Source organism: Ruditapes philippinarum, unplaced genomic scaffold, assembly GCF_026571515.1.
Source record: "Ruditapes philippinarum isolate M1 unplaced genomic scaffold, ASM2657151v2 ctg4536_1_1_1_1, whole genome shotgun sequence".
NCBI lineage: Eukaryota > Metazoa > Mollusca > Bivalvia > Venerida > Veneridae > Ruditapes > Ruditapes philippinarum.
The window spans coordinates 1505-73593 of NW_026858363.1; the positions used below are offsets into that span (position 1 = coordinate 1505).

A 72089-nucleotide genomic window follows, 5' to 3' on the forward strand; every position below is an offset into this window, starting at 1 on the left:
TTTTTTCTTTTTCTTAAAATTTCTTTAAATAAAAATTTAACACATTTCCATTTTTCGTTCCCCCCTTTAATAAAATTGGGGTTTAAAATGGTTACTATTCATTTTTAATTTCCCGAACCCTTTTATTAGGTCTACATTCCGGTTTTAAAAAAAAAACCCAAAACCATTTTTAAATGACATACCCCCCAGGGATGACGACTTTAAATTTTAATCAAAAATACCATTTTTCAATGACTTTTTTTTTCAAAAAATTTGACTGTTCATAAAACTTTGTCATTTTAAAAAATCCTTGAATGATAAAACAACTGAATTAAGCAAAATTTTAAATTAAAAAAATAAAAAAAAATACCTTTTTTACATTACCAAATTTTAGAACAAAAACCCTTGTTTGTATGAATTAATATTCCCTGCTCAAAGGGCAGAAAATTTCTTCTCCCAAGCAAATCTCGAATAAAATCACGTTTCAAAATTATTTCCCCTTTCCAATTTCTCGCGTGACTTTACCCGGTTCGGATAATAATTTAAAACTTTAAAAATTCTTGGGAAAAAAGGGTGCCAAGTCACAAAAAAACGCCCTTCGAAACTTTAGATGGAGAAAAGGGGGGCCTTAGGGTAAATTTTTACTAGCAAAAGTTTTTAAATTTTTGGCAAATTTGTTTTTAAATAAACCCTTTAAACAAAACATAGGGGAAATATGCAAGGGGTGTGACCTTGACCTTGGTCGCAGGGACCTGAAATTTTATGCACGGCACTCAGCCTCACAATGGATGAACATTTGTGCCCAAATTATATTGAAATCCCTCTATGCATGTAGAAGTTTTGCTCCAGACAAGCGTTTTTTCTATGAGCTCTAACTGTGGACCTTCACTTTTGACCTAGAGACTTGGTTCATGTGCAGGGCACTACGTCTCATGGTGGTGAACAATTCTATAAAGTAACATTAAAACTCCTCCATGCATGTAGAAAATATGCTCCGGACAACATTGGGATATTTAATCATCTCCAGTGACCTTGACCTTGCAAATATTAACCTAAATTAAATGTGTCACACCTTTAGTCATGATAGTTACCATTTGTGCTACAATCCATCAATAAATGATGACTAAATGGTCCCCTATACACATCTTCAAATTTTATCTGAACTTTGACCTCTATGTGTAACCTTGACTTTGGTCGCAGGGATCTGAATTTTGCGTGCGACACTCAGCCTCACAATGGTGAACATTTGTGCCAAGTTATATTGAAATCCCCCTATGAATGTAGAAAGTTTTGCTCCGGACAAGCATTTTTCAATGAGCTCTAAGTGTGACCTTGACCTTTGACCTGGAGACCTGGATCATGCATGGAGCAATACATATCATGGTGGTGAATATTTCAATAAAGTATTATAAAAATTTTTCCATACATGTAGGAGATATGCTCCAGACAAAATCTGGATATTTCACCATCTTTAGTGACCTTGACCTTGCATATATTGACCTAAAGTACATGTGTCACAGCCGTAGTCATGATAATGACCATTTGTGTTATAACCCTCAATAAATGATGATTAAAATCGTCCCTATACACATCTTCATATTTTTATCTAAACTTTGACCTCTATGTGTGACCTTGACCTTGGCTGCAGGGACCTGAATTTTGTGCGCGACACTCCGCCTCACAATGGTGAACATTTGTGCCAAGTTATATTGAAATCCCTCTATGCATATGGAAGTTTTTGCTCCGGACAAGCGTTTTTTCAATGAGCTCTAAGTGTGAACCTTTAGACCTTTGACCTAGAGACCTAGTTTCATGTGCGTGACATGGCTTCTCATAATGGTGAACATTTCTATGAAGTTTTTCATTAAAATCCCTACATACATGTAGGAGATATGCTCCGGACAAAATTGGACGCCGCAACCCCGCCCGCCCGCCCGACCGCCCACCCGCCAGGGGCGTTCCCATAATACGTCCCGTTTTCAAACGGGCGTATAAAAAAATACATATCTGCAAAGCTTATTCAAAATTGAATCAACCTAAGTGAAAATTGATCAGGAAGTTTATATCTTCTTTTTTTTTATCTTCTTTTTTTACCGCCAACACTCAACCAACTTATGGATTTGAAACCTCACTAGCTTGAAATATATACTGCGGAAAATCTGTTGTTAACAGAGTGTGCGGTTATTACGTAGGGTTTTCCTTGTCGACCATTTCCCTCAAATAGATGAGAACATCGAAGCGTCAGTGCTATGAATGGTGTTATATATTATAAATAGCGTGTTTTGGAGGTTTTTGTTGAAACTTCTCCAAATCCCTCCAGAGGTATGCACGTCGCGGAGAAGGCACACGGCAGGTCAAGGTCAAGTCATCTCAAGTACCAGAGGTGATTGGTTGACCTGTCGTAACTTACTCTGGAGGTTTGACGCTAATGAATGCCGTTTTTGTTGTCGTCAGTCAGGAAGTTTGATGCCTTGACAATACTGTCGTCTCCTTTACCACTAACGAACGAAGAATGGGCTACCAGGAAGATTCTGCTTGAAAAAGACGTCCCCGATGCTATAATCTCGGACATATGGTTATTCCGGTGCCGAGAATGAATGAACTTAAAACACACACTCTTGTTGAAAACAAAACAATAAAACAACAACATATTTTCTGTAGTAATTTTTCAAGTGTTGTAAAATGAAAACGAAATTCGTCTTATGCCGCAAATTCTTTTTAGAACACAAACATATAAGTTCTTTTTATTTGATTTATTCAAATAAACATTAATCACTTCAGCGCGCGCAAATATCATTTTCAAATTAAAATTTCGTAGGTATGTTGATGAATTTCCCATGCTCGACTGTAAGTCATTCGTATATATATGCGTTTTTTATGTTTTGTATTTTAAAGTTTCTTATTCTTTAATATTTTTATGTATCTCATAATCTGTATTGAAAATTTTATCACACACGAACTATCAAATTATGATTCGTTGCCCTAGAATTGAATAAACTTTCTAATTACACAATACGGGGTCATTCATTTGATTGAAGACTGATCTTTGCGTCTTTCTCTGAAATAATTATTTCCTTGTTAAAAACATATTTGACCACATATTTCTGTCATTTAACTGTTCACTTTACTTCCGATTTTTGTTGTACCGAAACACATGTTTCTATTTGTGTTTTCTATTCGAATCTATGATCAGTTTAATGGGATCACCACCGGGTAAACGACTACTAGGTACTTTGGTCATGTTTTTTACCCCAAATATTTGAATGTTTCTATTGGGATTAAAATGAGCGTAGATAACTAAACTGCTGGTTGTATAAATCCCTGACCTGTCTAATTCTAATTATGAGATTAGTGGATATATTAAGACTTTCACTACAAAATATTCCTAAACAAAAGAGCACTTGTTTAAATTTATTCCTTTACAAATAAAAGATCAGAGTAGGGATCTGTCAATTGCCAGACATATTTTTAAAAGATACTTTTATGTTAAAAGTTTGATTAATGAATTATGTAAGATGAAAATATAAGTATTGCTTGTTTTTTTTTGCTAATATTAAATGTAATCTTGTGGTGAAATTTTGTCAGAGGGTCCTTACGGATTTTGTAGTTAAATAGTTTTTTTTCGGCGATACATGGTTTAAGAATATAATGTTTTCAAACTATATGTTCATCACCATTAGGAATTTTTAGTTAAATGTATGCAAAATATTTACTAACAGCTATATGATATAGCAGTTTATGAGCGTTTTCCGCGTACAGCCTCCTAAGGTGTACTAATAAGTTAGTTTTCCTTAGTTATCACGCAAGCATGATCCATGTCTCTGATGTAAGCGACAGTTTACCATTATTTGTCTTTAAAAAAATATTAAGGACTATTAATGGTTTATAACAACAAAAGAACATGCATGATATTGAGACTACGGTGTTGCAACGTTCTAGTTAATGACCCGTCATAAACAGTTGGTCGCTGCGTAGTAATTGGAAAATTGTTATCAAAAATAATAAAGAATTTTGCCACCTAATTAAAGCATTTCCTATAAATTTTCATTTATGCTTTTTGTTTAAAAAATATTGATAAAGTTATTATATAGAAGGGTTTTCATACCAGAACTATTTATTACCAACGTACGTATGCCTGAACCTGATTACCGCGGCAGTATGACGTCACGGAGTAGTGATTGTGAAAAAATAACAAACAAAAATCAAGAATTTTTCAGAGAATTATTATCTTACAAATCGCAGATATGAAATAAAAGTTTCATATTGTAAATGTCTGTGATGAGTGATGAGTCAGCTTAGAAAAAATCAAGGTACTATTTTTTGACCTGATTACCGCGGCAGTAAGATTTAACGGACGGTTATTAACATTGGGTCGGCATAGCCTCCCCAAAAAAGAAAGTCCGAATATTGTTTTGTCGATTGATGGTGAAACTTATCACGATCCTTGTAGAGTTGCAAGTCATTTTAATAACTTCTTTACAAATATTGCATCTAATTTAGTACAGAAACTCCCGGCAGCAAAGAACTTTTATAGTGTGGCATCCTATACAATTAAGAATTTTTATAGGAACATATCACAAAAAGAGTTTCACCTTCATCATGTAAGTGAGGAGTTTGTATATAAAGAATTATGTAGGCTTAATATAAGCAAAAGCACTGGATTAGATGGTATCCCTGCAAAATTTCTTAAAGATGGTGCTGATGTGTTAAAAATCCCTATAACTTAATGTATATTGTGAATTCTTCAATAACAGAGGGGGTTGTCCCAGATGATATGAAAATTGCTAAAGTAAAACCTCTACACAAAAAGAATAGTAAGCTAGATGTCGGGAATTACAGACCAGTAAGTATTTTATGTATTGTATCCAAGATTCTAGAACGGGCCGTGTATGTACAATTTGAGTCATTTTTAAGAACTTATAATCTAATTTACGAACACCAGTCCGGGTTTCGGAAATCTCATGCAACTGACACATGTCTTATTTACCTACTTGACTATATCCGTACAAATAGCTCCAAAGGGTTACTCACTGGTATGGTTATGATGGACTTACAAAAAGCTTTTGATACCGTCAATCATGATATTTTGTGTGATAAATTAGATATATTAGGTGTCAAATCTATTTCTTGGTTTAAATCATACTTGTCAGGTAGGTATCAGAAAGTAAGTATTGGTAAAGTTTTTTCTGACTCAATTCCTATTACGTGTGGGGTCCCTCAGGGCAGTATTTTGGGACCTCTTCTATTTCTCTGCTACGTTAATGTCATGGTAACAAGTATCGATTCTGATTGCAAGTTAATTTTATATGCAGATGATAGCACAATATTATTTTCGCATAAGGATCCAAAAATTATAGCCCAAAAACTTGGAAAGGTATTGGAACGATGCTCAGATTGGTTAGTTGATAATAAATTATCTCTACACCTGGGCAAGACTGAATGTATGCTATTTGGTTCTAAATCGAAAATTAATAAATTACAAAATTTTTCCATTTCATGTAATGATCAAACAATAAAGTCTTCGTCTGAAGTTAAATATCTTGGTTTGAATATCGATTGTTACCTATCAGGAGATAAAATTGTCAAGAGCATTCTTTCAAAGGTGAATGGAAGATTACATTTTCTATACCGTTACAAAAACTGTTTATCGGAAGAAATAAAGAAACAGTTATGTCCTGCCCTTTTGCTGTGTCACTTTGATTATTCTTCATCTTCTTGGTACAAAGGACTGAGTAGGTCACTGAAGCACAAACTTCAAGTAGCTCAAAATAAGGTTGTGCGCTTTATAAAAGACTACACTCCTAGGACTTCAGTGACAAATAAGGTTCTGTCCGATCTTAAATTATTAAATGTCAATGATAGTTAGACAGTTAAGACTCAACCACATTCATAAAGTTTATTACAACAAAAGCCCTTCTTATTTAAAGGAATTGTTTAAGGTTTGTAGAATATCCAATTTAAGATCCAGTAATTTTAATTTTGTTTTACCTCAAAATGATTCTTATGTTAAAAATACATTTTTCTACAATGCCATTAAAGACTGGAATTCTTTACCAGACAACATTAGATCAATTGACAATATCCAAACATTAAAAACGAAAGTAAAACTTTTTTTAAGTAACGAAAATGATAAACAAGTGAATAATATGTTTATTCATTATTAAATTGATGTGTAACTTATGATAAGGTTTTGAAACATGTTTATGTGTATACTTGATATGTTTTAGTTTAAAAGAAATTTATTTCATTTTGTTTGTGTACAATGTACTTGTCTTATTAATTGAAACATGTGTTTTGATTATTGAAAATTGTCATTAAGTTTAACTTCTTTATAACTCATTTATTATTATGTAAGTTAGTGTAATAATTTTACAGAAAATGGACCCCATTGGAAATAAGCTTTTAGCTTAATGGGCAATCCTAGGGTTACATAGAACATACTTATTAATTAATCTTATAATTATTTTTGTGCATTTATGTGTGTGTTTTTATATATATGCAAGTTGATATCTGTGATAAAATTGTATGTGTTTATCACACACCCGTGCCGATTTTGCGACTCCGTTAAAATGGTATTGCACGGCCGTGCATATATTTTGACGTGACGTCATTAGCGTTATACAAACACAGTGTAAAGACGCGCTGAATGTAAGCGTTATTCTATAGGCGCGTCATTTAAAATGACTCTTATTTCACTTTAAACGGTCTTTATTTTCGGTATGTGATAAATAGAATATTAAATTCGTGTAAGTTCATTACTGAATTTATTGCACTCGTTGAATAAAATAATATTATGCTCGCCAGAGGCTCGCATAATATAATTTTATTCAACTCGTGCAATAAATTCAGTATTGAACTTACACTCATTCAATATCCTCTATATATGTCTATTCCCTGAATAAATCGATACGATCTGGCATGGGGGTTGCCAGACGGGTCGCGTGCCAAACAACGTCATTTTAGCGCACTTTAGGAATGAACCGCGTTAAAATGACGTCGTTTTAGAAGGGAAATATGTGCTTAGGATGACGTCATTTCGCCGTTGTTATTTAAGTTGTAAGTTCATACGCCATTGTAAGAAAATAGTTATGGATGAAATGACTTTAATTTCCATGACCATATATCATATTGGGGTAAACCATTTGAAATATAAAAAATATAGCAGAATATGCAAGAAAAATATCTGACATATGTTTTCGGTTCGGATCGGAATATCCGTCCCGAGGGGACCCGCCCATGGGCGGTAACTCGGCAAGCCTCGATACCGCCCAATGGGCGGGTCCCCTCGGGACGCGGGTCCCCTCGGGACGGATATTCCGGTCCGAACCGCAACATATGACAGATATTATTATTAATCCCAAAGGACCAGAAAAATATAACAAAATTGAAGTTAACGGGGCAACTATTAACAGCTATGACTGACACACACTTAACATATGTTGTGATGAAGTATAAAATGCTGGGAAATGGGTGATCCCTCGGAAGCAATGAAACAACATTATATGAAAATTGCATACTCTGGTTGATTGAGTTTATTCATGGGAAAAAACATTACAATTTAAAATCTTATTTGAGATAATTTGAAAAAAAGGTCATCATACACATTTATTTGTGGAAGATTTGGATAAGTACCCATATAATAGGCCTGAAACCAATCCGGAGTGCTACATTCTATAAAATAGTTTCATGGAAAAAATGTGACTAGCCGAAGTCACCATTCACCTCAACAACACTACATCAAAACATTAATATTCCAAATTCAATACTTTGGCTGATGCACCGCAACATGAGATAGACTGGCGCCTAAATCAGAAAGGCATCACAAATTTAAATCTGTGTCAAATTTGGCGGCATGGTCGAGTGGTTGACGCGTTTGACTAGTAATCTAAAGATTGCTGGCCGCGTGGAAAATCAAACCACGTCAGGGGCAAGCCGTTGTTTTCTGGAGCAAGAAACTGTACATTCATTGCTCAGTACGTACTGGTTGGTTCCAGGAACGAATTCGAGAGTGTTTCAATGATTTTATAGCTTCCAACACAGTCAAACTAAAATAAATTCGTATAGCACACGGATTCCTTATAACACCTAGGCTTCAAACGCATTTCATTTGTTTATAAAAGCGACCAGAAGCTATCATACAAAGTTGTACTAATGTGTTTGCGACAGCGTAAAGAACACGTAAGTGATTTTAAAGATCCCTTTTGTCAAATAACTAGAAAGTACAGTTAAAGTAAGAATTGGTCTAAAATTATATTGTTATGTAAAAATTCAATAAAAACAATAAGGCAAACTTTGTCAAATGTAGTTATTAGTATAAACTTAGATTATTTCCTCCTTTTTGCGTTATTGTCTTGGATGGATCCGTATCGTACATGTACGCGTACTCCTGTGTATGTTTCTCTTGCATTCTTATTACACGGTGATTGTTTTATATTTTGTTTAAAGCAACACGCCTCCAGATTCATTCTTATTTTCATGAAAAATTTGAAAATGTATCTGAATGTTTAACATTGTGAAGTAACCAAAAGGAAGCCATTAACACATTTTTAATGGCACTTACAACCCCCGTAAATTACCAAAAATGTGGTCAAAATATGCATAAATAGCCCTTACTGCGTTAGTAACGCAATAGAAATATACTTGTTGTTGTAAGTCATTTATCGCACAGAACATGTAAAATATTACTTGAATACTTTCTTAAAAGTTTAATAAATGTTTCTTAAGTTTGATTTTATTGAAAAATTTGACCGAATCCATCGGGAAGCATAAAGAGGACGGTTGTTATTGGTGGGCCAGTTTTAAATTAAAATATCAACATTCAATGAACACCAGCTCTCTTTTAGATGATTTAGAGATATTATATTATCATTTAACAACGGTAAACATTGACTTCGGCTCACAAAAGACGACAAATAAGAAGTTTTTAAAGAGATGTAATAAAATGTCTCGATCAAAAGAAAAAAATTGTTTTCTGTTTTATCGTAACAATCTCACTTTATTGTATATGTATTTTGAGAACAAAGCAGATGGTCTGTAGCATTTGTCTTTTTTTCAAATTCTTACTTACTTCTTTCTTTATGAAATAACCTCATCTTTCGTGTTCTGCGAATGGAACGAAGGATGTCCGTTGCTTGAACAAACGATGTCTCGGCAACGCGTTTTTTTAACAGGCGTACATTGTCCGTTTTGGCTATACACCGTGACTACGCTGCATGAGTTTTCTTTCCAAATACCGCGAACTTTGGTAATCACTTTGAGTTAATCATTCTTTTGAGTTAAATCTTAGTAGTGATACATAAAATGGATTTTGTCTTTGAATAATAACTTATATATAGTACAACCACTGCAACACCCTCTCCGAGACAAATATTTTGATTGGTGCTGAGACGTGTTGCTCACTGGACGTAATCAAAGCACTGAATGTACTGATGGGGAAGCTATGACAGAATGTTTCAGACTTATAGTTTCTTTTCTTTTTGCTTAAAATGTGCTGTTAAATAAGAAGATATGCACATTGCGCTTTTTATCGTTCAGCCATTCATATAAATGGTTAATATGGTTGACTATTCATTTTGTTAATATTCCAGAACATTTCATTGAGGTCTACATTCGGATTGTTAAAGAAAAACCTAAAAACCATTTATAAATGACATACCAGCAGGTATGACGACTGTTCATTATAAGATCATATAATACCATTTTACTACTGACGGTTCCTTATCAAAATATTCTAGGACTGTTCATCATAAATACTTCATGTCATTTTAATATCATTGAATGATAATATTATAACAACTGCAAGTTAAGCAACATTTTAATTGAACATAAAAATTATACATATTTACATGTACCATAATTGAGATCAATAAGACATTGTCTTGTGATGAGTATTAATATTCATGCTCTACGGACAGAAAGTTGTCTTCTCCCGAAGCAAATCTCAAATAAAATCACGTTTCAGAAAATTATTCCCATTTCATTACTCGTCGCTGACTTTGACGGCTTCGGATAATATTAAAGCTAAATATTTCTTGAAACAAGGGTGCCATAGTCACAAAATACGCCCGTTTACGAAAGCTTTAGATGGAGATGGGGGCATTATGGATAAGTGTTATCTAGCAAGCAAGTTTTTATTCTTGGCACTGTGTTGTTAAATGAACCTTCAAACAAATCAGTAGGGAAGATATGCACAGGATGTGTGACCTTGACCTTGGTCGCAGGGACCTGAATTTTATGCACGGCACTCAGCCTCACAATGATGAACATTTGTGCCAAATTATATTGAAATCCCTCTATGCATGTAGAAGTTTTGCTCCAGACAAGCGTTTTTCTATGAGCTCTAACTGTGACCTTCACTTTTGACCTAGAGACTTGGTTCATGTGCAGGGCACTACGTCTCATGGTGGTGAACAATTCTATAAAGTAACATTAAAACTCCTCCATGCATGTAGAAAATATGCTCCGGACAACATCTGGATATTTAATCATCTCCAGTGACCGTGACCTTGCAAATATTAACCTAAATTAAATGTGTCACACCTTTAGTCATGATAGTTACCAATTGTGCTACAATCCATCAATAAATGATGACTAAATGGTCCCTATACACATATTCATATTTTTATCTGAACTTTGACCTCTATGTGTAACCTTGACTTTGGTCGCAGGGATCTGAATTTTGCGTGCGACACTCAGCCTCACAATGGTGAACATTTGTGCCAAGTTATATTGAAATCCCCCTATGAATGTAGAAGTTTTGCTCCGGACAAGCGTTTTTCAATGAGCTCTAAGTGTGACCTTGACCTTTGACCTGGAGACCTGGATCATGCATGGAGCAATACATATCATGGTGGTGAATATTTCAATAAAGTATTATAAAAATTCTTCCATACATGTAGGAGATATGCTCCAGACAAAATCTGGATATTTCACCATCTTTAGTGACCTTGACCTTGCATATATTGACCTAAAGTACATGTGTCACAGCCGTAGTCATGATAATGGCCATTTTGTTACAATCCCTCAATAAATGATGATTAAATCGTCCCTATACACATCTTCATATTTTTATCTAAACTTTGACCTCTATGTGTGACCTTGACCTTGGCTGCAGGGACCTGAATTTTGTGCGCGACACTCCGCCTCATAATGGTGAACATTTGTGCCAAGTTATATTGAAATCCCTCTATGCATATGGAAGTTTTGCTCCGGACAAGCGTTTTTCAATGAGCTCTAAGTGTGACCTTGACCTTTGATCTAGAGACCTAGTTCATGTGCATGACATGGCTTCTCATAATGGTGAACATTTCTATGAAATTTTATTAAAATCCCTCCATGCGTGTAGGAGATATGCTCCGGACAAAATCTGGATATTTCATCATCTTTAGTGACCTTGACCTTGTATATATTGACCTAAATTATATGTATCACAGCCATAGTCTTGATAATGACCATTTGTGTTACAATCCCTCAATAAATGATGACTAAATGGTCCATATACACATCTTCATATTTTTATCTGAACTTTGACCTCTATGTGTGACCTTGACCTTGGCCGCAAGGACCTGAATTTTGCGCGCGACACTCCGCCTTACAATGGTGAACATTTGTGCCAAGTAATATTGAAATCCCTCTATACATGTGGAAGTTTTGCTCCGGACAAGCATTTTTTAATGAGCTCTAAGTGTGACCTTGACCTTTGACCTAGAGACCTGGTTCATGTGCGCGACACTGCTCCTCATAGTGGTGAACATATTTATGAAGTTTCATTAAAATCCCTCCATACATGTAGGAGATATGCTCCGGACAAAATTGGACGCCGCCCGCCCGCCAGGGGCGTTCCCATAATACGTCCCGTTTTTCAAACGGGCGTATAAAAATACATATCTGCAAAGCTTATTCAAAATTGAATCAACCTAAGTGAAAATTGATCAGGAAGTTATATCTTCTTTTTTTTTATCTTCCTTTTTTACCGCCAACACTCAACCAACTTATGGATTTGAAACCTCACTAGCTTGAAATATATACTGCGGAAAATCTGTTGTTAACAGAGTGTGCGGTTATTACGATGGGTTTTCCTTGTCGACCATTTCCCGCAAATAGATGAGAACATCGAAGCGTCAGTGCTATGAATGGTGTTATAAATAGCGTGTTTTGGAGGTTTTTGTTGAAACTTCTCCAAATCCCTCCAGAGGTATGCACGTCGCGGAGAAGGCACACGGCAGGTCAAGGTCAAGTCATCTCAAGTACCAGAGGTGATTGGTTGACCTGTCGTAACTTACTCTGGAGGTTTGACGCTAATGAATGCCGTTTTTGTTGTCGTCAGTCAGGAAGTTGATGCCTTGACAATACCGTCGTCTCCTTTACCACTAACGAACGAAGAATGGGCTACCAGGAAGATTCTGCTTGAAAAAGACGTCCCCGATGCTATAATCTCGGACATATGGTTATTCCGGTGCCGAGAATGAATGAACTTAAAACACACACTCTTGTTGAAAACAAAACAATAAAACAACAACATATTTTCTGTAGTAATTTTTCAAGTGTTGTAAAATGAAAACGAAATTCGTCTTATGCCGCAAATTCTTTTTAGAACACAAACATATAAGTTCTTTTTATTTGATTTATTCAAATAAACATTAATCACTTCAGCGCGCGCAAATATCATTTTCAAATTAAAATTTCGTAAGGTATGTTGATGAATTTCCCATGCTCGACTGTAAGTCATTCGTATATATATGCGTTTTTTTATGTTTTGTATTTTAAAGTTTCTTATTCTTTAATATTTTATGTATCTCATAATCTGTATTGAAAATTTTTATCACACACGAACTATCAAATTATGATTCGTTGCCCTAGAATTGAATAAACTTTCTAATTACACAATACGGGGTCATTCATTTGATTGAAGACTGATCTTTCTTTCTCTGAAATAATTATTTCCTTGTTAAAACATATTTGACCACATATTTCTGTCATTTAACTGTTCACTTTACTTCCGATTTTTGTTGTACCGAAACACATGTTTCTATTTGTGTTTTCTATTCGAATCTATGATCAGTTTAATGGGATCACCACCGGGTAAACGACTACTAGGTACTTTGGTCATGTTTTTTTACCCCAAATATTTGAATGTTTCTATTGGGATTAAAATGAGCGTAGATAACTTAAACTGCTGGTTGTATAAATCCCTGACCTGTCTAATTCTAATTATGAGATTAGTGGATATATTAAGACTTTCACTACAAAATATTCCTAAACAAAAGAGCACTTGTTTAAATTTATTCCTTTACAAATAAAAGATCAGAGTAGGGATCTGTCAATTGCCAGACATATTTTTAAAAGATACTTTTATGTTAAAAGTTTGATTAATGAATTATGTAAGATGAAAATATAAGAATTGCTTTGTTTTTTTTGCTAATATTAAATGTAATCTTGTGGTGAAATTTTGTCGGAGGGTCCTTACGGATTTTTGTAGTTAAATAGTTTTTTTTCGGCGATACATGGTTTAAGAATATAATGTTTTCAAACTATATGTTCATCACCATTAGTGAATTTTTAATTAAATGTATGCAACATATTTACTAACAGCTATATGATATAGCAGTTTATGAGCGTTTTCCGCGTACAGCCTCCTAAGGTGTACTAATAAGTTAGTTTTCCTTAGTTATCACGCAAGCATGATCCATGTATCTGATGTAAGCGACAGTTTACCATTATTTGTCTTAAAAAATATTAAGGACTATTAATGGTTTATAACAAAAAGAACATGCATGATATTGAGACTACGGTGTTGCAACGTTCTAGTTAATGACCCGTCATAAAACAGTTGGTCGCTGCGTAGTAATTGGAAAATTGTTATCAAAAATAATAAAGAATTTTTGCCACCTAATTAAAGCATTTCCTATAAATTTTCATTTATGCTTTTTGTTTAAAAAATATTGATAAAGTTATTATATAGAAGGGTTTTCATACCAGAACTATTTATTACCAACGTACGTATGCCTGAACCTGATTACCGCGGCAGTATGACGTCACGGAGTAGTGATTGTGAAAAAATAACAAACAAAAATCAAGAATTTTTCAGAGAATTATTATCTTTACAAATCGCAGATATGAAATAAAAGTTCATATTGTAAATGTCTGTGATGAGTGATGAGTCAGCTTAGAAAAAATCAAGGTACTATTTTTTGACCTGATTACCGCGGCAGTAAGATTTAACGGACGGTTATTAACATTGGGTCGGCATAGCCTCCCCAAAAATCATTGTGAAATGTTACTAAAGGGAAACCTACTGTTTTTCTTCGGAGGTTATTGCTTTACTTTCAGATGGACTCTTTACAGAGGTTGCACTGTATGACTAGGTTATTTCATCTTATTGAGGCGCTTTTAATGATTTCATTAACTATATGTATTTGTAATATGTGTTGTCTAATTCGCATTGCTGAACTATTGCAATGTTAAATAACTACATTTGATAATTAAGTTGTATTCTACATAAATACATCGTAAATTAAAAACACCTACGCCAGGAGTTTGTATCATTCAAAATAATCATATGACAATTGATTATAATACATACACGTGGCCTTAATTGTATATCATTTTACCATTTACATATAGAATAAGTAAAGTTATGATTTGTAAGGATATCCTAGATCCTCGAGATCTGTTTCTCGTGTCCATGGTGCAGCCTATTGACTTACAGACCTTAATTGACAATTAAGGTCAATTAAGGTCAATGATTGACAGTTATAAAACTCCAATAAATTTCTTAAGATTGTTTAATATCTAACAGGCTTTAAATCAATTATTACAACATTATTAAATGTACGTTTGACCTTTCTAGAGAATAAAAAAGATATTTATGAGACATAATGTACCTTAAAAGTACTGCAGTCTTCGCTTATAAATCTTTTCAATTCTTTCTTCCCACGGAACTATATGAGTTTTGTACATGTAGCTGATGACCATAAAAACAATGTCAGGTCTCATTTTGGTCAAGCAGAGGCGTTACTGAACTATTTTTATATGTACTCCTTAACGGGGGGGGGGGGGGGGGGCATACTCCCCTGAGTATTTTTTTGAAAGAGGAAGCGATATCCTGGCATTTCGTGACTACCTATATACTATATTGACAACATATTGGTGATGATTTCAAACTCTTTTTATTAATTTTAAAATTGTGTACGTTACCATAAAACTTTTTTTATTTTTATAATCATTTTTTTTTTGCAGCAAACGTTTGTGATTTTGCGACCTACAAACTGGTGTTATAGCAACAAATTTCCCGTATTCAGTAAACAACAAACGCTAGACGACTGTTTCGTTGGTATATGCAAACTTGTCTACTCGGCATTTACTACAGGCCTCAACAGACGGTAGGATTTAGTCCTACTACACTAATTAGAGATAAGATGTACAATTTTCAAAGCCATACAACACTACATCCAGACGATAATTCTGCATTGCAGGAATCATCTCAGGTTTCCCTAAAAAGAAGTTCCCTCCCAATTGATCCCTTACATACTTCACTCACTAAATAATTTTCTTTCTCCATGAGTAATGATTGAAACACCTCCATTTTTTATGGACCGAGACTCAAACCTGGGACCCTTGGAATACCGTACTGCGGATCTACTGACTGAGCTATCCGGCCGCCTACAAACTACCTCCCCTGATTAGAGAACAGTTCAATACCGTGACATAATCATTTTCGGAACAATTTGGGATTCGAACATAACACAACTTTGGGTCTCCTGAAGAGTTTTTCACCATCTTACTACTATGTTTACCTTTCAGCCGTAATTGTTCTGGAATTTCATTCATTACACCTATTATCAGGAGATAATTTGGTAATCTGTTACTTTTCATTGTGGGAGATTTGTAGAAATCTGTACAACAAGATTTTCAAAATAGAACATGTCCTATCCCTTACATCTAGACTTAAGGTTTCCGATTTCAAGAAATAGTAGCCTTCACACATTAAGATTTGTCTGTACATTTTAGTTTTAATTGGTGTTGTACTTCAAAATCCTACCGTCTGTTGAGGCCTTACCCTATCTTTTAAATATTGTAAACATTTATGAGGCCTAGACCAGACATACGCTCAGTCTACATCGTACGTATTTCTGGCGTTTTATTTCAGTTGTTGCCGTTGACAATGGCATGACCATTAAAACCGTCAAACAATGCCTCATGTTTGAGTACAGAGACTTGCTTCCTTTAAAAAAGCCGGGGCCGCTGAATGGCAATTGTCAAGTTTACGTTAGTCCACCACATAAGCCACAGCTAACACTGAGATTCTCGGACAAAGATGGGTTTATTCATATTTAAGCTTGCGTTAAATGCGAGGTACAATACCCCAATGCCCTATCAGGAAAGACCGTCATTCTGCACCTTCATAAGTAGCAACTGTTGGAACAATATATTAATTTAAGAATGATAATAGTGTGAAAATTGTAACTAAGTTCAGTGAATGTTTTGGCCTGTTGAATATTTAGTTACAATACAATATATAAAAACGCAAAGATATTTTAAAATCTCCTTTTAGAAATGTCAGTAAATTAATTAAAAATCGTTGCGTATAACATAGATTATATTGAGTTAAATATAGAACTCGCGTGAATACATTAAAGAATTCATTTAAGATTTTTGTGATAAACTAAATTCATTAGCAGATATACGACTTTAATATTAATGATGTAACTACCGGAGACTCGATCATCGATCGCAATGTTTTGCTGACCTCTCAACAACTTATTTAAGAACCTGGCGATTCTTTTGAATAAATGCATAAAATTGAGATGGAATTGTACACTCTGTATTTTTCTGCCTTTTCGGGACGGCCAAATTATTATATGCAGTAATCAATTGATTAATATGCCATAGGGAAATTACACCAATTGTCACTTGTTTTCTGATTAAAAGATGAGAACAAAAATCAAATATACAGAACGCAGCCCGCTGCAAAATCCAGCCACGCCATGCAGCAGCATCCAATCAAAAGCACAGGTGAACGTCGCGTGCATGGCCATGACACGCGACGTTCACCTTAAATTTGATCAAAAAGCAGAAGAGGACACAAATGGGCCGATACGGGAACGTTTGGCGGGCGACCTGCTCGCCGAATAAGAAGTACGGTGCACAAAACATGCCGCAACTGCTTGGCGAATATCTTGGCCGAGAATGGATTCTGATTAATTCCGGCACCTTAAGCTTTTCGTAACTTCCCTCCTCTGAATCTGTACAAGATATCGCACTATAGATATTTTTAAAAGATATTAATTTACACTACATATGTTATGAATTTTGTATATAATGATAACGTCGAAATAGTCAGTAGTACCCCGACCACACTACCCCTTCTGTTTTATCACTTTTTTAGAATTTTTTTTTTGAATACAGGATTGATTTGTACGCACGGGCGTACAGGAGTACGCCTGTAGTTATACGCACCGTTCTATTAGCTTTGAAGCGAAAAAAAGATTATAGAGGATTATGATAAATGGTATCGTTTAAAATTACCCTCACACCTACGCAATTGTAAGCTTGTATTTTAAGGGAGCACAATTCTAAAGTAGGGGCCTAAGACAATTTTTACCGAAAATTGACGAGAAGTGCCGAAAAATTACGATTGTTGACGGAAAGAGCCGGAAACTTGCGATTTTGGCAAATATGTCGTAAAATAGCTTCAAAAACAGAATTGTATTTTATCATCAAATTGTTGTATTTCAAACTTAATTGGTTCAATTCATTCATTTTTAAACATTAATTTATCTTTAATTCAAGAACACGTCAAAATAATTGTCGTAAAAATTATTATCGTAAACCAGAAACAGAAAGTCGGTGAAAAGAAAATTCCAGGCAAATTTCGTAACAAACACAATTTAAACATTTGTTGTAGTTCAGATTTCACTGTAAGTTATCTTATTTTTACAGTTTTGCTCTCCATGTTTTCTTTTAAAATATACAAATGTGTTAAGTTACATCGAGATACATCAACACTTGTTTAGAACGGATAAAAAATTTGACTGTTGAAGACCATTCAGTTTAAAAAAAGCAAAAATAAAGATCAACAAGGTAAAGGTAACGTTCACCGGACGCAGCTCCCCCGCTCACCAAAGTAGGGCACCCAGAAGTCACCAAACTAACCACAAGGGCGGCGAAAGGAGAGGGACATGTAATGTGTGAAATCATAAAAAACTAAAACGGGCCCATATGGGAATTAAAGGGATAAGGGTGAAAAGGGGAGGGGGTAAAAAAAGTGGGAGGGGGGTGTGAGAAAATTACTACAATAAACGACAATCCAACAAGGCAGACATCACAAAACATGTTCAAAAACAAGTCACAATACAGACATGAAAACATGTGAAGGTACACAGATGGGTACCGCCTTATGGGGAACGGTCAGTGGTAGTTAAACCACTGCTGAATTTAAACCGGTTTTAGGCGCTCTAAACTTAAAATATTTATCAGAAGTTCACAAATTTATCTGAATCATCAATGTTACGAAATTTAACCTATTGTTCGTTTTTTATACACAGTGTTTCTCCCAATTAGTTTAAAGGTTCTTAATCTGTTAACAAAGTACCTATGGTATGACTTGGGTGGCGCGATAGCTCAGTTGGTTAGACCACTGATTATCACTCCTGATGTCTTGGGTTCGATCCTGGGTTACACTCTTGGGTTTTTTCAGAGACACTTTCAGTGTTTCCCACCTACCTAGAGTTGTACTGGTAAAAAATACAGGTAATCGTCGCATGTATCAGTGCTATACATTGGGCATGTAAAAGAACCAAGGGGTCCAGGCTTCGTGAAAGTTGCCCGACTGTCGGACATGTCCGGCAAAAATCAGGTCGGTCCGATATTTTTTTTCCGAGTTCCGGACCTTATGTCCGGTACGAATACCGGGATATATCCAAGACCGATCAAGACCAAGTTTTCTCCCTTGAATAAAAAAAATGTAAAACAAGTTTTGATTCGCCGTTTCATTATAAGTGTCCAATCAAATTCTAGATACATACGACTTTCAATGAACTTGTACTTAGAAGAAAATGTCGGTGTTACTGCATTATTGCTATGGCGCTACGCCAGGCAAAAAAACGTAAATTATCTCAGGGCTCATCCTGGGGGAAAATTTTAGGGAGAAGTGACTTCCTCGCGAAAAATAGGGAGAAGGGAAACAACCCAATGTGTGTGAATTAACATGCATGGCTATACATCCTTTAACTACAATATAAACACAATTAATCTATTTATCAGCTATTTATAAGCTTTCTTTAAATATTTGTTTATATATTTTCATGTAGATTTATTGATAATAATGTGTAAGAAAAAATATGGTGAATAAATTCATTTTATATTTTTACTTGCCTCACTTTTAATAGAAGATAAAGTTACATTGGATATTGATTAACAAAATCTGTCAATTCTGTTCTGATTAGAGAAATTCTTTTATGATCTTGTATGTATGTATATTGTTAATGTTTTTTTTTGTTGTAATGTCACATTTATGTGCATATAATTATGCTTATAAAACAATTTTCAAACATCGAAGAATATGTAAAATATGTACTGCAAACAATTGTGCACATTATATTTGATCACTAAAATTATATACATTCATTTCTTATTGAAAAATTTGACTAAGAAATGGTAGAAAATAAATTTCTAATCACCTCCCTTTATTTTCATGAAATGTTTAACTAGTAATATCTTTATAAATAATGCTTTTTGAAATTTACAATATTGATAAATCTTTATCTGAGTGTCATGTTTATGACATTAAAACAAATATATATATTGAAACAATAAAAACACTTCTTTCCTGACAAATTTTGTTGTTACATACATGTACACATGATATACGACCGATATGTAACATGCCGATCATGATTCGTAGTTTTTCCGGGATGTCGTGCCCACATGCGTAAGGCGTAAGCTGTGTCAAATTTGGCATTTTTGCAAAGATAACAATGCCAAACACTCTCACTGTCTACAACATACCAATCGTAAGATTTTTGCGAATTGGCTTTCTTAAATTTTCGCGTAGGTGTATCAAGGTTTGGGCAATTCACCCTGTAGCCGTGACATGAGCGACATAACAATTTTTAATTGATGTTAACGGACTGAAATCATTCAAAACTATGATTTAGTTTTTAATCCGGTCGCTGATAATTAATGAAATTGATTATTTTTAATTGACTAACAGTTTTGTGATAGCCGTGAAAAACCCATCGCACATCGCCATTACTCGGGTTAAACACAGCGTGTATATCAATAAGGGAAGATTTGCACGTGTTTAGATGATCGGGGAAAAAACAATCTAAATTATCGCCTAATCCCGTATTAAACTCGAAAAACTGTCACACAATTATACCCGTTTCGGGCCGACGCTCTCATTATTTACTGTTTACAGTAGGCGGTCTATCGCTTTGCATACAGCCTACAGGTAGAAGGGTAGTATAAAGCGACGCTCTGATTGGATAATGATAATTAGCAGTCGTCATATGGGCGGATACAATCTCTGCTCTTTACATCGCCAAGTAATTACTCTTTGGGAATTAAGATTTTATCGGCGATGTTGACTTCTCTTTGATCAATTGGGAGAGCGAAATGGAAATATACACGGCGAAGTTTTCGCCTGAATCGCCCTTCCGGATGAGCCCTGTATCTAATGAAGAAAAAAAAGCGAATCAATAGGCTATGTCTTTAAAAAAAAACACAAAGGTATTACCATATACATATATTTGGGGAAAAAATCGGTCAGACAAACGTTCTTTCGGTCAGACAAGAATTGAAAGTTTGTCTGACCGAATGTCAGGCAAATTTTTCAGCAGTTTCGGGAAGCCTGGGGGTCTATTCAATAAGAGCTAGGGACTGGTTCCCGGATTCCCTTGATTCTCATAGCTGTCTCTTTAATGTATACAATGTATACCTGCTTAGAGTAATCGTAAATGATTTTAAAGCAGTATGTTGTACATGTATGTGTATCATTGCTGCTCGAAATGTGTGCCTGTCACAGAGTAAGGCATGAGTATCGCTCAGAAAAAAAGTATCACAATAATTGCGATACATAGATCCCACATATCATGATAAATGTTTATACGTATTTTATTTCATGCTTTCCAGTGTTTTATTGCAATATATCAGATGATTATATTCTGATAAACAACTAGTGAAATTTATAAGATATAATTTTCACTGTACTCAGAATATATCTGAATGCAGATGAAAAGAAAATCATAACTAAATGTAATAACAGGCAGAAATAATTGTTGTCATACTTAGAATTTGCTTCTTTAGAAAAAGAAAGTCGATGTCATCATACATCTTATTAAAATGTAACAAAAATAGAGATATTTAACAGAACAATATTTCAAAATTGATGATGTGACGTCATGATGTGATGACGTCACAAAGGAGAATGCGCGGCGTTACGCGGCAAAATCAGTAAAAAATATACCTAAAATCTCTTAAAAAGCATGAAATAAAAAGAAAATTTATTTGTTTTACATATAAGATTGAAATATATTTCATTCGTGAATACCAGCTATTCTATTTTCACTCGTGGCTTCACCATTCATGAAAATATTGCATCTGGTGTTCACTCAGTGAAATTATATTTCAATCTTACATGCAAAACAAACAAATATCCTCTATATAATTTTATATAAACTTAGGGGATTTCCGAAAATAAAAAAAGTTGGTAGTGCCAACACTATTCTAAATAGTTTTATCAACATAATGTGCAGCATGCTTCAGTTTTAATGATATTTTTGTCATTTCTATAGATGCTTCACTTGAAAGAATGTCCAAATGTCACTTTTTGTTTCTTATAAATTTGTATTCATCCTCCACTTCAACAATGGTCAGTGCCATGTTTTAAAATGGAAAGTAAAAATGCCATACTTTCTAACAACATGTTCTACATCTTAGGAAATTACACTCTGTTAGTATTTTAAATGAAACATTTATTCATCTTTAATAATTAATTGATAACTTATGATGTCCTTTAAGAGGAAAATGAAATAATTAAAAAAAAAAAACAAAAAAAAAACGATTCAGACCGATACATATCATACCCGGACTTAATTTTCATACTGCGGTAATGTTGTGAGCTGGTGAAACGTTGCACCCCTAACTAGAGTCCACACTATTTATGTTGCTAAGTCTTGTCAGATATTCCCTAGGAAAGAAAACAAAGAAATTTAAAAAATTGGGATTGAAAATGATGTTTTTTTCCCAGTCTTAACTCTTTATGTTTTTTTTTTATGATTCAACAACAGTAAACCTTGAAATTACTAAAAATAAACATGCAATTAAGATATTAATAAAAGTACTATCATTGGAAACTATATTTTTTTGATACTTTTATTTTATGTGTTTAGTTTCTTTAGTTACTGTAAATTTCCTGATCTGTAAAACACTTTTTTTCCCTATAAGTGGGGTGGATCCATGCTGGTCGCAAACGCATTACGTTGGTTTTGTCATGATGCGGCTCATTTTATACTAGACATACCTAATCTATATCTTTGTTAAGAATCAAATTTTTCTTTTTTTTTTCAAGATTATAACAGAAGTAAAGGCTACAAGTGGATGAAATAAAGTAAAGAAGTCCAATATGTTGGATGTTACAGTGAAAACTTTGGATGGCCAAAATAGAAGTTTCAGTGTTCCTGAAAACGTAAGTTAGCAATAGCATCTTAATTATGTCATAAGTGACAAAAGTAAATCTTTGAATGAAATCTGTATATTTTTCATCATATTTTAAAATTATTATTAAAAAAATCTTATCTTTAAATAATGATTATTTTCTGTGTTTGTTTGATTATGTTGGAATACTTGTCATAATAAAAAGATATTCTGTGACAGTGTGGCTGTAGTATTGCTATCAGACATGTTAGACTAACTACTATATGCATACATTTTTCTGTTTGTATTATTTACGATTGAATTACAGCTCGAAACTGTATTTGTGAATGTTCTGAAATTTATAGCTCTGCTTTTAATCTAATTTCAGACTACAGTTCGCCAGTTTAAGGAGAAAATTTCAAACTCAATTGTAAGTATCTGTTTTGTTTAAATGAAATTTATGAAAGGGAACTCAGATTGTGAAATAAAAAAAGAGAAATGAGTTGATGGATCCTTTTCAATGTTTTGAAAATTAAGCATGATAAATCTGCATTTATACAATAATTACATGAATAATTGAATTCCTGATTGTGTCTATTGCCATTACATAGTAACTTATGATCTCTAGAAAATCTAGTGTATCTAATTCTGCTAACCTGACCTACACTAATATACTTTAAGATTGCTGACCCTTAATATTATATTAAGATATAAAGATACCAGCTTGAAACTTTATATGTGGACTGATCTAATTTACGAGTAGTCCAACTAATTAGACTGTAAAATGAGTCAAACCGTTCATGTCAAATTGATTAGGCTAATTTAGGAGGAGTGCATTGCTCAAGTATAATTACTGATTACTTCATTGATTCATTTGAGTTATTGCCTTTTGTTTTTTTTCTTCCATATTCTTTGTCCATGACTCATAATGTTTTGAGATATTTATTCGAGGATAGATCATTGTAAGAAAGAAGGCATTTGACAAGAAAGACATCTTTCAACATATTCGATCATTTTCAAAGAAAAAGTCCGGCCATTATGATTTTGTTTGCTGCCGTGTAGTCATCATGCAAAATGTTTGAACTAGTTAATTATTCAAACCTTTCAAAAGATGTCGAATACTTGCTTATGATGACAAGATGCAGTTGTTAGACAAGGGGCATAAGTCAGAAAGCAATATTTTTGGAGTTATGCCCCTTTTTAACTTAGAACAGACAAGCTTTAACACTACATGTGGTGCACTTGTTTTTGTTAATTTTTCTATCAAAATTGGGATTATTTCAAATAAAATGTGCAACATTTACATAATAATTTTACTATATATTTAGAGCATACTACCCGACACACAACGATTGATATTTCAAGGTCGTGTTCTACAAGATGATAAACTATTGAAAGATTATGGTAAGATTTGATATATTGATTTATTATTTCTATATCCATAGTTCTAAATATCATTAAGTCTTTGTAATGAGAGAAAATGTCCAGAATTTATACAGAGATAATCTAGAATATATATGACTTAATTTTAACGTGTTGTGATGACATATTAAAGTCTTCTTGCTTGAAATCCTTTGAATTATAAGTTGTATGATCCAGTAGTTTAAATTTTTACATGTATGACAGGATACTTATTCCATTCTCTTTAAAAGTAAAATTATTGAGGTAAAATTAAAATATTTATTTTTCATATAAGGAATGATTAGGTAGGGTGACTATGATTATTTTTGCATGTTTGGAATCAAACAAATTGTATAGGGAAAAATAAGGTAAACCTGTTTTATTGATAGCAATAAGTTGTATTTCTATTTAATTTGTTCACTCTATGCATTTTGTCCGTCTGTATGCATTAACGGTATGTTATTATTTTCAGATGTTCATGGAAAAGTCGTTCACGTTGTTTTGCGGCCGCCACCAGGCAGTGGGAGACCAGCGGGCAATGACAACCACCAGCCAAGCACGGCACCTCCAGGACGCGACGTAAACAGTGTGGTGGTAGGCTCCTTCAGTCTTCCCTCAGATATCATTGACACAAATATGGTACAGGTATACACATGTAAAATGGTTCAACAATGTAGACACTCTCCCACATATACTGGAGTGTATAGTTATAGAAAAAATATGGATAGGTGATAGGCTTATGTTGTTGAATAAACCCAATTGTCTGCATGTGTCAGTCTAATGTTCAGAAGAGCAGCATGGTTTATACAGTACAGTAAAATTGACATGTTGCCAAAAGACTTTACCAATTTAAATGTGACATAAAACTCCTAACTAACTTCAAAGAAAAATTTACTGGGAGAAACAGATGGAAACTGGTCACATCCAAGGTTTCTCTCTGACTTATTCATAGATTGCCATACAGTCTCTTTGTCATATTTTGATTACAGTTTTTATGTAACTGAAAATCACGATTTTACTGTGTAATCCAGGACTCCCTGTATTTCTGAACTTTAATCCTTTAAGTTTGATTTATGAAGCAATATCAGCTATAGATATTTTGATACTGTGTTTTCAGAATATAGCCCAAGAAGCAATACGTAGTATGGGAGACATGGGAAGAAATGCACGAGTCTCAACAAGAACATCAGTATGTCGCCTTATATAAGTTCAAAATTAGTTTGTTTTAATTTATTTTAGTTTGATTGTGTTGGAAGTTATAAGCCTATTTAAACACTCTAACCAACCAGTACTAAGCAGTGAGTGTAAAGTTTCTTGCTCAAGGAAAAAACAGCTTGCCTTTGACGGGGTTTGAATTCACTTTGCCAGCAATCCTTAAATACCTAGTCCGACACGTAGACCACTGGGCCATTCCACTACACATAAAAATTTCAAAATTGAAACTATAATGTCATACTTATATAAACAATCTTGTAACTATAGAGAACTTTTTTTCTTATTTGCAAATGTGATGACAATTTTGTCTGCCTTAACCAGATATAAAATATATGTAATATATAATAGATGTAAAATAGCTCAAGGTATTATAGAGTAAAAGAATGTGTTTGTTTGAGCAATGTAAATTCTAATTTTAGCCGGATGGCTCAGCTGTAGATGTACACATACATTTAGGCCCTGTACAAACTGGAGCAACAGTCAGCGAGGCCCAGATGAGGTTAAACACAGCTCGACAGATGATGAGACTAGCAACAGAGGCCCTTAATCAACTTGAAGTAATATATTGTTATTGTAGTGATTTTAGATTTATTATTCTGATTATCTTTCTTTTGGTGTTGGTTAATAAGTCACACCATTAATTTCATGAACAAGTGATGATGTTGACCATTAATTTCATGGTCATATGATTACGTTCCAGGTTTACCTGTAAAGAAAGTCTTAGATGCCCCGTCATGGATGCATTATTTTGGGCATGAGGTGGCTCCTAAGTAAAATCACCAATCTTTCATTAGCTTGTTGAATAGCTTCCTCACATGAATGAATACAAAGTCCTTAGCAAGCATCTAGCCTACAGAGTTGAGGGTCAATGATTTGAAGTCAACAATATAACCCCTCTTTAATGAAGGGCCTAATAAAATACTTATGTTTTATGAGCTCATCATGTTTTGATTTTGTTTTTACTTTAAAAGGCTTCTTTGATTTGAATTACTTATTCTTTATAATCTTAAATGCTGTGTGTTTTTTTGCCCCCACGTTAGTGGCGGGCATTTAGATTTACCCTTGTCTGTCCGTCCGTCCGTTCACTTTTGTGTCGCACGTAACTCAAAAAGTATTTGACCTAGAGTCATGAAACTTTACAGGAATGTTGATCAGCATGTGTTGTTGTGCACCTGGGTATTTTCGTCTGGATATTTTTAGTATTTTCAGAGTTATTGCCCTTGACTTAGTTAAATTTTTCAATTTTCAACTTGTGTCGCATGTAACTCAAAAAGTATTTGACCTAGAGTCATGAAACTTTACAGGAATGTTGATCAGCATGTGTAGTTGTGCACCTGGGTATTTTCGTCTGGATATTTTTAGTATTTTCAGAGTTATTGCCCTTGACTTAGTAAAATTTTGCAATTTTCAACTTGTGTCGCATGTAACTCAATAAATATTTGACTTAGAGTCATGAAACTTTACAGGAATGTTGATCAGCATGTGTAGTTGTGCACCTGGGTATTTTCGTTTGGATATTTTAAGTATTTTCAGAGTTATTACCCTTGACTTAGTAAAATATTGCAATTTTCAACTTGTGTCGCATGTAACTCAAAAAGTATTTGACCTAGAGTCATTAAACTTAACAGGAATGTTGATCAGCATTTGTAGTTGTGCACCTGGGTATTTTCGTTTGGAAATTTTCATTATTTTCAGAGTTATTGCCCTTGACTTAGTAAAATTTTGCAATTTTCAACATGTGTCGCAGGTAACTCAAAAAGTATTTGACCTAGAGTCATGTTACTTTACAGGAATATTGATTAGCATGTGCAGTTGTGCACCAGGTATTTTCGTCTGGATTTATTTAGTATTTTTAGAGTTATTGCCCTTCACTTAGAAAATTTTTTGCAATTTTCAACTTGTGTCGCAAGTTTCTCAAAAAGGATTTGACATAGTCATTTAACCTATAGGCAGGTTGCTCAGCATATTTCAGATTTGCACCTAGGGTTTTGCTTGTGGATTTATCCAGTATTTGTAGAGTAACTTCCCTTGACTTAGTAAAAAGATTGACAGAACAGTGGCGCGGTGGGGGCACCCGTGTCCTATGGACACATTTCTAGTTTAGCCTTATAAGTTCATCAGCTATAGTCCTGGAAATCAGTTATTATTTAACAAGACAAAATGCTGAAATGTTGTTATTTAAGACCAGATAAAGTATTGGTCTAGGTTATTAAACAATACAAGTGGTGTCTTTTTCAATTAGCACAGTACTTGTTTGTAGTTACGGCCATTGTGTGTATTGAAGTTACCATCACTGTGTGTATAAGCTTGCATTTCTCAATGTGCCGAGTCGATATATAAAATGTGTTTTGTTTTGAAACAACAGAATCCTGAGGGAACAAACAACACTGCATCCAACACACAGACAGCAAACACAGAACCAGTCCCTGCAGCAGGAAGTAGTGGAGCGCAGGAAACACAGAGAGACACAGAGAAACAGTCTGTTCCATCTCCTATGGATACATCTGATACCAGTGGTAACAACTTGTATTTTGATTTCCACAAAAGTTCCAATGTGTGATAAATTTGGGATTACTTTTGTTAAAATTGCATATATTTTTCACAGAAATCTTTGGTTTTTTGGCTTAACCAAGTGGTTAACAAAAGAATTGCAGCTTTCAGACCCTACTTAGCCAACAACTCTTGTACATTGTATACAGATAACATCAAAAATTGCTACGGACGTCTCAGAAGATGGGCTTTGTCACTACAAGGCTACAACTTCCAGATTCAACACAATGCATCATCTGCTAATGGTAATGTTGGTGGATTCTCATGTCGCATCTATGACTTATTTGCAGACAACCATAGTTCTATTCAAGAGTCTAAAACCAAAGATTCATTGCAAAATAACCACTAAATGATGATTAAAATAATTTTCACAGACACACATGTTGTATGTATTGTATTTGATCATCTCTTGTCATGATTTACAGTTTGTATAATGTATAAATCCAGAACCTAGTAGCAGTCAAACAGGTGGAGCCACACCATCAAGTACAGAACCAGGGTCTACACAAGGCTCTGCAAGGAGCAGCCCAACAGCCAATCAGGGCACAGAAACATCCTCAACTGACCAATCAAATAGTACACAGCAACAAAATGGCAGTCAGCAGCCACGTGGCCCAGTGTATGTCCTTACATTTTTTATATAATTTATGTCCATCACATTTTAGTTTGAATCTTTAATTTTTGTGTATAAATCATTCATGGTAAGTTTTAAGTTCTCCTGTCCAAAAAGGAAGGTAGTACCCATGCATTTTGTACATCCATCTTTAATTTAGATATGTTTAGACTGCTTTTTGCATAAGGAATGAAGGTTTGAGTCTGCGATTTTACAAAAAATAGCTAAAAGATATATTTTAATATTTTAATTGAAAAAAATGACTATATGTTAATATATTTACATTTCTTGCTAAGAACTTAATCATCTAAAACTAATAGCCACATATAAAATGTATTTAAATTTCCCTGTATGATTTCTTGTATAATTTTGTTAATATTGTTTTAAACAAATTATTACAGAAGGCCTAACGTGAGTGCATTAGGTGAGGTGTTGGTAGAAGTGAACGAATTAAACAGAAGATTACAGCCACATATAGAACGATTTACTAGAATTGTTCAAGATGATGGAGAAATGAATGAAAATGTAAGAGTTTTCTGACAATTTCTTTAAAGATTCAAGTGTGCAATTAGTCTTTTACTGTTATATTATCATTTATTAAGTTAATGATAGCACTAATTGTAATAGGTGTATACCACTGGCATTGTGCCAGACTAGCTAACACATAACTTCATTGTGATGAGTCTGAAGTGGTCAGTTACTTTATTTTAATTGTTAGAGTGTGCTGTTACCTTCTTTAAAGTGATATTATGCCCTTCCAAGGGTATATAGTGAGTGAACGGGTGAAGATCAAAATAAGTTTTCATTTTGCAATAGTTCCTTTTAATTTAATAATTAAGTTCGCATAAAAAATAAATAACACACAGATCCAAACAAAATTTTTGTAAATATCCATTAGAATTTACCTATAGCGCTTAGTTTATAAAAAAGAGTGCGGCAGTCTTTTTATATTTTAGGCAGATTTATAATTTTATCCTTAACATTTTCCAATATCCACTGTTGGTCAAACACCATTTTGACAGTCAATCTTTTGAAATTTAAAGTCAATTCAGCTCAACTTGACTATGAAAATATGAGCATAATGTCACTTTAACTCTTGAAAATTTCAAATGTAGCAATGTCACCATGTAGCAAAATAATCATGTGATAATTTTTACTGGATACAAGCCATTTGTCATTTTTTCTAAATGGGAATGTTACAGTATCTCAGTGCTAAAAACTTTGACTTGTACCAAGTGCTACAGGTTGACACTTAAACTCCTGTAAATGAAAGATTTTTGAGAGAGTTACTTATTTTATGGGTGAAATTCAGGATTAAGCCCCATAGTTATGGCAGGATTTTTCCCCACAGTAATGCAGCACAAGTGATTTAAAAATAATGAAAAAAGTTGCTTTAACCATTTGGTCTTAGAAGCTCCCTAATTTGTATATTTACAGTCATTTGTGTTTATATAGAATATATCATTACCTTAATGCAGTAACAATTCACTCCTTATATGATTGTATAGGAGTTAACCTATTGTTGCATTTTAGATAACAATATGTCATATAATATTGTATATATGGTTGTTATCTTTGTTTTAATTTTTCAGAAGATTGTATATTGTCACATAAGTGCAGTAACAGGTTAACTCCTTATATTATTTTTATTGGAATTAACCTATTACTGCACTAAGGTGACAATATGTACCGTATATTATAGGAGCAACGAGAGAACCAGAGGGTTTGTAACATGGTACCGGAAGCAATGCATGCGGTCAGTCACGCTTATCACGCAATCAGTGACCTGATGGTAGACCTGGGACAGAACCGACCACGACAGTTATACGTGACCCTTGCCATTGCTCAACCTCACACAGCTGTCATTCAACAGGCTATACCTGTACAGGTATGTCATGATTTAGACTCCTATTCTCATTTTATTTTCTTTCTTATATTGAAAATATACATGTGTATATAGCAGACTCTTTGCAAAAAGGATTTAACCATATGAAATAAAAGAGATTTAACATTTCTGTACTAAGTGAAAAATATAGACTAATGATACATGTATATTCTTTCAATCTTTGTCAAAATTGAGAGTAATAATATTTGATGGTACCTATATAAACATGGAACAAAATCTGTTTGACTATGCTGAATATGTGAATATGGTAAGAATATTATATATTAATGGCACATGCAGATCACTGTGCTATAGAGTAAAATTGTCTGTACATACGTATTTTTGACTTAGAGTGAATCATTAATGATTAAAATGATACAGGTAGATGCACATGTTGTACCTGTATTTGAAAACAAAAAAGGCTGCAAAGTTGTATTCAATCAGTTAAAGTTTGTTATTTTAGACTTAAAATGTTGGTAAAATTTGCCAATAGTCATGATTGGTAATTTTTTTTTAATTGGTTTTAGGCTCGACTTTTCTATGAAAAGGGGAGCTATCCTACTCGCCCCGGCGTCGGCGTTGGCGTCACACCTTGGTTAAGTTTTTCGTACCACCCCACTTTATTTCAGAAGTATTACAAGTATGGCTTTGAAACTTACCATACTTGTTCACCATCATAACCTCCATCTACAGACAAGAGTACATAACTCTGTCAAGGTTTTTGACAGAATTATGGCCCTTTTTTGACTTAGAAAGTGTATTGAGCTTGGTTAAGTTTTTTGTACCACCTCACTTTATTTCAAAACCATTGGAGGTATTGCTTTGAAACTGACCATACTTGTTTACCATCACGACCTTCATCAACAGACAAGAGGACATAACTCTGTCAAGGTTTTTGACAGAATTATGCCCCTTTTTGACTTAGAAAATACATTGAATATGGGTAAAATCCACTTATTGCCTTAACCCTTTGAGATATTGCTTTGAAACTTTTAATGCTATTTCACATCATTACCCCCATCTGTACGCAAGAGAAGGTAACTCTGTCAAGGATTTGTTTTAAAAATTAAGGCCTTTTATCGACTTAGAATCTTGGTTAAGTTTTTAGTACCAGTCCACTTTTTGACTGAACTGTTTGAGATATTAATTTGAAAGTTGGAATACTTGTTTACAATCATGATTCCCAAACATGTCCAGGAGAAGGTAATTCTGTCAAAGATTTTATTTGAATTATGGCCCTTAACTGTCAATGTTTTGTATTATAGGCAAGCACTAAAAAACTTAAAAAATCTAAAAAAATTCATTCCTATCCACTGAACCTGCAGTGTTCAAGGGTATCACACAATTCAGTAAAATAATTCTTCACTAAATATCTTAATGCTCATGGCCATTGTTCACTTTAAAAATACAGAGATTCTTGTATTGCCTTTTACTGCAAAAACTTTTTTTATTGGCAAGCAATAAAAAAGTCGAGCGCGCTGTCTTACGGACAGCTCTTGTTAAGTCCCCAAATGATGTCTTTTTTGTTGTTTTTTTTTTAACATGAAAACTTCTCTTCAAGTTGTATTGCTTTTGTATACATAACTATATATGCCTTTGAGATGTACTGTTTTTTTGTGTACATGAATGTTTAGGTATAAGTGGTACCTTATTTGTTTACATGAATGCTTAAGTCTTTGACTTGTACTGTTTTTCTTTACATTAACTTTTAAGCCTTTAGGCTAATACACATATATGTTTTTGTTAAGTTTATAGATATACATATATAGGTTGAGGTTTATTTTTAGGCTCAGATACAAGTTGGGGGCAGTCCACGATTAATTCGCCGCCAATTTGCTGCTAACAGAGCCTCACAGGTGCCCACAAACACAACTCAGGCACCCTCAGTAAGAATTGTTAATAGATGTTACTGTAATACTGTGTAATCATGTGGGCAAGAAAATTTGTTCTGATCAAAGCCTGTTAGAGGCCTGACAGAAATGAAAATTCTGATCAATATTTTTTATGAAATCAGTTGTTTACAAAATATTACACTGTAATTATAAATATGTTACAAATTATGTATCAAGGTAAGGTTTCATAGTGTAAGGTTACATAGAACATGCACAATGAGATATCATTTAACATATCATATTTAAAACATAGATAAATTTGTTGGATGGGCATGTGTAGCCTTAAAACAGTCTGTCAGAAAGTATTGAAGATTTTAATATCAAAGTACTGGAATTGTGTTACCAGTATACAGTTTTGTGCCTGGTAGGACTTGTCTGATTCTATCCTGGTAGTGTAGGTTTGTAATTAGCTTTCAATTGTTAAAGAAATATTTTGTATATACAATATGATTTTCTGTGAACTCTTTTTACCTAGAAGTCACCTAGTCCCTTTTTCTCTAAAAATTTACCTAAACATACATATAAGCTGCAAGGAATAATAGTCTTGTTTTTGCTTAGGTTTTTATTGAAGCATTCTTGTTTATTAGCCAATTATGACTTGAACTTTAGAGATTTATTTTAGGCTTCATGTTTATTTCAAGTAGATGTTTGCAAAAAAGCCTATACCCTCTAAATTGTTTATACACCCAGTGGGTCAGCTATCCATCTGTTAGCAAAGTCATTTCATTAAGATGTTTTTTAGAGTCCCCAACTTTTAGTCATTGAGGTAGTGTGATGAACCCACATTTCAGGCGCACTGAAGTTGAGCAATTTTCGGTAAAATCTTTTGAATGAGTGTCTTTTTTCCCCAAATAACATATATGAACAGTATGGAATCAAACATGTTTCTTGTTGTAATCCTATCACACATGAAATTACTTTGAATTAAATACTGTGCCTTGAAAGAAAATCTGTATAAAGAAAAGTGGTCTCTAAAGACTACCATTACACCTTAGCATTTGAACGCTTAATAGGGTTGAAATTCTTGGTTTGAAATTACCTGTCATGAAATACCACTTTCTCAAAACTAACTGTAGCTATTGTATGTACTACTAACTGTAACTTTTGTTTGTACTGCTGCTTGTAGCTATTGTTTTTACTACAGCTTGTAGCCATTGTTTGTACTACTGGCTGTAGCTATTGTTTGTACTACAGCCTGTAGCTATTGTTTGTACTACTGGCTGTAGCTATTGTTTGTACTACTGCGTGTAGCTATTGTTTGTACTACTGGCTGTAGCTATTGTTTGTACTACAGCCTGTAGCTATTGTTTGTACTACAGCTTGTAGCTATTGTTTGTACTACAGCCTGTAGCTATTGTTTGTACTACAGCCTGTAGCTATTGTTTGTACTACAGCCTGTAGCTATTGTTTGTACTACAGCCTGTAGCTATTGTTTGTACTACTGGCTGTAGCTATTGTTTGTACTACTGCATGTAGCTATTGTTTGTACTACTGGCTGTAGCTATTGTTTGCAGCCAGCTGTTGTTTGTATCTTGTATTAGATTTGTCCTTAAGTATTGTAAATATAATTTGTATTTCAATCCCCCCCACCTGTAATTGGCTGTATATTAAATATTAATTGTTTTGCTTTAATGTATGCCTGCCTCATTTTATTAAAGTTTTTCATGGTTAAGTTTGATTGGTAACTTATTTGTTGTTGTAGGTGGCGGTTCCAAGCTCAGTTAGTGGACTAGCATCCTCTACTACAACTACTGGAACCAGCACTGGTCCACAGCCAGCTACAGTTACAACAGGTACCCAGTCAAATGAAGCCGCCGGAACTCAGCCACCTACCAGCAGTTTTGGTGCCCAGCATGATGCTGGAATAAGTAATGAAGAAATGCAGAGAATCACACAACAGATGTCAGCTGGGCTTCAGAATGTTCTTGGACAGGTAAATCTCTTGTTATATTACAGGAATGTAAATAAATTTCCAATTCTGTAACATTATTTTGATGAAAGTATTTTTGTTTAGAAAGAAAGTAAAGTGTTGTAAAAATCCATTTTTTTGTAGTGAATTTTTGGCTAATTTTCAGTGTTGGACAGGTAACATTTAAATTCTTTGAATACTTACAACAAAAATGATTTGCTGAGGTAATATTATAGATGGTCTGTCTTAGCATCCATGCAATCTGAATTTTTAATCTCAAATTTTTTAAGCAAGCTTTGTCAGTTACAGTAGAATACTTAAAAATTTGTATAGTCAAAATTTATGCTTTATGTCCAAAAAAGTATTTTTCTTTTTCATGTACATATGACTATGCACCATCAAAATGTAGAAATTTGAAAGTGTTGCTGAATATAAAAAGATATTTGCAATTTCTGGCTAGCTTAGTTATTCATGATAACTATGAATTTACAAAGAAAGTGATTCACGAATATTATCTAAAATTAATGCAACATTAATTAACCAGTTTTAAAGTATGCAAGGTCAGCAGGTTAAGGAAATAAAAAAATGTTTTTGAAATATTAGAGGTTTACAAAGTTAGGGTAATGATAACTCCTCTGTTTTCATTTATATCAATGATAATTTCTGTTTTTATCCATATCAAAGGGATTAAGGCAAGGGGATGGCACTCCTGATAACCCGTATGTTTTTGTGGAGATGGGACCAGATAGTATGACAGTGAACAGTATCTCTGCTGAAGTTGTGACCACAGACGAGAATGGTGTTCAAACAACCCATACATCTGAGACTGATAGCACAGGTATGTTATGTATTATTACACGCTGGTGAAATTGATGTTAATTGTGTTGTTGTCACACCTACAAGAGCTATTGGACGCTTATTGACCTTAAATTTTTTTACTCCACGCATCTGTGGGTTCAAATCCTGTCAGGAACATGAGAAAGGTCTCTTTCTAGCTTACTGAAGTTAGGTGGTTCTACTTGGGTTTCTTCTTATCTCTATATATTATGGAAGGACATATGAGGTTTCTTTCGACTATTTAATCCTTTTTTTTCATATTTTATAACGTGTTCCAAGAAACTTTTTTCAATGTTACAAAACTGTGTAGTGTAAAAACAAAGTTAGATTAAACAATTTTTATGGGCACAAACATATTTTTAAATAAAATCCATTTTTAGAAAGATTCTGATGAGTTTGTCATGTACTTTTTCTAATACAGCTGGGTCAGTTGGTACAACCAATGTCCCTGCCCCTCCCCAGACAGGAAGTCCGGCTACAGCACCACCTGATGGCCAGCAAGGGGCTGATCAAGGACAGGGAGGAATCTTGCCACCAAACTTTATACAGAGTCTTGTGCAACAGATTGTCAGTCAAACAGGTAAGTCCTGGGGTCCTGGCTATATATTATTTAATAAATATTATATTATTAAGAATTTATAAAGATGGCCACACATCATCAGAAGCTCACTTGCTTTATTGATTGCAGTAATACTATAGCTAGGAGAATTTAGTACCGATTGAGATTTAATCTAAGCCTAAAAGATATTATGACTACTGCTGTTCATACAGCATTCTTTATTATTTAGTTAAGCTATGTGGAGAAGTTGGCAAGTATTTGTAAAGAATAACATGTCAGTACTGATAAATTCAGGAACACTCCTAATTTATAATAGCTTGCTTAAATATTATTTAAAACTTCTACAAGCCAAAGATTAACATAAAGACTTAAAAAGTTTTTTATCTTACTGTATTTGATGTGTGCTATATGGAACTAATTCAAATAGATAAAAGTTTCATTTTTGATACAGCTGATTTCCTTATTTATGACATATATAAAGCTATTGTCAACATGTTGGTTTCATTTACATCTACTTTATTGCTGATAAATTGTCTTATTAAGGTCAAGGCCAACCACAAAGAATGCAAATCAATATAGGTCAAGGTCCCGCTGGTATGATGGGAATGTCTGCTCCAGGTATGCCAATGGGCATCAGATTAGGACCTCGTATTGTGCGACCTCCAGGTATGCAGAGGAACGAGTCTGGTACCCAGACTGCAGGAGCCAATGGGATACCAGCCAACAGTGGTACTCAAACCTTTGGTGAATATTATACTTACTATGTATAAATTTTGCGTATTACAATGATGATATCTTTGTTTTGAGTAAAAAGCCTTCTTGGTAGAATTTTTATGCTGTTAACTCTGGCATGCGTTCCAAAGTACAGTTGACTCTCAATAAGTCAAAATCGCTTTACTCAAAATTCCGCGTAAGTCGAAGAATTTCTAAAGTCCCGTCAAATTTCCTTCTTTATCTTTGTATTTTAACTCCGCTTAGGTCAAATTTTGACTTACCGAGACTCCTGTTTAGTCGAAAAGAAAATTTGGTCCCGTCAATTAAAGTCCAACATATTTTCATCTCAATTAGTCGAAGTGTGAAATCAGCCGACTGATCAAAGGTCGGCGACATCATGGTGTGATGTTGTCACTCGTGATTTACACGTTTCATAGTAATTATTTTTTAATTGCCGGTCATCATATGTATTATTAACACGTCGTATAAGTGGCTTTAATCCGTTTCAGCACTTAATTGGTTTTAACAGTTAGATAACTAAATTAAAATTTGATTACATTTCTTTAAGAACGTTGACTCCTGCCAGTCTGACGGGTGTTAGTCAAATAACAGCCTAGGTATTGATGTGTGTTACCAACGTAAATGACATTTGTATAATTAATGTTCCGTCATTTTGCATACATTTATTTGTACTTCCGGTTCATGATAGTTGCTACTTTCGTTTTCGTCCGATGATCAATTAAATCAAATATACATGTAATTGTGTGTATATGTTTCACTATTGATATACATGTATTAAATTTTAATAGATATATTTTTGTTCATTTATAATTTGTAGTTGTAAGTGATTTACCGTCATTTCAACGGTTAAATATTGCAGCATTGCAGCTAACAACAATAACAAACCTACTTCTTTGCACATTTAATCGGGCACATGCATATACATGTACGAATGTCAACGTAATGGCGGCAGTTCCACGTTTCTCGAATTCCATTTCTCTCGAAGTAAAATGCCCAGTCCCTTGGATTTCGAGTTACCGAGAGTCAACTGTATCTGATTATGCAATGGCAGTGCCAAATCCTTTATCTGTAAACTATTACTAGAATCTAGTATTTTAGAGTTTGTTTTAATTCAGTTTTAGTTTAGATGAATAAAGCATCTGGTGTAAAAAACAACAATCATTTTACTGTTAGTATTGAGAGTGTAACTACTTGGTGCTTTAATTTTGTAAACAGGCACACAATGTTGACACATCTTATATCATTTTAGCCACACCAACTAGTGCATCTGGTACCCAGACTTCTACTGGAGTATCAACACCTAGCAGTACATCGGGGACTCAGACACCAGGTGCCCCTCGTGCTGCAGCATTTGTCGTGCCCGGAATGCCAGGTCTAGCACAGAATATCAGCCCAGTGGACCAATATCTACCATGTTCATCCAGATATTTCCTATCACAACATGCTAGAGGTATCATCAATCAAACTGGTGGACCTCAGGTTTGTACTTAGTTATAAATTGATAAGATTTATTGTTGTAAGCCTTAATTTCTGGATTATAACCTAATGAGTAAGCAGGTTTACTTCTATGCTTTAAGGAAGTGTTGAATAAGAATAAACTGTTCCTGGCCCCATAACTACTCTATGTTCAAGGGTTTTCAGTAATTATTTATAACAAAGTTACTTTTATTGAGAGTTTAAAAAGGTTGTGTAGCTCATCTGTAAAGTTTATTTATTATTCATTGTTTTATAAAAAATACATTTCTGTAAGAGGTTTCAGTTAAATCAGTATTCCCTATTAAGTCTTTATTTCTATATCTCAGTCAGATTGGCCTCTATAATGATAGAATTATGCCACCAGTATATTAAGAGCCTTGTCCCATTGAATGAAGTCTAGGCTTAATGAGCCTCATTTCTGCTGTCAGCTAAGGCTCCCACATTTACAATTTTTTGTAAACGTTTACACGATTGCTAAGAACGGAAACGATACCGTTTAAACCTTGGTACCTTTATGTACTATATACACCATGTATTTGAGTCGCTAAATGATGATTTACTTTCTATTTTTAATACATGTACAAATAAAGAATGTGCAGGGCTCATCACGATTGAGTCAGCACACATTTTCCAAAAATGTATTATGTCACGAGCAATTTTGCACGGTAAAGCTGTGTGAAGGGCTGTAAACATCCATTTTCCGTTTTTTACTTTGAAATAAACCACAAGAATTGATAAAATCCATGATTACCGGCAATGATTAAGAAATTTTGTAAGATAATATGGTCATTTCGATTAAACGGTAAAAAATATGGTAAACGTTTTCGAATGAAAATCGAAACGAATCCGTTTAAACGTGTAATCGTGGGGGCCTTACTGTCAGCCTAGTTTCTATACTATTGACTATTCAATTTTAATACTTTGAATTTGATATCCCTACTGTCCCTAATCCATTACAGAACAAGTCTGTTACATAAATACAGTAGAATATGAGGTTAACTATTAATATTTACATTTTGTGGACTCAGTATGAAAAGCTTGTTTTTTGAAACTTACGTTATAGAACACAGAAACAGCATTGGCTGACATGGTGAGCAATTTGATGTCCGGTCTCATAGGGGGACCTCAACCATCAGGTGCCCAAGCATCAGGAACTGCCACACCCACAACTGCCACAGGTAATTTGATAATGATGTTAAATCTGTTTTGGTAGAATTTGAAATTAGTAGATTTTAGGTTACTTGCTGAACCCTCACATATAACTCTGTAGTGAAGTCAACTTTTGGAAATATCAGTTTTGGTTCAAGACAGCAAGACATGTGTTTACATGTGGAAATAAGATAAAAACTAAAAATAAACCATATGCTTTGGTTGTAAGTATGTGTACATATTTCATAATTCAATTAAATGATTTTGATAAGTTTTAAGTCATTTGTGCAAAATTGTTTCAAACAATTGAATATTTGGGAATAATTGTTAGGTAATTGCCATCTAAAACATTGTTACAATATGACAGTCAGACCATTTAAAGGAAAGAAAACAATGTCAGAGGTTCTATTAGTTGTATGCTCATTACAGACATAATTTGTGACAAGCGATCTCCACTATTAAGTCTAATTCAGAAATTCATGTTGGATTAGTAGTCAGTCACTTTTGGAGAAATTAGTAATTATTGGTTAGTTAATAAGGAAAGCCTTTTGGTTAGACTGACAGCCGAGATATGTCCAAAATGTGATAAAATTAGCTTAAAAAAACAACAACAGAAAAACAAACTAATGCATGGAAGGACAACTTATGTAATCCTGTAAAGTTGCCATATAACCCTGACATTGACTTATTCTCTTTAATACACCACCATTTATATGGCAAAATCAATGCATGAATTATATTTGTTCTTACTTCAGGAACTCCAGCATCTTCTACAACAGGAAGTGACCCAAGACCTACTGGGATTCGTATCGGCGCTCCTGGTGCCACATTCCAGCTTGGTGGAATGCCAGGGTTCCCTGTTGGGTTGGGTGGTATGTTTCGTGGTCAGATGCCATTCATGCAAGGTATTCATGCTAGAGTTTAATCATGTTTCATGTAAAAACAACCGGCTTGTAAAGAGAGTGATTAGTTTAAGCCACCAATATACAGTGCAGTCTGGACAGGCTCTATATTGCTGGATGACTAACTCAAAATTTTCATTTAGATATGCCCAAAATTGGTAAATTGGAAATTGCGGAAAATGAAAGCTGAAGTTAATGACAGAATTCAGCGAGTTAAAGTTTAAGATAGATGTGACATTACATAGTTTTGTAAAATTTATAAAGTTTAAAAGAAATAAAATACTTCTGAACAAAATAATCATGAGAAAAGGATTCTCATAACTTCATGAATTTATTTATATCAATTTCAATTTTGTTTTGTTAGTAGAATGAAGTTTGTTGTTGAAGAATATTGAATTGCTGCTTCATACGATATAGATCTTGAATTATATGTGTTGTAATACAGTTTTTAATAAAAATATATAAAAAAATGAAAATTTTAATTTTTGCAGGAATGAGATTCAGGGTTGGAACTCCAAGACAGAATATGCCAGGTGCAAGACCACAACAAGCCCAGCAAGCCTCAAACACAACAGGTACACCTGGACAGGGGTCAACACCAGCAACAAGTGGGACACAAGGGAGCACAGGGGGTTCTGAACCTCAGTTTGTACAGATGTTGAGAACAATGTTGTCTTCTGCTGTAAGTAGAAATATAATGGAATCATTTTGAATGATTAAGGAAATTACTTTAATATATTTCAAATTTAATCTGGCCAATGTTCACAAAGTACTTAATTGCAGACGTGCGATAAAATCTTTACAGTTACAGGTTTCAGCATTGTACTTAATGAAGTGATGTGGCCGAGTGGTTAGTCATTGACTTCAAACCACTTGCCCCTCACCACCATGAGTTAGAATCTTGATAGGAACGTTGGATCCTTTCATGTGAGGAAACTATATTAATTTATTTTTCAAGGGTCAGCAGCAAGGTCAACAACCTGGTAACCAGTCCAGTAATGCCACTACTACTGGCTCTCAGCAACAGACTGGTACCCAATCAGCAGGAGCTATCAGTGATGAAGCTTTCACACAGCTTGTCAGTGGTATAACAGGTTACATGTCACAAGCAGCCGTGGGCCAGGCACCAAGACAAACAATAGCAGAATTCTTGTCAGATTTAGGACAAAACTATGGAATTCCACAAGGGGAAGGTTGGTATATTTATTTTCTAACAGCAAAATAACACAATTTTTTTTTCTTTTCAGTATTTGCATTAATCTTGATTAATGAATTGTGAACTTTTCCAATATTGAACTCCAGCAAAGTAACTCAATTGTAAAACTTTGGCCATAATATTCTCTGAGTGTACAAGTAAGCTTTTTTAGGATCTTGAGTCTGAAGTATGATATAATGAGGTTTGTATACATTGTTGAGGACAATGCTTAATTCTATCAGACTACTACACATCTATTAAACTATTTTGGTGGAGTGCTTATCAAGTCCAATATAGGTTTTGCAGCTGTGTAAGAACCAGTAGAATCAGTATTGTACATAATAAAATGTGATTACCTCTTCATTTCACACCACCATTTTTTTTCAGCATTTTAAGTGAACCTTGTTCATATGAAAAAAAAAGTTCTTTGCAGATGAAATTCAGTCCTGGGTTTTTAGGCACTTTGTGAAATAGAATTTAAAAAAAATTATTTTGAATGATGTAAAACTTTTGATAACAATGTGTTTTTTTATGGACTTGGAAAATGAGAACAAAGCTAAATGGATTTAATTTTGATATTTTTAAACTCAAAAAATGAAAATGAGGCATTGGATCCTATAATATTTTTTTTTATTGAAAGATGTCATGTTGTAAATGTTAGAAGGTGATAATTGGTTACATTTTGTAATGTAAACATAAATAATTAATATTTTTATATTGCAGGTTTCATCAATGACATAATGTCTTGTATTTTGTCTCATCTCCAAATCACTGACTTGATTTCTGTGTTCTATGGGTCACCAGCACCACTTAACCAGGTTCAGCGACCCTTGAGAGAGTTTATCTCAACAAGAGTTCTGAATGACTTGACACCATGCCCAGAAAATATACGCACATCTGTAGAAGAACTGGTAGAATCAATGCAGACTGAAATACAAGAAACTGTGGTAAAATATTTACTCTGCTATTCAAATGTTAGAGAACATATGTGGGAGGCATATGTTTTTATGACAAAAACCCCTTCTAGTTTTTTTGGGTGTGTTTTTTTTTTTAGCTCACCTGTCACTTTGTGACAGGGTGAGCTTTTGTGATCACTTTTCGTCCGGCGTCCGTCCGGCGTCCGTAAACTTTTACTTTAAATGACATCTCCTCATAAACCACTAAGCCAATTTCATCCAAACTTCACAGGAATGTTCCTTTGGTGGTCACCTTTGAAAATTGTTCCCATGCAGAACTCTGGTTGCCATGGCAACCAAAAGAAAAAACTTTAAATATCTTCTTCTAAAAAACCCAAAGAGCTAGAGCTTAGATATTTGGCATGAAACATCTTCTAGTGAGTGTCTACCAAGATTGTTCAAATAAAAGCCCTGGGGTCAAAATTGGCCCCGCCCCAGGGGGTCTTTGATTTTCCCTATATGAATATAGTAAAAACTTAAAAATCTTCTTTTAAAGAACCCAAAGAGCTAGAGCTAAGATATTTAGCATGACACATCTTCTAATGGGTGTCTACTAAGTTTGTTCAAATAAAAGCCCTAGGGTCAAAATTGGCCCCGCCCCAGGGGGTCATTGATTTTTCCTATATGCATATAGTAAAAACTTAAAAATCTTCTTTTAAAGAACACAAAGAGCTAGAGCTGAGATATTCAGCATAAAACATGTTCTAATGGATGTCTACCAAGCTTTTTCAAATAAGAGCCCTGGGGTCAAAATTGGCCCCGCCCCAGGGGGTCATTGATTTTTCCTATATGAATATAGTAAAAACTTAAACATTTTCTTTTAAAGAACCCAAAGAGCTAGAGCTAAGATATTTAGCATGAAACATGTTCTAATGGATATCTACCAAGTTTGTTCAAATAAGAGCCCTGGGGTCAAAATCGGCCCCGCCCCGGGGGACATTGATTTCCTTATTTGTGTATAGCAAAAACTTAAAAATCTTCTCCGAAAAACCCTGAATAGCTAGAGTTTAGATATTAAGCATGAAACATCTTCTAGTAAGTGTCTACAAAGATTGTTCAAATAAAAGCCCTGGGGTAAAAACTGGCCCAGGCCCCAGGAGTGTCATTGTTTTTAAATATATGTGTAAAGAAAATTTAAAAAAAAAAATTTTATTTTAAAAAACCCAATGAGCTAGACCTTAGATGTTTAGCATGAAACATCTTCTAATTGATGTCTACCAATTTTGTTCAAATAAAAGCCCTGGGGTTTAAACTGGCCCTGCTCCGGGGGGCCTATATACAGGTGAGCGACTTCAGGGCCATCATGGCCCTCTTGTTAATTTTTACACATGTCATGAACAAAACATTGATATCAACTAAAAGTTAGAATTTGAATACAAAATACACAAGAAAGTATAAATTTTAATTTACCCCCTCCCCCACAGGCCTTTTTAAGTAAGTTAAGAATGTCCATGCCTTATATCCTCTTGGAGTTTTCGCTTATCCGGTAAGGTTTCCCTTCCCGACCATGTCCGGTTTTTACTATATCTAAAAAGCTATGACACAGTCAAGCCTCTAATAGAAATTCTTTTCTTGAAATGATTATTTATCTAAATATATTTGTTTTCAGAATTCAACACAACCAAGACCACTTTCTTGATATGATTATTTATCTAAATATATTTGTTTTCAGAATTCAACAGAAGCAAGACCACTTTCTTGATATGATTATTTATCTAAATATATTTGTTTTCAGAATTCAACACAACCAAGACCACTTTCTTGATATGATTATTTATCTAAATATATTTGTTTTCAGAATTCAACACAACCAAGACCACTTTCTTGATATGAATATTTATTTAATATATTTGTTTTCAGAATTCAACACAACCAAGACCACTTTCTTGATATGATTATTTATCTAAATATATTTGTTTTTAATTCAACACAACCAGGACCACTTTCTTGATATGATTATTTATCTAAATATATTTGTTTTTAGAATTCAACAGAACCAAGACCACTTTCTTGATATGATTATTTATCTAAATATATTTGTTTTCAGAATTCAACACAACCAAGACCACTTTCTTGATATGATTATTTATCTAAATATATTTGTTTTAATTCAACACAACCAAGACCACATTCTTGATATGATTATTTATCTTAATATATTTGTTTTCAGAATTCAACACAACCAAGACCACTTTCTTCATATGATTATTTATCTAAATATATTTGTTTTAATTCAACACAACCAAGACCACATTCTTGATATGATTATTTATCTTAATATATTTGTTTTCAGAATTCAACACAACCAAGACCACTTTCTTCATATGATTATTTATCTAAATATATTTGTTTTTAATTCAACACAACCAAGACCACTTTCTTGATATGATTATTTATCTAAATATATTTGTTTTAATTCAACACAACCAAGACCACATTCTTGATATGATTATTTATCTTAATATATTTGTTTTCAGAATTCAACACAACCAAGACCACACATTGACTTTCTAGCAACACTGAATCATTTCTTGAATCAGCAATTTTACAATGTTGTCTCACTTATAATGAATGCTAGAGGTAAGATTAAAACACCTTTACAATTTGCTGTGTTTGTTCATGTTGTATAATAGATGCCTCAAGTGTTATAATTTAATGTAAATTGACTGACTGGCTATCCAGTTTGCTACACTAGGATAATACATAGTCAGTGGTTAACAAGGAACATGGTTTTGTTTGTGAGCAGTTGACCTAGAAGACGGTGCTAAATTGTTCACTGCTAAAAACTGGAAAACTCCATTATCACAGATCCAATGGTTATTGATTTTGGCAACACATTTAGAAGGAAGTTTATGATTTTATGATTTGGTGGATAGTGAAAAAAAGTTACTCTCTGATTTGTTATCCTGATAATTATTGATAATTGTCATGATAAGATTGTAGGATTGTTTTTGATAGAGAACTGTAGGTTATTGGCTTGGTAAACTGGGCCACATGCCTTCTTCATTAAAATGTTGTACTTGTAAAAATGATTTCTATAGTTGATTGGAGCTTCTTATGTTGGCAACAGTTTGCTTGATCATCTGACCTTTTACTTTTGGCATAAATCTCTTGGCCTAATATGCCCAAGATATGCTTTATTTTTTATTCCCGCAAAATGTTCTGTTTTTAGCTCACCTGTCACAAAGTGACAGGATGAGCTTTTGTGATCGCTTTTCGTCCGGCGTCCATCCGTCCGTCGTCCGTCCGTAAACTTTTACTTTAAATGACATCTCCTCATAAACCACTAAGCCAATTTCATCCAAACTTCACAGGAATGTTCCTTTGGTGGTCACCTTTAAAAATTGTTCAAAGAATTTAATTCCATGCAGAACTCTGGTTGCCATGGCAACCGAAAGAAAAAACTTTAAATATCTTCTTTTAAAAAACCCTAAGAGCTAGAGCTTAGATATTTGGCATGAAACATCTTCTAGTGAGTGTCTACCAAGTTTGTTCAAATAAAATTCCTGGGGTCAAAATTGGCCCCGCCCCAGGGGGTCATTGATTTTCCCTATATGCATATAGTAAAATCTTAAAAAATCTTCTTTTAAAGAACCCAAAGAGCTAGAGCTAAGATATTCAGCATGAAACATCTTCTAATGAGTGTCTACCAAGTTTGTTCAAATAAAAGCCCTGGGGTCAAAATTGGCCCCGCCCCAGGGGGTCATTGATTTTCCCTATATGCATATAGTAAAAACTTAAAAAATCTTCTTTTAAAGAACTCAAAGAGCTAGAGCTAAGATATTCAGCATGAAACATCTTCTAATGGTTGTCTACCAAGTTTGTTCAAATAAAAGCCCTGGGGTCAAAATTGGCCCCGCCCCGGGGGGGCTCATTGATTTTCCTTATATGTGTATAGCAAAAACTTAAATAATCTTCTTTGAAAAAAACCAAATAGCTAGAGTTTAGATATTAAGCATGAAACATCTTCTAGTGAGTGTCTACAAAGTTTGTTCAAATAAAAGCCCTGGGGTCAAAATTGGCCCCGCCCCGGGGGGTCATTGATTTTGCCTACATGCATATAGTAAAAACTTAAAAAAATTTCTTTGAAAAAACCCATAGCTAGAGTTTAGATATTAAGCATGAAACATCTTGTAGTAAGTGTCTACAAAGTTTGTTCAAATAAAAGCCCTGGGGTCAAAACTGGCCCCACCCCAGGGATGTCATTGTTTTTAACTATATGTGTGTAGTAAAAACTTAAAAATCTTCTTTTAAAAAACCCAATGAGCTAGAGCTTAGATGTTTAGCATGAAATATCTGCTTATGGATGTCTACCAAGTTTGTTCAAATAAAAGCCCTGGGGCTTAAACTGGCCCCGCTCCGGGGGGCTATATACAGGTGAGCGACCTCAGGGCCATCATAGCCCTCTTGTTTGATGTTCTGTTGTAGTTTCCAAAAAGTAATTCATTTCTGACTCTACTGGAGACATAAGTCTTCTATATGAATCACTTGTGCTTGTAGGGTTAAATTTTAGCAATGTTATCATTTGTTTTTATAGATGGGGATGTACATTTTGGCCAGGATCTGTATGCATGTGTAAGGAGATTGTTGTCTGAGTTGTTTATACTGAGCAGCAGATGTCTAGGGGGAATGCAGAATGTTGAACGTATGGTCTCACAAAGATTGGTAATACATTTTATTTATGTTAAACTTGTATGTCTGTTGCTTTTGAAGTTGCAACTTTAAAGTCTGAAGAAAAAGATTTTTTTGTATGAAACAAAAGAGCTTACTTAGCTTGTTAATTTTGAATTCCATGAGTTTGAGGCATGCAAAAAAGTCTTTGAAAAACTAAGTCAATAATTTAACAAGATGTACATGTATTTAAAGAAATAATATAATTATTATGAATAATGAAATTAGGTTAAACAAATTTTTTTATTTGTAATCTATTCATTTACATAAGAAAGTACTTGAAAATAAATTTTATAAATTAAGAAGGAAGCTTGAAAAGCTTCTTGTTTTGAAAAAATTCTCTACATTGGAAACTCTCTTTGTGAGTTATAAAATTAAGTTGAAAAAAGGGATCAATTTTGAAATATTATTGAATTGTAAAAATCTTTTTATTTCTTTGTTTAGTGCCATTTCTGTTATCATGTATGGCAATTCCTTTATTTTTCAGCAATCATTAACTACAGGTGTAAACCCATTTATACAAGATTGGATGGCAGCCATGACAAACCGTCAGATCAGTCAGTTCATTCCAACAATTATTGTAACTGAAGGTGAAATCTCACATTATCTTGTATATAAAGAGGTTGGGCAACCGTCTGCTGGAGCCTCGTCATCACAAGCCGCAAAGAAAACTAGCGAGGTGAAAAAAACTGCTTCAAAGTCATCTACTCCATCGTCTGGGTCAGGGTCGAAGAGAGATTCATCACCTATAAGGGCACCTTCACCTAAAAGGGTTAGTGTTCCATCACGCCAGGAGAAAAGGAAAAGAGAAGTGGAACCAATGGAGACAAGTTCACCCGTGTCTTCGTCACCTGGAGCGTCAGCTGTAAGTCAACAAACAATGATTAGATTTGATTTAAAATTTGAATGCTTTTTAGCTCACCTGAGGTAGCTCAGGGTGAGCTTTTAGGATCGTTTAATGTCCGTTGTCCGTCCACATTTGTTCGTTAACGCTCTAGAGGTCACATTTTTGCCTCAATCATCATCAAACTTGGTCAGGATGCTTGTCTAGGTAATTGCTTGGACGTGGTCAAAATGGGTCATTTTAGATGTTAAACTAGGTCATGAGCTAAAAATAGAAAATGTTGTTAACTTGGTCAAGATGTTTGTCTAAGTAATTGCTCGGTTGAGTCAGGTGAGCATTGTAGGGCCATCTTGGCCCTCTTGATTGTTATTTTTGCTCACTTCAGATCATTTGCTCGGGATATTGATTCATTTTTCTTCCATTTATTGACTTTCTTTAAGCTTTTTGGTTCTTCTAAGGTGCATTGTTAATAACCTGACAAGTTTGTTGCCTATTTACTGGTATCTTGGAACATGTTTGATGGTACCTTTATGTTAATTTTCTTTTGTTGTTTGTTACATGTTTATAGACTGAATTTTATGATTATTTGAAAATATTTCAGATTGAAGTTGACAACCAAAGGACACCTCCTGTGAGTGAAGTGAAAGGAGCAGCATCAGCAAATGGTAACAGTAAGCCTCCAGCTCCAGCTGAAAATCATCCATCCCCATCAGGGGCACAGACTGTTAATGGAGACTGGCAATCTGTTGTTCCACCTGTAAGTATCAGAAATGTGCAGGAATATTGATTATTGAAAACCAGTCTGATATACTGGACTGGCAATCTGAGTAAAACTTCCATTAAGTGTTAGAAATGAGTAATGTAGAGAACTAGTCGTTGTATTATAGACTGGACATCCATTTTACTCCTGAAAATAACAGAAAAAAGGCAATTTTTGATGTACTGATTATCAGAGTACTAATAATTTGTCAAGCTTTAGGTTTATAAAATAATGTATGTTTAAACTCTTCTGAAACTTGTTTACTTTTAGATACATCATTTTCAAACAGCCATTTTTGATTGCCAGAGATTCTGGGTAATGAAAATTAGCTAAGTGATATATATGTCTCCATGGCTGACATCTTGGATTTTTAACAGTTGCTAACTACCCTTTAACTACAGATTAATTATGGGTGTACTGTAGACTTAAAATCCTATTAGTCGGAATAATATGTCAACAAATTGCAGAAAAATTACATTTTTACAGAGTCATGTCCCTTTTCTTACTGAACAGTTGAGCACCAAGTCTAACAAATAGCTCCAATAAGTTTGTTATTTGAAAGCCCTATGAACAGATAATGAACATTTCTAAATTCAAAGGACAATCAGGAAAGTTTTTTGAAATATATATTATATTTCAGGAATGGGTAGAAGTTATAACACAAGATATAGAAAAACAGAGGAACCAACCTCAACAACGGCCACATAGTGATGTTTATCTTCAAGGAGTGCCACCAAAAAGAAGACGGGTAAATATTGCATTTTTAGTTAGATTGTAATTGAGCTTCTTTGAGTTTTAATTCAATGACAGTTTAAACAAAATCTTTATAAAGAAAAGATCTCTGTACATTTCCTGACCAGTGAGACCCAGTCTATATTTTGGAAATGATGAAATAGCCAAGAATTGTTCTTTATCAAGGTTAATAATTTGATCTACATGTGTGATTGGTATTTAATCAACACATATTGTGATATCAGATAGTAAATTTTTTTAACTCGACATAGTCAACAAGAGTTACTTCCCTTAGGTGAGCTAATAAACTCTGCATTGTTAAAGGAAACTGTGCAACCATTCACTAAATCATATTACATAATTATGCATATACATCTTAACATTGTTTCGATACTAAATTATATTGGTTTTATCATACAAGTATAGTTGTTTTACTTTAACCTTCCTTGATGGATATTTATTATTGGTTTTATCATACAAGTATAATTGTTTTGCTTTAACCTTTCTTGATAGATAGTTTTTATTGGTTTTATCATACAAATATAATTGTTTTACTTTTAACCTTCCTTGATAGATAGTTATTATTGGTTTTATCATACATATATAATTGTTTTACTTTAACCTTCCTTGATAGATATTTATTATTGGTTTTATCATACAAATATAATTGTTTTACTTTAACCTTCCTTGATAGATGGTTATTATTGGTTTTATCATACAAGTATAATTGTTTTACTTTAACCTTCCTTGATAGATAGTTATCATTGGTTTTATCATACAAATATAATTGTTTTACTTTAACTTTCTGTGATAGATGATGACACAGGATAGACCTGGAGATTTATCAAACACAAGTGAAGTTCTACCCGAGTCTATACGTCGAGCAGTGGCGGCTGCAGCGGTTGAACCAATCAGCAGCCTGGAAAATCTTTCGTCAGAAGTGACCAATGACACTGATTTACAACAAGCCTTTGAGACAAATTTAAGCAATACACTGTCACAAAGAGTTAACAATGACAAAGACTTTAAACCTGAAAGGTTTCCAAATACAGAAGAATATTTCCATAAAGGTTCTGATAAGAAGAAATGAAGGAAAAACTAGGAATGTTACAAATTTTAAGATATTTCTGCAGTGGGTGAATATAGTTGATAATTGATGAGAGTTTTATTTGAAGAGAGATCTTTTTTTCATTCAATTCAATTTTGGAAAGTTTACTATTAAATTATAAGTATATAATTGTCAATATTTCAAGGTGACTGGATGAGAATTGGATAAAAGTAAACTACATTTGGAGAGATTTGTTTTAACATCTTATAAATCATACATACTCTCTGACATTTGTAAGAAACATGGAGTGTCTTGAGAATAGATAGATCAGCTGTTTTGTAAGGCTTATTTGAGACAAAGTGTTTTTCATTTGCTCAGAAATAATTGGGCATTTATTCCTTAAGTTACTAATGTTTTATGATATTTCACTGTATAAATATTGTATTTTACGCTGTTTTATAAATAGAGGTCATTTTATTGTCATAGACAAAGAATTGTGTCAATTATAACCTACATCTAGATAGGTTACTTATCATAGGATATAAATTATTACTCTACCCCTCTATCGAACATTTCCTCTATCATAAATCTCTTGTTATAATAAATCCCTTCTATGATAAACTCCTCTATGATAAACTCCTCTATGATGAACCTATCTATTATAAACCCCATCCATTTTCCTATGAGTTTATTTTAAGAAATCTTTTAAATATTTTTAGATCTCCTGCTATTAATGTATAATTCTATTTAGACCATTTACTCTCAAAATAAGAGTTGTTGTTGAATAAGTCAACTTATGCGTAGGCTGGTTAAGTGTATGGAACATGTTCTGAAGGCTGTAAATTAATCAATAACATGCCCTTCTACTTGATTTTTAATTAACCAATGAATGATATTGGACAGATCTTCCACATTGCCAGCAAATTCAAAAGAAAAATAGAGGACTCGACAAAGAGTTTTTTCAGTCGACTTAATTGTAAGATCTGTACTGACTATTTGAACATAATTAAAAGTATGGGTACAGTTTGTAATGTGATGATTTAGTGATTGGCAATGTTAATTATGAAGATTTCCTCTAGGTTATATGAAGATTTTCACTGGGTTTTATGAAGATTTTCACTAAATTATATGAAGACTTTCATTAAGTTATATTAAGATTTTCATAAAGTTATATGAAAATTTTCACTGGGTTATATGAAGATTTCCACTAGGTTATATGAAGATTTCCACTATGTCATATAAAGATTTTCACTAGGTTATATGAAGACATTCACTAAGATATATGAAGATTTCCACTAAGTTATATGAAGATTTTCATTGGGTAATATGAATATTATCACTAGGTTACATGACCCTTTATAAATTGATGTCAGCTTGAATATTATTAATATTCATACCCAAATTTTGTAGGCAACTTGACCTGATATTTTCCAAGTTTTTTTCTGTCATGCCTCTGTAGCGCTGATCATATGCAAGGACTGAAGTTTTATTATTGAACACACATAATGCAAAATCGAAGTTTATTTTCTTGAGGGGGACATGTATTAGATTAAGAAAACAGTTGTAAAATAAAAATGGTTATTGATTTTAATTCTTTGATATCTAGAAGGAAAAGATGATGTCAACATCAGTATTTTAGGCCATAAAGAAAAAATCTTCTGATCCCTTATTTTCAATAGTTGTAAAACTAACCTTGAATGACATTGTGCGTAGTGATCCACAAAAATGTGGTGATGATTCACTAAGTTTTTCAAGGAACATGACAAAATGTTTGTATTTCATTTATAGTACTACATGTATAGAACAAATTGGGTTTTTATTGAAATGGATAAAAAATGTAACATTTAGTGTTCACACTTATTTTTGTTTATTGAATATGGACTTATTTATTGTTTAATTACATTGTTAAAATGTGGTTTAAAGAAGAGATTTATTCTCTGTGAAGATAGCCACAATATTGACTTACTTACTGTAAGTCATTATTATAGAGCAAGGCCAATCTGCTTACCTCAGCAATCTGGCTAGACTCTATTGCTGACTTGCCTATATATAAGGAATTAAAATGTCACATCCCTAGTGTCAGTTTAACCCTGAACCTGCTTTATATGTTAAATGGACTTGTCTAGTTTCCATTTTTGGAACTGCCCATTATCAAATTTGGGGATATTAAGATGAAAATGTTCAGTTAGTCAGCCAACAGTATAGAGCCTGCTTACACTGACTGCTCAGACTGGCCTGGCTCTATACTTGTGGGAAAGGATAATCACTTCTTGTTGAAAGTGTAAAAATATATCAATTTTCACTGCTTAAGTGACAGTTTTGTATGTTTTATGCAAAATATGAATGTATTAGTGATTAATAGTACTAGTATCATAAGTATACACTTTTACTAAAGATAAAAGGACTACAACTGCATATTTTGGCAGGTTTTAGCCGGGGAAAATGAATATTTAGCTTTAATCATTTTATTCATTCACTTGACTAAAAATGTCTTTACCAGAACAATTAATATTTTGTTGTAGGAAAATAAGGATGCATCTTAAGGTACCAATGGACATCAGGACATGTCTGGTATACAACTATAGAATGGAGCGGGTTAAACTGACAATGATATTTTTCTTTTATTTAAAATGTTCAATGAAATAAATATAAAAATGTTCAAATTACTACATGTATTACCTCAATATCTGTGACTCATTTTATCACCATAGCAACATATTACATGTGTATATCCTTAATTACAGGAGCTTGATATTCTGTCAATAAATAAGAAATAATGTCAAATGTATACAACCTGTACAATAAAATAAATAAATAAGCATAAGGAATACAATATATTTGATGTTATATTATTATTTATTGACAGACTATAACGTTCCTGTGGTTTAATACTCTTTTATAACAATTGAATTTTTAGTCTTAAATAATAACATGCCATTTTTGAGAATAGTAAAACTGTGTGTATATATTGTATGTGTTGAACATATTTGTAAAACAAGCACACAAGATTATAGACATAAATATTCTTTGTGGAAAATACTGTAACTTTTATTCAGTGAAACAAGAAACTCATTCCTTACCAGACATACAAACACAGCAACTTGTTCATATGTACTTGTTTATTGTGACAGACATATAGCTAAAATACTGTTTATGTACCTCTTAACCTGACCTATCAATAAAGTTTTGTTAAATATTAACTTTATCAGATGAAATCAGCTAGTTCAAATGAAATTTGATTGTCTGATTCAAATTTTGTAATAAAAATACATGGTCATTCTGCAAGTGTTGTTGTTTTTACTTCCATTTACATGACAAAGGCCACCTCAAGTTTAAAACCACCCATAATTAATCAAAGTTTTAAATATGATCTTCCTCCAATTAAAAGACCATCTCAAGATATACACCACTTCCGATTAAAGGCCATCTTCAAAATTTTATAGACTATTTTAAATACAGATCAACTTTCTCAAATATTACATTGACCACTTCAAATACCATTTGAAAATATATACCTCTTAATTGAATGATGACCTCTAAACAAACACCACCTGAGTAAAGACCATCTTTAGAAATTTTATACTTGTGATAAAATAACAAAATCGTGATGGTATGACAAATCTTTGTAGAGGTGTGTAAGTATGACAAGGATGCTGTACCTGCATGATAATTGTGTATTTATTACGGTTTTCTAGCCAAATATATTCACAGCATTTCATTATAAAAGCTGATGTTTATGTGTTAGTTATCAATGTAAATGCAACTATAAATAAATTTCGCGTTCAAGCTGATTATAATCAAAAATGGAAGAGTGACTTACATAGAAAGCCAGATTGACTTAATTCGATTTTTTAATGTAAGAAAAATAATTTTAAGTATCTTTTTAACGTCGTGTAACTTACTTTATAATGATAACGTAACTGTTAGCACGTGTACACAATATGTATTGCCGAACTAAAACCACCATTAATGTCTGGGTAGCTGTTGCAACAATTTGATTTATATCCTATTAAAATGCTTTTGTAAGTTTTTTTTTATGAAATGTCTTTGAACAACGTAAAGCATGTATGGATTTCGTGTAAGCATGAAGGTATTTTGCTTGATGAAAGTTGTAAAACGCCGATGGATGGTAAGTGTTTGTGTTTTCAGTTATTCCAAGCAATTTGGATCGGAAAAGGAAAACTCTTAAGTCTAAATGGTAATTAACATTTTGGTTTGCTAATCATAAATCTTTACACGTAATGTACCTGGTTAATCAGTCTTTTTGTCGCATGTCAGTCCAACATTTTTTAACCGAGGTCGATCATTGCTTTTAGCTAGAATATTGTCTGTTTATGAATCATGTATCTTAGCTGTCAAGATTTGAGGGAAAAATCTTTAAAAAAAACATAACGCGTGACAGTTTTAACAGAGAGAACAAATGTTGTATGTGCTCTAGTCTGGACCAGCAGAGCTGCATTGGACATTCTTATAATATATAAGGGTGTTTCAGAATTAATGTAATTTCACGAAAAAATCTCTAAAGTAACATTAAGTTTTAATTTGAAATCATTTCTCTGATAAAATTCAACGTTTCATCTACTTAGTGTGTGAATGTTAAAAGAAAAACATTGTAAATTGATAGCGTTATAACAGTTCGAATTAGGTTTATATTACACTACATATAATTATGATCATATAGAAATATTAACATTTCTCAAGATTACATTCAAACTGCAGATACTCCGGGAATAATAATTTAAATGTTTTCTGTGAAATACGTACATGATTTTTTAAGTCTTCATTTCAGACCTATGTATATGTTAGTGTTCATCCGTGCTGTTCTACAGAAATTAGAAACTTCGACGGGAGCGATAGCGACAAGAGAATGTTTCTAATTTCTGTAGAACAGCTAAGGATGAACACTAACATATTTAGTGTCAAGCTTTATTTGGCCCTTGATTACGTTACTACGCAGTACTATGAAGCACTATGAAAAATAGAAGGCGTCTATGAACGGATTTCAATATAGTATCGACTTTTTCTTCTTCTATGAAAATTAACGCACATATTTCTTAAGAAATACAGCGTTTTCATTGGATGACAAATAAAGCTGGACACTAATCAAATATAATGCTGTGATTATAGCAAGTTACTACATGAATTAATTTCTTGTTTTCATCAAATTGAACCCCAAAAATGGCCTTCTGTGGTATCCATCAGTATTTAATCAAGGAAATAATCAATGAAGTAATCGGAGAAAATGGGTGACATTACATGACGCTAGTTAGCTTTTCTCTCCGGCATAATATCCGCACTGGTTAATTTCATTTTGTTGACTGGTTAAATGAGATATACAAAAAACAGTAGGCAGTTGTTGCATGGTCAAACATTCTTAAAGACCCAGTATGCCACAGTCTTAAGAAATATTTTGTTTTGCTTTTTAAGACAGAGAAACACATTTGTGAAACAATTTGTCATAAAAGTAGTAAATATATACAAAGCAGTTTTTTGACTTAATTTCATTGCAAAGTACTAAACCACCGTAAAAGCAAAATTCTCTGATCGACTAAATTTTCTTGGAGACCATTAAGTGAATTTACAACTGTTCTAAATGATTTGTACTGAAACTGTATTATATACATGGTCCTGCTTTCAAAGTTATTGTTCAGACATTATATAAGCAATCGCATATTATCGCAAGTAGCGATAGAAAGTATGCCAAACATTTCTTTGTACATTAGCAAAGCTTCGTCGCAGAAGACAAGACTCATTTCAGACTCGTTAGTGGAAAACGAAGATCGAGCATCAGATTAAACACGCGTCACTAATTTCTTTCCCCGTAAATGAAATTGTGTTATGCAGTAAGGCAGCCGGCTTTAATTGTTGTTTTTTAGTGTCTTTAGAGTATACCATTTGATTATTTACTTGCGCAATGGATCTTAAGATTGAAATGTGAAGGAAATGGTATATCCATGTCACGTCACGTCAGTCACGTGATATCACTCACTCACGTGACGACACTCATTCACTTACGCACGCACGAAAGAACGTACGCATGCACGCACCCTACCGATCGACTGACCAACCGACTCACTGACTACCTTACTTACTAACTGTCTGGTAATTAAAGGCTGAGAACTGTACATAGACCCCAGCATCACTCATATAAGTAGTATAGGGGCCGGTTTACACCCACGACTGCGCATGCGCGGCGCCATATTGGATTCTTATTTTAGAATGACATCATCGTTCTATTTTTAGAATGACATTATCTGTCTATTTTTAGAATGACATTATCGTTCTATTTTTAATCTCCCGGAAGTATACGGAGCTGACTTGTATACCCGATCTAGAGCGTGAATCGCGGACATTGAGGGTCAGGTCCTCGGGCCAAGACGGGGAGAAATAAAATTAGTATCCAACCATTTTAAAATTGAATGGCTAAAAAAAATAATGATTCCCTTTGTTTTTATATTCCCACACTGCGTACAGTGTACTTGACAACTGATTTAATTATTACTTTTAATCAATGTTCTCTATAATACAACGTTTAATTTAAAACTCAAATAACTAACATTTTTAAAAATGTATTTCTTCATATTTTAAATATACACCCTTAATACATAATTTATCTTATACATTTTTCAAATAAGGTTATTTAACATATTTTATTTTAAGTATTTTCTTTATAAACATTTTAATAAAATATTACCTCTTTTACTTCCTTAAGCTCCAGCAACGAAATGACTCCAATATTAAAAGTACTATCCCTTAATGCGCATGCTTGGATCTGATTGACGTCACCAATGCAATGAAACAAGCTCCAATCATGTTGCGCGTCTATTTATTTTAAGGCCGACTGGGCGGACAATTTCCAAAGTAAAAATGTCAAATTTGATTCTTTTAAAGTCGCCGCACTGGTCTGGCGTGTGTTTATTTAGGACGGATACATTTATCAATGGTCTATTCAAGTGCCAAGGCTAGCTTTGTTTACATTATTTGGCCGTGTGTTGATTTAAGAGCAGATGTGCGGAAAAAGGCTATTCAGGTGTCAAAATTAATACCATTCAGAATGTCAACGAAATGTCTGGCGTATGTTGATTTAAGAGCAGAATTGTTTGCGGACAATGGTCCATTCAACTGGTTAAAAATTAATCCCTTTAAAAGTCGCCACGCTGTTTGGCGTGGTGTTTATTTTAGGGACGAATACTTTTTAACAAAGGTTCATTTAACTGTCAAAATTAATTACCTTTAAAGTCGCCGCAATGGTTTGGCGTCTTGTTTTATTTAGGAAGAATACTTTTAATAATGGTCTATTCATGTGCCAAGGCTAGCTTGTTTTTAATTATTTGGCAAGTGTTGATTTAAGTTCGAAAGAGTTTAACAAAGGTCAATTTAAGTGTTAAAATGAATCTCTTAAAAAGTTGCCACTTGGTCTGGCGTATGTTTATTTAGGAACGGAAATGTGGACAATGCTCCCATTCAAAAATTTATCCGTCTAAAGTAAAAGCCAGGTTAGCAATAAGCTATTGAAGTGTCAGTTTACCACTGGGGCAAATAATTTTAAACTCATTTTGGAAAAGAAATGCCAACATGATTTTAAAAATGATTACCACGAATGTGCCAAATTATAAAAAAACACTAATTATCAATGGTCACTAAAAACCGAACAAAAAAACAACAGAAAAGGGCGGTTTTTTCGTCTTTTGTGCAACATTTTACGATATCCATTTTGATTTTTTTTTCGCAGAAATGGTAGAACCTGACAGAATGCTTCGAAATAAACCCAAGGTTCTCGATTCGATTTTTAGGCGTTCTCGAGTTATGGCCCTTTTTATCGATTTTTAAACTATTTTTCAAAGTCCAAAAACCCTTAGTATTTATATGCCGTTTGAAAGATCTCTGCGAGTTAGATACAGAAAATGTATTATTATATGGATCTATCTCTTACCGTTTTTGAGATAGGAGAGTTGAATATGGCAGACAAAATCACTCATGCATATAAATACGTATAACTTTTTTTGTTACTGGACATAACATCAGGCATGTTGCATAATCAAACGAAAGTCTTGACAATGCTACGAGCTTCGTACTGTTAAAACGCCGAGAGTGAAATCACTCATGCGTAAAAAAACATTAAAATGAACTAAAATAAGCTTTACCCCAGTCTTTACTCCTCGCCTATCAAACTATTTATGACAATTTACGCCAGGTTTAAACCGGTATTGCTATTTTTTGATCAGCCAATGAAATTGAAAAACGATGACGTCTAACAATAGACAGCCTCGTTTTTGAACCACTCTTTTTTTCATTAACAATGAAAAGTGGAGAAAGGATAACTGGATTAAATTTTGACATAAAAACGCCTTTTTTTGTTTTTTTTTAATGCAAACACTTTTACGATATCGATTTTCAAGATATTTTGTTTCATTTGATAGACCTATTACCAAATGCTTCAAAATAAACCCTAGGTTCTCGATTCGATTTTAAGCCGTTCTCGAGTTATGGCCCCTTTAGCGATTTTTAAACCAATTTTCAAAGTCCATAAAAACCGTGAAATGTATATACGGGTTTGAAAGATCTTTGCGAGTAAATACAGAAAATGTATTATTATATGGATTCTATCTCTTACCGTTTCTAGATAGGAGAGTTGAATATGGCAGACAAAATCACTCATGCGGAAAAACGCGCATAACTTTTCGTTTATGAACGTAACATAGTCTCTTGTTTTGGGTATCCATTTGAAAGGTCTTGACGAGTACATTTTTTCTTACGCGATCAAAACCGGAAAAAAAATGTTAAGTCACTCGTGCGTGAAATTCATTTTATTCTCCCCAACCAACGGACCGATCTTATCAATACCTGAGTATCGAACGAAAGGTATTACTCAAAATTTCAGAAAATGTATATTTTTGTATCGCTGACTCGGATAGGACACGAGATATGAAGTAAAATCACTCAAGCGTAAAATGTGGATTGGGACGCCTTCCTTAGTCAACATAAAACCCGGTCTGTTTGGTTTTATCGTACGAAAATGTTTTAAAGGTACTCTTTATGAATACGGACTAAAAATCACTAGGGCATAAACGCTCTATTTTCTATTAAACATTCTTTATTGAAAATACTGTACTTGAAATATAAACTCAACTTACTGCGTAATGATGTTTACTTTGACGTCCAATCACCAAAATGAATGAAGTCACCACTGCGATACATTATGCGCATGCGCTGATCTAAATTTAGAAATGACATGTCCAATCTAACAGCAGTTGGGGTCTTTTCTTACGGGACTGAATGTAACGGCAAATCAGACAGAAGATTTATTTGAGGAACAATGATTTTTGGTCACGTGACCACTATTTATAACATAAATAGAGGGGAATAACGTCATGCCAAAAATAGCAGCCAATCAGATTTTTAATACGTGTGTATAAAAAAAGAATGTTTTTTTTGCGTATATTTTATTCACTGGAAACAGGATTTTGTCATCTATTACCACATCTATTACCACCACCACCACCACCACCGCCGCCGCCGCCGTAACCGCCGCCGCCGTCGCCACCGTAACCGCCGCCCGCCGCCGTCGCCGCCGCCGCCACCGCCGCCGCCACCGCCACCGCCACCAGGAAAACCAACGCCACCAGGAACTTACGCCCATCTTGGTTGAGGTGATGGTTTTCCTGGTGGTGATGGTGGTGGTGGCGGTGGCGGTGACGGGCGGCAGCGGCGGTGACGGCGGCGGCGGCGGCGGTGGTGGTGGTGGTGGTGGTAATAGATGTGGTAATAGATGACAAATCCTGTTTCCACGTGATAAAATATACGCACAAAAACATTCTTTTTTTATACACACGGTATTAAAAATCTGATTTGCTGCTATTTTTGGGGCATGACGTTATTCCTCTATTTATGTTATAAATAGTCACGTGACCAAAATCATTGGTCAAATAAATCTTCTGTCTGATTGGTTACATTCAGTCCGTAAGAAAAGACCAACTGCTGTTAGATTGGACAATGTCATTTCTAAATTTAGATCAGCGCATGCGCATAATGTATCGCAGTGGTGACTTTCAGTCATTTGGTGATTGGACGTCAAAGAGTAAACATCATTACGCAGTAAGTTGAGTTTATATTTCAAAGTACAGTATTTTCAATGAAGAATGTTTAATAGAAATAGAGCGTTTATGCCACTAGTGATTTTTAGTCCGTATTTCATAAAGAGTACCTTAAAACATTTCGTACGAATACCAAACATGACCGGGTTTATGTTGACTAAGGAAGGCGTCAATCCACAATTTTACGCTTGAGTGATTTTACTTCATATCTCGTGTCCTATCCGAGTCAGCGATACAAAAATATACATTTTCTGAATTTTTTGAGTAATACCTTTCGTTCGATACAGGTATTGATAAGATCGGTCCCCGTTGGTTGGGGAGAATAAATGAATTTCACGCACGAGTGACTTAACATCCGGTTTGATCGCGTAAGTAAAATGTACTCGTCAAGACCTTCAATTTGATACCAAACAAGACTATGTTTCGTTCATAAACGAAAAAGTTTTATGCGCGTTTTTTCCGCATGAGTGATTTTTTGTCTGCCATATTCAAACTCTCCTATCTCAGAAACGGTAAGAGATAGATCCATATAATAATACATTTTCTGTATTTACTCGCAGAGATCTTTCAAACGGTATATACATTTCACGGTTTTTTATGGACTTTGAAAAAATTGGTTTAAAAAATCGCTAAAAGGGCCATAACTCGAGAACGGCTTAAAAATCGAATCGAGAACCTAGGGTTTTATTTTGAAGCATTTGGTAAGGTCTATCAAATGAAACAAATATCTTGAAAATCGATATCGTAAAGTGTTGCATAAAAGACAAAAAAAGGCGTTTTTTATGTCAAAATTTATCCAGTTATCCTTCTCCACTTTTCATTGGTTAATGAAAAAGAGTGGGTTCAAAACGAGGCTGTCTATTGTTAGACGTCATCGTTTTTCAATTTCATTGGCTGATCAAAAATAGCAATACCGGTTTAAACCTGGCGTAAATTGTCATAAATAGTTTTGATAGGCGAGGAGTAAAGACTGGGGTAAGCTTATTTTAGTTATTTTAATGTTTTTTACGCATGAGTGATTTCACTCTCGGTTTAACAGTACGAGCTCGTAGCATTTGTCAAGACCTTTCGTTTTGATATGCAACATGCCTATGTTATGTCCAGTAACAAAAAAGTTATACGTATTTATATGCATGAGTGATTTTTGTCTGCCATATTCAAACTCTCCTATCTCAAAAACGGTAAGAGATAGATCCATATAATAATACATTTTCTGTATCTACTCGCAGAGATCTTTCAAACGGCATATAAATCTAAGGGTTTTATGGACTTTGAAAAATAGTTTAAAAATCGATAAAGGGCCATAACTCGAGAACGCCTAAAAATCGAATCGAGAACCTTGGGTTTATTTCGAAGCATTCTGTCAGGTCTACCATTTTTTGCGAAAAAAAATCAAAATGGATATCGTAAAATGTTGCACAAAAGACGAAAAACGCCTTTTCTGTTGTTTTTTTGTTCGGTTTTAGTGACCATTGATAATAGTGTTTTTTTATAATTTTGCACATTCGTGGTAATCAGTTTTAAAATCATGTTGGCATTTCTTTTCCAAAATGAGTTTAAAATTATGCCCCAGTGGTAAACTGACACTTCAATAGCTTATTGCTAACCTGCTTTTACTTTAGACGGATAAACTTTTGAATGGAGCATTGTCCACATATCCGTTCCTAAATAAACATACGCCAGACCAAGTGGCAACTTTAAAGAGATTCATTTTAACACTTAAATTGACCTTTGTTAACTCTTTCGAACTTAAATCAACACTTGCCAAATAATGTAAACAAGCTAGCCTTGGCACATGAATAGACCATTATTAAAGTATTCTTCCCTAAATAAACAAGACGCCAAACATTGCGGCGACTTTAAAGGAATTAATTTTGACAGTTAAATGAACCTTTGTTAAAGTATTCGTCCCTAAATAAACACACGCCAAACAGCGTGGCGACTTTAAAGGGATTAATTTTAACAGTTGAATGGACCATTGTCCGCACATCTGCTCTTAAATCAACATACGCCAGACATTGTTGACATTCTGAATGGATTAATTTTGACACCTGAATAGCCTTTTGTCCGCACATCTGCTCTTAAATCAACACACGCCAAATAATGTAAACAAGCTAGCCTTGGCACTTGAATAGACCATTGATAATGTATCCGTCCCTAAATAAACACACGCCAGACAGTGCGGCGACTTTAAAAGGATCAAATTTGACATGTTTACTTTGAATTGTCCGCCCAGTCGGCCTTAAATAAATAGACGCGCAACATGTTGGAGCTTGTTTCATTGCATTGGTGACGTCATCAGATCCAAGCATGCGCATTAAGGGATAGTACTTTTAATATTGGAGTCATTTCGTTGCTGGAGCTTAAGGAGTAAAGAGGTAATATTTTTATTAAATGTTTATAAAGAAATACTTAAAATAAATATGTTAATAACCTTATTTGAAAATGTATAAGATAAATTATGTATTAAGGGTGATATTTAAAATATGAAGAAATACATTTAAAATGTTAGTTATTTGAGTTAAATTAAACGTGTATTATAGAGAACATTGATTAAAAGTAATAACAAGAAAAGCATTGATGCAAAGCATCAAAGGGCGTCCAAGCAAGAAATGCAGCAGGTGCAGATGAACTAGTAGATATATGATGACAAGATGTTCTTATAAACTGTTCAATGGTTCATTGGTTTTTACCAGTATTGTATATCACTTATGAATGAACGAACGAAAGACATTGTTCATTATTTATAACTTTGATTGGCATGCTAGAAATTAGATTATTACTTGTTATTTCTTTATGATCGTGGTTATTAATAGCAACGGATATACATGTATACAACCATTTATAATCCATATGAGTAACGCATGATCAACACCACACTTGTGTAATTGTCCCTTATTATGTTATCGCTATTAGCGAAGACCCCCTCTTAAGCTATCTGTTCACACTTAGTAACAATATGACACTTGTTATATTACCATGTTGAGCATAAATGTTTATTATACACTAATTGTAATATCTTTTTTAATAAAAAAAATACAGATTTTATGAATATTGTTTTCTTTTCTTTTTTGTGTTTTATGCACTACTTTAATACTGAGTTTTTACGTTTACTACTATTTTAAGAATTCAATTGTCATAATGACCGACGATTATAAGTCAAAACTTAACTGGAAAAAGTCAGTAAATTATGGTTAAACTTTCAATATATAATATTGTTTATTCTTAAACCATATACATGTACATTTGTATTTTTCTTTATCATTTTTTTAAATTATCAATCAATTGAATAATTCATAAAATATGATTTGTAACTTTGAATAATTCCTCGGCATCTTTACTAAACACGAATAACAAATTAAATAAAATGTTTCAAAGTTGATAGTGTCATATTAATGCCATAAAAATGTACATTTTTTCTCAATTATTGTACATAATTATTGTTTTTATCTCATAAAGATAAAATAAAACATGCGATTTGTGTTGTTGGTTTTGTTTTTTTTTCGAATTGTATGTTTATGTATAATAATAATCAATAAATTTGAGAGTTGATCTATTTTTATTAATTATTGTAACCAAACTAAGTGACAAACATTCATTTTGAAAAAAAGCTTATTTATCTGTAAAATATTTGTTCCGTTCTGTAACGATATCAAACATCTACTCCAAAACCGGAAGAGACCGGACAATAAACGTGTGGTACTATTCGCCGGTCGTCAAAATAGACCAGGAGAGACCGGGAATTACCGACAGGAGTACATCCCTCTATAAATAGATTTTCGGAATATTTAGGTCATCAACTCAACATTCTATTTACAGCTTTCGAAACAACATACCATAATAACCCACTGTGTACTACAAAATGATAAATAAAAATACCCCGAAGAGCGCGATTTATTGACGGAAAAGGTTATTAATTAATTTGAAAATGTTTGCATTGCGAAATTCTCCAGTTCGCTATTCATTGTACATATCGCGACTAATTAATAATCAAGCACCCTCATACCGATCGGAATGATCGGCTTTTATTATGAACAACTATAAAAGGCTCGAGAAGTTGCTGTCGCCCTTTCACAAAATCTGATTTCATTACATAAAAGGCGCCGCGCTTCGGCGCGGACGCCAATTAAATCAGTTGTCAAGTACACTGTACGCAGTGTGGGAAATATAAAAACAAAGGGAATCATTATTTTTGCCATTCAATTTTAAAATGCTTGGATACTAATTTTATCTCCCCGTCTTGGGCCGAGGACCTGACCCTCAATGTCCGCGATTCACGCTCTAGATCGGGTATACAAGTCAGCTCCGTATACTTCCGGGAGATTAAAAATAGAACGATAATGTCATTCTAAAAATAGACAGATAATGTCATTTTAAAAGTAGAACGATGATGTCATTCTAAAATTAGAATCCAATATGGCGCCGCGCATGCGCAGTCGTGGGGGTAAACCGGCCCCTATACTACTCATATATATGTTTATCACACACCCGTGCCGATTTTGCGACTCCGTAAATATGGTATTGCACGGCCGTGCATATATTTTGACGTGACGTCATTAGCGTTATATAAACATAGTGTAACGACGCGCTAAATGTTAGCGTTATACTATAAGCGCGTCAATGAAAATTGACTCTTATTTCAATTCAAAGGGTCTTTATTTTGGGTATGTGATAAATAGAATATTAAATTCGTGTAAGCTAATTACTGAATTTATTTCACTTGTTGAATAAAATAATATTATGCTCGCCAGAGGCTCGCATAATATTATTTTATTCAACTCGTGCAATAAATTCAGTATTGAACTTACACTCATTCAATATCCTCTATTTATCTTTACATTACTCTCCACAATTTCTTTATATGTTATCTTGTATTTTTCATCATGCTCTAAATACCCATCAAAGGGTATAAATGAGTTAACAAGTGAATGTCAAAATAAGTTTTCATTTTGCCATAATTCCTTTTAATATAAAAAAATTATTTCACATTAACAATAAACAACGCATGGATTCAAACGAAATTTTCGTAAATATCCATTAAAATTTACCTGTAACGTTCATTTCATAAAAAGAGTGGGGCAGTCATGATTTTTTATATTTTAGGCTGATTTAAACTTTATCCTAAACATTTTCGAATATATGAACTGTTGGTCAATCACCAATTTGACAGTCAATCTTTTGAAATATATACAGTTCAGCTCAACTATGAAAATATGAGCATAATGTCACAGTACGTCTGTGGACGATAGCGATATGATGTTAGTATATTCGTATTGCAATTATGCCGAAAAGGCAATTTCCGGTAAAAATAAAATAAAAAATGTAAACAAAATACTTTTTTGAGTTCTGAAAGGAGGAGACAGTCCTTTTAAACGTATAGTATTGTAATTAACGTTCATTTAACAACAAATACATTAGGCATATGATAATAAAGAGATTTATTTAAAATTCTCAGTTATGAAATAGGTGGGTGGGGAAAGTCGAAATATATTTTTCACTTTTTTTGTACATTTGAGCCTCCTAATTTTTGTACAAACTGTAGCAACTACATTTCGTGAAATCTGAATCATTAAATTAGATTTCTGAGTGTAACAATGTGTGTATTTCATTGCCCATAAAAACTTTGGGGTCAGCCAGGGCTCAATCCCTGTCAATAACTTTTTTTAACACTGTCACAGATTGGACGGTCCTACTAAACACTGCTAAGGACTGCTAAGGAGCCACAAAGGACTACTAGGGAGGCACAAAGGACCTAAAAATACCTCCTAGGGTAGTAGGGCATTCTTATAATACATGGTAGTATGTTTAGTGAATTTTTTTTTATAATTTTAAGAAAAAATATTATTATGGTGAAAATTTTAGCAGCCCTTAGCAGTGTTTAGTAGGACCCCAGATGGGACACCATCTTAAACATCAAACTTAATTTTAAACCATTTTCAGGCGAATAAGAAAGTCTAAGTTACTATCAAGTCTCAATAAGGGAAAGATTGAGAACACTGAAACTCTTTTTGTGTAACTAATACAAGAAATGTTCCTTGCTTTAAATCTGCACCATCTTCAGCTTTCTAAGATACAAGATACTTTATTTTAAGTTGGTTTATATATTACAAGAAACATAATTTAGCTAATAAGCTATTTACCGACAATAACAAAGACATAAAACATATTTACTAAAATATAAACATCCAGATTGTCTCGACTCAATAAACACACTGTTGAATGCCAGGAACAGTTTTTCTTGATTAAGGTTTTTGCATGTAGTCCAAAATTATTTGTCGCAACATCTGTTAAAACTTTTGCATAGATCAATGTGTAGAGTCACTGTACCTGTGCTTGACAAGTCCAGTGCGCAACCAATACTTCTATTTGTGTGCAATTTATAAAGTGAAAAAAACTCGGAATTTGTGTAAATTGCTATTTGTACTAGTGATGTTCAGATTGTCGCAAGTCGCCCAATAATCAGTTATTGTTATGTAAAGCGACAATAATCGATTAACAAAAATTTGTTTGGCGACGTTGTCGAAAATGTTTAAAGTATCAAAGGGGATTAATTCTGATGGTAATTTTCTTTAAGGAACACCTCGCTGATCGCAAAAAAATCATCTTAGAGACAATTTGGAGTTGAGCAGGATCAATACGTGATGTAAACAATAGTAAATATAATGTGATGTGAATGTTATTATTGGACATCCATTGAAAATAAAATCTATTTCGTAAAATTATGACTATATAAGGTTAAACTGTATTGAAAAGTGCTAAATGAAGTTCATGTTACTGAATATAATCAAGTGCCATGGGAAAAAATGTTACTTCCCTATTTCTTTTTAACGCGACTTTATTCGAAAAGTTATCGATTATGTCCCATCCGATTGAACCGTTGATCGATTGGGACAAATTTTATCCCGATTTCCATCACTAATTTGTACCTGACCTGTAACCTCTACACCATGTACTATTTTGCTTAATAAGTGAAGACACTTTTCCAGTTTGCTTGACTAACTTGAACTTTAAACTCTATTTTCATATATCAGTGACAAAATAAACAAACAACAGCAACAGAAACAGAAAAAATGAACTTTCTGTTAGTTTGTAGTATTTGTAATATCTAATACAAGTATGCATAACAATGATCCCAATTTATAACACATAATAATTATATAAATGTTTTTCATTGTTTGTAACTGTCAAAGTTGATATATTGATATAGCGTCGATAATTGTCTCTCAAGGTATTAATACAAAATGTTCCATCAATGACAGCTCTATTAATACCTATCTAATACAGTAAAATTTGAGAAAACCGGACGCTGAGAAAATCGGAACTCTCTAAATACCGGACGAATAATTCAGTCCCAAATTTTCCCTTCTTTAAACTATTGTATTAAACATTGACAATACCGGAATCTGTAAAAACCGAATATCGGACGGTTGATAGGGGACTACAAAGTCAATTATATAGACAATTACCCTGACAATACCGGACGACGAAGGTGTGAATAACCTTGTGTACTTATCAATTGGTTGTGTCTAATACGCTAATAGAGCGGTAACGGAACAATGATTGTCTGATTTGTTAATTATGTCTCATTTCACAGTTGGTATAGATGTTACTGTTTTATATAAATGCCAAAATGCACAAGGAATTGATAAGTTAAAATCAGTTGACGAGAGCTGTCTATAAGTGACAAATCTAAATTAATTAAAAACATTGAAACTTTGCCGATACCTACCATAAAAATCTTTATCTGACAAATATGGTATAGGCAATATTTACAATTGGGGAATTATTATAAACAAACAAAGTAAACCACATGTATGTTCGTTAAATCATTATGCATTACCCAAAAATAAATATATGCGGGTGTAATCGGACTTTATCGTTATGAGGTAACTGCTGTTCGTTTAATTAAAAATTTTATTGTATTTATATGCAATAATGGGACAAAAACAATTAAAACATATTGTATAGAATTTTTATCATTTCTTTATTTAGCAATATACTTACTCATAATCATGAAAATGCAAATATACGTTCAGCATCCTTTGTAAGTCATTGCTCAGTTTATATGATTCTGAACAGCTGAAGGGGACATTGAGAATACCGGACCGCTGAGAAAACCGGACAAAACCCTCGGTCCGAAAGCCGTCCGGTTTTCTCAACTTTCACTGTAGTAATTTCCTTTTATTTGATATTTTAATAACAAGTATGCAGACATGCCAAATTGCCAATCAGATAAAATATGAGACAGATCTGCAATGATTGTTTTCAAAAGATCTAATTTTGTTGTTACATAAATAACCCTGTAAGTTGCCCCTTAGATAAGATAAGATTCAATATTTGCAAAGTAACATACATAATTCTTACAGTATTTTCAATTGTAAATCAAGTTTAAGGTTCCCAAGATAAGTGATTCTTTATTATTTTAGACATAATACCCTATTATTAACATAAAGAGATGAAAGCATCTAGTGTTTGAATATTTATTTTATACAATTATTCAACTATTAAATTATTTTTTCAGATATAAATCATGGCTAACATCTACAGACATTCAGATGCCCTAGATATATGGCCACCAAATGCTCCATCAACACTGGAAGACATTTGTTTAACCTACTTCTTAGACCATATCTTTCAATACCTGGATAAAACTGATGACTCATACTGTTTAAAGCAAGGAATAACATTCCCATTGGGATTAAGTGACAAGTTACTTGCCAAGATTGTAACGCATACAAAGCATTTACAAAGTTCAGATGACAATGTTTTTGGAATATTTAACAATCGAGCCACTACAAACCTTACTGAGCTTTCATTGAGATACACAGCAGTGAGTTCTGACCACCTTAGTTACTTGTGTCTTCATGCATTGCGGGAAATTGACATTGCTTATTGTCCCGAAATAAAGGGAAATTTTGTGAAGTGTATTAACCAGGCTCACAAGACTTTGCGGGTATTGCAGCTTGGTGGCAATGACCAGTTTGAGCGCATGGAGTTTCTTCTGGACGGGGATGTTCAAGAGACTGTTCCAAGTGAACAGGGTGATAATGCTTGTAGTTTATCTCAGTCTAGATCAGCGATATTTGTGTTACCAAACTTGCGATCATTGTCCTTGAGAGATATTAATGCATTTAAACCAATGGATGGGGTTTATATAGAAAATGTACCTCTTATGGAGAGAGTTATTCGTCCATTAAAAAGTCTGACACATTTAGATTTATGTGACTGTCATCTGGAGAAGAAAACTTTAGAGGAAATTGGAGATTTAGACTTGCCCAACCTTTTGTCTCTAAGCCTCTGTGATGTTTTGAATGGATGTGAAGCAGCATTAGATAATCTCTGTAAATTGAAAACATTGAGGTGAGTAAACTTGCTTACCCTGTTTTCCCATTGATGTATAAGTTATAGTATTAGTTATAAAGACAACTGACATGTTTTCAGGCTCAGTATAAAAGGTTGTAAGCTTATATAAACAGGGCTGCTAGGCGAGGGTTATATTGCAAACTGCCATTAATACATGAGCCATATAACACATCAGGCATCTGTATAATGAATATGCAGTACAACAGAATTACTTTTTTTGAAGAAATCTTTTTAGCTCACCTGAGCTAGCTCATATGAATTTGATGGGTCAGGTAAGCGATCTAGGGCCATCTTGCTTTAAATCACCATGAAGTCACTATAAGTTAACCATTAATGTCAATTATCAATATTTTATTTCTTTTAATTTAAATTGTGTATTTCAGACACCTAGATGTATCACAAGGTGATGATACAACAATGTTTTTACCGGTGCAATACCCAAAACCTACAGACCGCCTACAGGTCCTCATAGCCAGTATGCCAAACTTGAGATCCCTCGACATTTCTGGCACAAATCTGGCAGGATATGCACCAATACAGAAAACCTCTCATCGTCTTGAGGCAAAGTCAAAAGAGGACGATCCCCCGGAGGAGTAAGGAACATTATATATTTTTGTTTTAATCTTGTTTTCTCTAGACTCGTATCTAAATAATAAGTGTCAAATTTTTATACCCCACCATCTTTCAATAGATTGGAGAGCGTATTGTTTTTTACATGTCTGTATGTTTGCATGTATATGCAACTTCAACCTTGGCCATAATATCTTGAATTTAGAAAAAAGAGCCCTTGTATTTTGACACAGACACAAATACCTTAAGAAAAAGGGTTCATTTTGAGATAATGAATTATAGCCATGACAACTAAATAAACTTACCCTTATTCAGCCTAAATGAGGTAACAAGTACTTTAATTTTATCATTTTTCCTGATAAAATAAACTTTTTTTTTTGATAAGTCTGAATACTATCAAAATTGCTTTTGATATTTGATAATTACATCTTATATTTTGAGTAATTGTTGTTTATTATTGATTTTTTTCTGTCATGAATGTTTCACATACAGTACAGCTCCCATGTAATGTACGTTTACTCCTTGCCACTGTGGAACTGTGGGGACTTATACAGTTATTTAAATGTAATAGCATTATTTACAATTTTAAACATCAAATATAACATTTGGTATATATTATCATTTTATAAATACATTACATGTAAATGTGTTCATATTACAGAGAAGAAGGGTTACCAGGCAATGATGGTAGACAGTTTAACTTCCTTGGACTTCTCAACTGTGCAGATAATGCCTCGCATAGGAGAAATATACCTGCTGAAAAGGTAAATAAGACAGAATACTAGTGGTAGTTTTCTTATCAATAAGTTATTACTTTTCTTATGTTAAAAGTTTGGTTGTTCAATGTTGACACTGCTGCAGGATCTGAAATGATCTCTATGCTCAAGTGCTTCAGGTTGTTGACTTTGAAATCTCTTACCCCTTACTGGTGTGGGTGTAAGTTGAGACTCTTTCATGTCATGGCATGCATTTTGAAAAATGAAGCAAATGTTCTGATAAATATTTCTTGACATTGTTGAATCAAATAAAGACTATGAAAACAGGTATGGTTAATATATTCAGGTAAGTTAGATACATGTATATCTTGAGTTTTAATTCTACCACTGGTTTCATACTACTAATTAGTGATGGGATATCGGTTGGAGAACTGCAACTGATAAGCGGTAAACGGATGTGATATACTGGAAAAATAATCAGTTAAATGTTATTTATATACATAATTGTCTACTCAGATATTTATGTCTTAAAAGTGATTGTTTTAATTAAAATTCTAATGATCGTTTGAAAAAAAAAGAACTTAAGCATATGTTATTCAGCTGGTTCCAGGTTAACAGAGATTTGTTTAGTAATCACTTATGAGTTGTTAACAGGGAAAGCTGGGAAACCACAATAAATTACAATCTCAGTGGTGTATACATAGCTGGCATTTGTGAGAATTGACTTCTCTTTACACCCCTTACACGGTAACACATAACATCTTAAGTTTGATACTTTTATTTATAAAAAAAACAACATTCCGTTAAAACAAACAAGAAATTTTAACACATGGACAGTTAACATCTTCTTTATAATTATTTTTTTCTAGATATTTAGTAAAGAACAGCATTATTTACATAAAAAAACTGTTTTACACTTTTACATGTAAATTGAATGTGTCACTAAAAAAAATCAAGTTGCATATAAAATTTGGTTCTTTCAACTGATATTACATACTGGATATGGAAATATCCCAGCATTTTTGTCCCTTGTCAACAAATGTAAAATATTAAAATATTAAAATCTATCAAAGTTTTGCTAATTCTTGGGAACTTATTGTTTGATGCTATGGATGCCGCCATGTTGACAGCTGTGCCTAACTGTATTATGTTAAGTTAATTTTCATTGGAATAATAATACTTTGTTGGCTGCCCATTTGCCGCCATGCTTCTGTTTTAACTGTTAAACATTAATCATCTGATATTCGGATACTGTAATCTTGTGGACAGGCACAGGTTCTTTCTTGTGGGGATAATATATTTGCAAAACATAACACAGACACAGCTCTTGAAGTCCAAAATATAATGCTATAATGCTAAAGTCTGACATTAAAGTACTGGAGGGTAATTTCAAAAGATTAGAC

General features: G+C 33.6%; 2 protein-coding genes across 5 annotated transcripts in view; both read left to right on the top strand.

Moving 5' to 3' along the window:
- Positions 1-17775: 17775 nt before the first annotated feature.
- Positions 17776-53223, top strand: LOC132752953 (large proline-rich protein BAG6-like). Of its 4 annotated transcripts, none has more exons than XM_060743366.1 (28): positions 17776-17897; positions 22550-22666; positions 23003-23044; positions 23943-24018; positions 24488-24660; positions 25133-25204; positions 25650-25787; positions 27596-27746; positions 28228-28399; positions 28795-28918; positions 30096-30281; positions 32066-32164; positions 33873-34103; positions 34764-34917; positions 35338-35496; positions 36019-36219; positions 37460-37689; positions 38750-38864; positions 39591-39740; positions 40229-40419; positions 40696-40930; positions 41656-41879; positions 44366-44468; positions 46426-46553; positions 47047-47424; positions 48005-48160; positions 48804-48911; positions 49710-53223. In XM_060743366.1, the coding sequence occupies exons 2-28, from the start codon at positions 22604-22606 to the stop codon at positions 49983-49985; spliced, it is 4335 nt and encodes a 1444-aa protein (XP_060599349.1). In that variant the 5' UTR covers positions 17776-17897; positions 22550-22603; the 3' UTR covers positions 49986-53223. The 4 variants fall into 4 exon arrangements, with proteins under 4 accessions (XP_060599349.1, XP_060599350.1, XP_060599351.1 ...); XM_060743367.1 differs by having other exon boundaries at positions 24488-24654; XM_060743368.1 differs by having other exon boundaries at positions 24488-24609.
- Positions 53224-65319: 12096 nt separating this feature from the next.
- Positions 65320-72089, top strand: part of LOC132752955 (protein zer-1 homolog) — a 17510-nt gene continuing 10740 nt past the window's right edge. Inside the window, exons 1-4 of the mRNA XM_060743372.1 lie at positions 65320-65416; positions 68559-69397; positions 69784-69993; positions 70632-70734. Of these exons, the coding sequence (XP_060599355.1) occupies positions 68568-69397; positions 69784-69993; positions 70632-70734 (1143 nt within the window). The 5' untranslated portion in view covers positions 65320-65416; positions 68559-68567. The remainder of the gene's footprint in view (positions 65417-68558; positions 69398-69783; positions 69994-70631; positions 70735-72089) is intronic.

Coding starts and splice junctions, on each gene's coding strand:
- LOC132752953 (XM_060743366.1), top strand. CDS start 22,604: ATGTTGGATGTTACAGTGAAAACTTTGGATGGCCAAAATAGAAGTTTC. Junction 37,690..38,749: donor ATCAAACTGGTGGACCTCAG/GTTTGTACTTAG, acceptor CTTACGTTATAG/AACACAGAAACAGCATTGGC. Junction 40,931..41,655: donor TGGAATTCCACAAGGGGAAG/GTTGGTATATTT, acceptor TTTATATTGCAG/GTTTCATCAATGACATAATG.